Here is a 72,089-nt window from a genome sequence, read left to right as displayed (position 1 = left end):
TCGTGCCGTGCCGTGCCGACCATTCTCACAGGCCAGCCCACGGCACGGCACGACCCTCGTGCCTGGCGGGCTCGTGCCGTGCCGGCCTGTGGGCTGGCAGCGGGCTGGTGGCATACTGGCAGTTTCCAATTTGTTTTTTTTTTTTTTTTTTTTTTAAGTGACAACATTATAAGTTTATAATGTATATAAGTTATAAAATTATAATTATAAGTTTTATAAGGTTATAACTTATAACTTTTATAAGTTTATAACTTATAAGTTATTAAGTTATGAATTTTATAATTATAAGTTGAATATTTATGCTTTATAATTTTGTATATTCAATATATTTACTTTATACTATTACTTTAAAATTTAATGTTTATGATTTATTAAATATAATTTTGTATTAGTAATTGGTATAATTTTATTTTTTTTAATATGAATTTACAAATTGTAACAAAACGGGGAAAAAAAGGCAAATTGGACTTTGGATGTGAATAATGCGTACTTTATATTATTATTACTTGAGTTGAGAAAATTGTACAATGATAACAATGATAAAAATCATACAATGATGGTATTAAACAAAAATTGGAAAATGATAAAATTGATATTTGATAATGATTAAAATCGTACAATATACAATAATTGTCTATTCTTCTTCTCCTTCTTCTTGCTCGTCTTCGTCTTCGTCTTCGCCTTCAAGGTCATCGGCTAGTTGCATAGATTGGGAACTAGCCAAACCCGAACCGAAAGCGGAGGTTCCTTCTTCGTTGTCGTTGTGGTCGTAAGAACGGTCTTGTAAGCGATTTTCCGCATCCAACCAATCTTTGAAACACACGCACATTTCTAGTGTTTCGGGTTTTAGACTTGTTCTTCTATCGTCTAAAACCCTTCCGGATGCGCTGAAAGCTCGTTCGGAGGCGACGGAGGAAACTTGGATAGCAAGAATGTCTCGTGCCATTGCCGCCAAAGTTGGATGCTTCGAGCTTTGTTGTTTCCACCATGCAAGGAGGTCGAGGCTGTTTATCTCATCGTCGTCCATGCCTTTGGTGAAGTCGTAACTCAGGTACATCTGCAACTCCGAGACGTCGCTTTGCGTTCTCCTGATTGATGAATCACCTGAAAACCTTGAAATCAAGTTAGTAGCTTGTGAAAATAAATGTTTGGCCTTCTTACTTACGTTTTTGGATGGTTGGGAAGGCCCTGAGCGAGGAACGGTGCCATATTTGGCTTCATAGACTCTATATAAAGCAAAAAACTGATCCTTCACATTAGTCTTATAGTTTTCTACATCATCGTCAAGAAACATGCATTGAAAGTAAATGTCAACTAACATAAATGTGTTTTCATACTTTTTCCTAGGATCTAATATGGAAGCAAAAATATAAATCAAAGGAATTTCACTATAATATTTACGCCACTTTGTTTCCATTGCTGGAAGATACTGATCATAATCACTTTGATGGCGATGATCAGCGAAAATTTGGGCGAGTACTCATGCATTAGAAAGAAAGTTTTGAGCACAAGGATTGTAAACAGTAGAAAAACAATACGTCATGTTATATAATAACTGTAAAAATTGCATATATCTTTCACAGTTATTCCAATCATCATCATACAAAGCATTTTGTGGAAATTTTTGGTTGTAAAATAATGTTAACGGGTCCTTGTACTCAATTGCCTTTGTTAACATGTCATAGGTGGAATTCCACCTAGTTGGGCAATCGGTTCTAATTTTTATTACCCTTATCTTTTGTTGTTTTAAAAAACTCTTCCATTCTTGGTATCTCATGTTAGAGCTATTAATAGACATAATAGCATCTCTGATTTTGCTGTAGTATGGGCCAATTGCCCGAACTCCATCCTGTACACATAAGTTAAGTACATGGCAAACACATCTAGTATGAAGAGCTTCACCGTCTAATAGTACATCGGTTAAGTTTTGTTTGATAAGATTAGCTGTGTATGTCATAGAGGTTGCATTATCAAAAGTCATAGACATCATTTTATCTCGAAGGTTGTATTCGTCTATTGCTTGCATTAAATGGTGAGCAATGTTAATGCCGGTGTGTGGGTATTCCAGCATTTTGAAATGTATTATTCTTTTTTGTAACAACCATTGATCATCTACCCAATGGCAAGTCACACATAAATAGTGATATTTATAACCACTATCCCAAGAATCGACTGTTAAAGATACTCTACAGTTAAGGTTACTCAATTCGGCTTGTAACCGGACTTTGTACTCTAGGAAATTTTTCATTGCGGCGGAACGAACGGTTTTCCTAGAGATTCTTTTATGTTGGGGTTTTAGTGCTTTGTTAATGTAGGTGTTGAATGTGTCACTTTCCGAGAAAAGAAAAGGTTGTTCGGCGTGTACTATCATTTTTCCTAGTTCATCCCTATCCCTCTCATAGTTGTATGTAAAGCCGTATGGATGGAATTGGGAAATTTTGGGTTGGGTTGGATCATTATCTGGTTTTGCACAAGCTTTCATGTGTCTAGTTAAGTGTCCCGTCCCGTTTTTGAAAATGCCGTGAATACACCATTACATGTTTTACATTTTGCATATTGTTGACCCTCTTTATCTAGGACAAAATAACGCCATACCTCACTCCTTCGGTTTTTCAAAAGTACCATCTCACTTTCGGTTAACCATTCATGATGTGTATCTGCGTTAGTAGTGGCAGTAGAAGGGGTAGAACCGGAGGGAATTCGGGTACTTTCTTGGCTACCTTGGCTAGAACAATAGTTTTTGATCACCGATATAATTAGGTGGGAATTCACCGAATTGTGGGAATTGTTGTGGATTTTGATATTGGTTTGATGGTGGAAATTGGTTTGGTGGTGGTGGTGGAAATTGGTTTGGTGGTGGTGGAAATTGGTTTAGTGGTGGTGCTGGAAATCCCGACATATTATATGGCTCATAGCCCGAGGGGAAGTAAATGGGGTCATTGGTTTGACTCGAAATTTGGGGGCTCGTTGTATTTGGTGGTTCCCTAGAACTACTACTACGGGTAAGTCGGCCTTTCGCCCTAGACCTAGATGATGGGTTGTTCGATGCCATAATTAACAATTAATTTTTTAATAAAAAGTGGTTAACTATAATAATAATAATTAATAACAACAATTTTAACAATAAAAGTATCAATAATAATAATTAATAACAACAATTATAACAATAACAACAAAAATAAATAATAACAACAATTGTAACAATAATAATAATTAATAAAAACAATTATAACAACAATAATAACAATTAACAACAATAATAATTAAACAAGATTATTCTAATAATAACAATAAAACAATAATAAATTTAAGATTAGTTTAGATCTTACAACCGTGCTTCAACGCTCCACTAATTACGATTACGAACTTTTTAATTTTTTCCGATATTAGGAAAATAATTAGAGAATTTAAGAGAATAATTAGAGAATTTAAGAAAATAAGGATTATTAGAGATTTAGAGAATATAAGAGATAAGAAGAAGAGATTGTGATTTTGTGATTTGGGAATGAAATGGAGGTGGGTATTCATAGAATTTTTGGGGAGCAAATTGGCAAAAATATAGCCGTTAAGTAGCCGTTTTTTTGGCTAATTATGCAACTAGCCGTTACTTTTAAACGGTTATATGACCGTTGGCCCGTGGGTCGTGCCGGGCCGTGCCTGCGTGCCAGCACGGCGGGCCCTGGCCATGCTCGTGCCGGGCCGTGCCTGGGAATTCATAACCCTGTCCGTGGCACGACCCGTGGCACGAAGTTCAACTTCCGTGCCGTGCCGTGCCGGGCTGCGTCGAACGGCGGGCCGTGCCGGGCGGCACGCGGGCCAACCCGGCCCGTGCCCAGGTTTAGGGTCTAGGGTCGATGTGCCCTGGTTATATATATATATATATATATATATATATATATATATATATATATATATATATATTTATATATATGTATGTATGTATAGGATCATGTAAGAGCACATCCTTTATGTGAAAACCCCAACTTATGTGAGAATAAATCTAGACCTTTGAATTTTTTAAATCTAAGGGTTGTAATTATTTCCTAAAAATCAAAACCAAAATAGTATTTTAAACCAACCCTCTTATTTCTCTCTTTCACCTCCACATTTATTTCTTTCTCTCTCCTCACATTCTCTTTCTCTCTCCTCTCACCTATTATTCAGTATACATCATCAACTTCACGCCATTAATTTCAAAGAAATCAAGCTCAACTTCTAATCAACCATGGCATCTTTGTACTGTGCTCATATCACCATCGTCTTTGCGCCATTAAAAATAAGGAAATTAAGCTCGAATTCAGGTCGATATATAATTGCGTCTTCGAGCTCCAATCGGCGACGATTATGTTCGCCATCAACAACATCGCCATTAACATCATTGTTATTAACTTTGCAACATCAATAACAAAGAAAAAAAGCTCAAAATTCAGACCAATTATGTCATTTTCGAGCTCCACTCAACGACGATTATGGTCGCGCGTTTCGATGAAATTGAAAAATTTCAGCGATCGAAAATAAGTTTAATAAGTTTTTATTATGTGATTATGGAGCAATTTTATGAGATTCTAAAATAAGTTTGTTTATTTTCATTTATGCATTTTTATTGTATGTGTTTTTGCTCATTTTAATTTCAGTTTGCTCATTTGTGAAGGATATGAGTAGAACAACATGTATTAAATTAACCTTGTGAACTAACTACTTCAAAAATAGGCAGAAAATGAAGTGCATAATATAAACTAGTACACGGTTGGTCTCTTATGATCCAACAATTGTTTACATTTTCAGATATAGTAAGTAAGTTCAAGGTTTCATATTAGTTTGAATGTTTTAGAATTGTTGCTCATTTGATAAATGAACAAAGAATAGTTGCTCATTTGATAAATGAGCAAACAAAACAAAGAAATATTGTTTGCTCGTTTAATAAATGAACAAAGAATTATTGCTCATTTATCAAATGAGCAAATAATTTTTGTTCATTTGATAAATGAACAAATAAATGTTGCTCATTTGATAAATGAGCAAATAATTGTTTGCTCATTTGATAAATGAACAAAAAATTATTGCTCAAAATGAGCCAAAAAAAAATGTAAATTACATTTTTTCCATTACTATGTGAGCCATTTCAACAGTTAGATCATGAGATATCCAATGGTTGAGATTTGTTCTCATATATAATAGGGTACTCACATATAAACCTATTCTCACCGAATCCCTCCCATATATATATATATATATATATATATATATATATATATATATATATATATATATATATATATATATGAGTTGGATCATGTGAAAACCAACCTTAAGCTGAAAACTAAAAACATGACATCTTAACCGTAGATTGTGATCTACCATTGACCCATCATATCTTACAGTCGAGATTTTTTCCGCCATTTTTCATGCAAAGTCCTTCATTTGCACGTATGTAGGTTCCTCCTCTACCTTCTCTCTTCTACTTTCTCTCTCCTAATTTCTCGAGATTTTTCCCCCAATTTTCATGCTACTTTTTCAAATCCAGCTTCAATTACTTTGATTTTCAGCAATTTCTCAGCTCTATGATCTATTATCAGGTGAGTTCTTTATGTTAATTTCGCTATTTTTTGCATGATTTGAGGTACTTAGGTTTCTGAAATTTTGTTTGCCTGAATTTCATGCGATTCGATCTTGTCATTAAATTTGCTATAATTTGTCTGCGATCTCTGTGATCCAAGTATTTTTGTTCCAGAATCTATTATTTAGTTGAAGGTAAGTTGTTCTGCCTCTTTCTCTATTTTTGTTTTTCGATTGGCTAGGTTAAATTGCCTATTTAACTATTTTACTAGTTGTAAATCGATTTGTTGATTGTTGTTAATCAATTTGTTTTTTAGTTGTTTGATTCTTCTATTGTTAGTTCTTAGCGATTGAGATCCTTATTCCTTAGTGTGATTTTGAATTTTGCCGATCAAATTAGTGAAGCATGAAAATCTGATTATAACTTATTGTCAATGATAGTTGATAATTTCAGAGTTACCAGATTTTTTTTCTCACTTTTTTATTTATTTTGAGCGCTCTAGCAATTGATGAATCTTTGCTCCGTTTTTCTTTTGTTGATTGATGAGGAGTGCGTTTTATTTTTTTACTTCTGAAATGTTTGATACTTTTTATTAGATTGATTTCAATTGTATCCAGGTGTAAATATTATTGCATTTTTTAGAATCAATGAGTTGAATTTGAGTTTTAAATTTGCTGAATTTCATTTGGTTATTGTTAGATTTTTGGAAGAAAAAAAAAATATGATTAGAGCTTGATGAATTAATAGGCCAAGTCAAATGCCACTTTGTTTTCTTCATTGCACCTAAACAGCAAAATACCATGTTTTTTTTTTAGGGAAAAGCAGTATACCATGTTTAATCTTGCATAAGTTGGATTTTCTAATTTTAGTAAGAAAATATGGTCATGCAGAACATTACTTGCAAGAAATTGTTTCTCAAGAAGGCAATAGTGATTGGTCGAGCATAGGCTATATACTCGTAGCCCGTAAATAGGGGCTTCGAAATGGTTGAGTTCACTTTGGAGTCACCTTCTCTAAATTGAAAGTCTGGAAAACAGAATAATGATAGTGGCATTTATACTATGGTAAATAAGCATGCTAAGCATGCTTTACTTTGATGGAGCTGATGTGTTTAACTGTGATGTTTTGATCAGAATGGTTATTATTCTCATTTTTTTTATTTGGCTTTCAATTTTTATTATATTAAATATTTCCTCCATGGAATTTAACTAGCTTTTTTATTCTAATTTTTGTTGTATATTAATATATTAGGTTTCAATTAGACGGGTATTGAGAGCTCGCTACTCTGGTATTGTTTGATATGAACACTGTCAGAGATGAAGTTCTTAAAAAGCTATCTGAATTCAGATTAATAAGCTAGGAGTCAAGTTGCAAAAGATGTTTTTGATGGCAAGAAGAAGAAAACAAAGCAAGGTAAAAAGGAAAAGAAAGTATAGGCAGATTAACAAATATGTGGATGTAGTTTTTTGCTCAGAAGTAGGAAATCTAATGTAATGATCTAGTTTGCATCAACTAATGAATAGATAAACGAATTTGTTTAAGTGTTAATGTAGAACAATATGATATAATTCCAGTTCATACGAAGGTTTTGAATTGGTGGTATTGGTAGTTTTTTTGATAGGTAATCCTTAATTGACATTCTAGAAGTTTATGAAATATATATTAGTTATAAATTTGGTGCATATGTTACAAAAAATGGTATCTATGCTATTTAAAAGGGTATCTATGTTATTTAAAAGGTTTCTATATTATAAGGTCACTATATATTTAAAAAGGTATCTATGTTATTTAAAAGGTTTCTATATTATAAAGTCACTATATATTTAAAATGTTATTAGTTCAATGTGTTATATATAATTAAGTTATAATGCAAAATTATCACCATATTCATTATTCTATTTTGTATACATATGTGACAAGTTTTCAAGGACCTATAATAAATATGTATCTCTTAAAAAAAGAAAAAAAAACTTGAAAAAGGATATTATATGACTTTTTATAGTCACTATAGTAAAATGGCATTATATGAGTTAAAAGTTGCCAATTACTATGCGATGCAAAAGGATCACTATGAGATGCAAGAGCGTTACTATGTAATTAAAAAGATTTCTATAATAATCTGTCTCTATGTAAATAAAAAGGTCACTATGTAAGGTAAAAGTGTTGTATTTATATATTAATCTATTCTTAAGCTATTCAATTAGTATATCAATTAAGAGAACGAGCCCCTCCTTCCCTAACTTTTTATTGGCTTAATCTATGTGGGTTAGGGGAGCTGAGGGGGGCTTAAAAGAATTGTGAAAATGTGAGTATTTATTTATAACGGTTCCTATATCATAATAAAGGTCATTATATCACTAAAAAGGTTCCCACGGAATAAGGTTCCAATACGATGAAAAAAATTTACTATGACATTAAAAACACATGCTATAATATAAATTTAAGTTATCATAGCCAATATGTCAATACATCAAAATAACAATATAAAGGTTAATAAAAAGTTTAACAATAAAAAGTCACCCTATCAATAGAATTTTAACAATAAAAGGTCCCTGTTTAATATATGTGTAACAATAATAGTCACTGTATCAATAAAAAGGGCACTATAGCACTATGTTCTTTCTCTCCTCTCATCTCCTCTATTTCAGCACTAGGCCGTCAGTAGTTGATGTTGCTTCTTATAAATATGAAACCGTTTTGCAGCCTTTTTACTCTTCTTTGAAATCCTGAAATCATGTACATGAACATATATAAAATGAAAATCTAGTAGGAAGTAAACATAGTACAAAATTTATTTATTTTTTTCTAAAAAATACCTTATTTAAGTTGGAATTTTTTTTTTGTGGACAATTCCGACTATCATGGTTTGTTCTTTGACCACAAGTTCTACAAAGTCTATCTTTCCTTTGGCTTTCCTCAATAACAATCTCTTTGTCAGATTTTTTCCTTTTCCCACTACCACTACCTTTGTTGGAAGACTTGTTTGGAGGAAGAATATCAACAACAATGTCATTAGATCTAACAAATAATTCGATGTGCTTATTTTTTGCCTTACGTTTATCAATTGGACTTTCAGAATCCAAGTCTTTCATCTCATTTTCAAAATATATTAGCTTAGACAACAATGACACAAGACATTCAACTTTCTCATAGCAAGATTGTGGCTATGAGATTCATGAAAGACATAAACCATCCATTTTCCATCTGAACGTTCCCTAAACCCAATCATTGCATTATATCCAACGCGATTTATGATTCTTTTTCTAGCTTTAGGCTTTTTATCTTTCTTAGCAACTCTTTCTTTAGTTTCACCATCCTTCGTAAACCCTTGTTTATTACAATATAAATATTTCAAGTAGACTTTATCACTATCCTTAATTCTCTTTTCATTACCTAGTCTTACCACAAACCCACCAAATCTAGCATATTGCTTATAAAAATCAACACCTTTAAGTAAGGAATCAAAAGGCATACCAAGTGTAGGCTTTAGTTCAGGGGGGACAACACGGTATGAACTCTTTTGTTCCTCTAGGAGTGTAACACACACTTGGGCCCTTTAGTGACGGCAAGTTTTCAGCAACATTGGTGGTTGTAGATGTATTTGAGCAACTACCTTCTTCTGATTCCTCTTCCATTATCTGCATATAATATCAAATAATATGGTTTAAAATGGGTATCGTAATAAAATAAATATGATCCATTCCATGGTGCAACTATCTGAGCACCAACAAAACAGTCTACAATATATGGTTATGGTATCATAAAAAAGAGTTACTATATGGTATTGAGCAAGGTGTTAGTCATTCAAGCAAATACAAAAGCACCTTATGTGCAACAATTTCTCCTAATGTCTAATATCATATATCAAGGGAAAAAAAACTTCAATACAAAAAATAAATAAATTATATTGGTTGAATCGTTACTAAAACGAAAAAAGAGCATAGAAAAAAAAGAAAAACTTCATCTGAAACTAAAAAACAGAGCAAATAAAGTCATTTAAGCAAAATCTCATACACCTTATGTGCAACAATAGAAACCTTCACAGATGAAATGATTGAAACTTGTAACCAGAAAAATCAAGGAAATAATATCAAAATAGCATATTTATATGAAAAAAAGAACATAATATAAAATTAAATTCATGAAAAACGAATAAAAATCAAGCATGATACAAAGATAGTGATTTCAGCAACATTGATAGTGAAACGAATTGGATGAAAAAAAATACCTCAGAATCCATTCGTCAATGTGATTTAACATTTCCTGATTCTTAATTGAAAATTTTTCGTGGAAATTTTGATAATTAATCAATGAATTTTTCAAAAAAAATAATTGGGGGAAAAAGGTTAGTTGCAAGATAGAAGAAGCTAAGTAAATCCCTTTGAAATTTCTGGGTTGTATTTCAACCGTCAGATTATCTCATTAATCATCAACAGCTGAGAACCTGGTATATGTGAGGACATATTACAACCGTTGGATCAATTACATCCAATGGCTACCATTTATCCCGGTCAAACATAATTTCAAAAAAGAAAAAATCAGCGTTTTCTCTCTCCTCCTTCATCCCCGTTGGTTGCTGAAGAAACCCATGAATTTCCCTCAATTGCAGCTATTCTCTCTCATCTCCCTCTGGATTTCAAGCAAAACCTATGATCTCCCCTTCTTTCTCTCAAAACCCTAAAATTAATCGGCGATCAACGCATCAAAGATCAGCATTTCACAAAAACCGATTTCTTAGACGCCGAAATCCTGTTTTTGCAATCCCTGAGTTTCGAGTTCGGAACCATGAAGAATTCGGTGTTTTTGGTGATTGAAGAATTGATGATGAAGCTTAAAGAGGTGGCTAAGGTTGGTGAGATGGTGAGCATCAAGGTTTATTGCGATGTCATAGATTTGATGTACGAGAACGATGAGATTTCTCGGATATTCGTGGAATCGTCGGTGTACCTTGTGGCGGCTGTGTATGCGATGACGATGCCGAAGCAGCGGTGCGAGTTTTCGATGGTTGGTTGGGTGAATTTTGTGAGTGGTTGTAGAGAAGATGTAATGTGGGTTGTTAAATTCATTCTTCAACATGTTAACGACGAACGAAGAAGGCACGTATCAATTGTACATAATTGATAATCGATTTTTGATTGAGGTTAAGCTAAGGATTACTAATTTGTATGTCTTAATTTAATGACTTTGGTTTAAGCTGTGTTTTTTAATTTTACTCAGCAATATTTGAGTTTCAATTGAGTAATGAATATGTATTAGTTAGTCCTTTAATTTGTTATTTAATATAGTTTAAGCTGCTTGGTTTTGTTAATTGGGTGTGGGAATGCGAGGGAGTTAGAGCTGGTGATGCGGTGAGGTGGCGAGCTGCTAGTTATGATTGGTGGATGGTGGTTGAAATAGTGATGGCACTGTGGGGGCGTGAATTGAAGTGGTGCTGTGTGGGTAATTGAGAGGAGCAGGGGAGGTATATTAGTGTGAATGGTGGAACAGGGGATTAGCAGGGGAGGTGAGTTTCGTTGGTGGTGTTGTTTCTTTGTTTAAATTTCGTTATTGAATTTTGGTTTCGTTTTCTAGTCATTAATTTAGTTTGATCTGAAAGTATTTGATCCTCAAGATAAATCTCTTCTTCAATGGAATCGACTCTTCGTTATATCTTGCATCATTGCAGGGTCTATAGATCCTTTGTTCTTTTATCTACCTATAGTTGAACATCAAAAGAATTTCTTAGGCATGGACTATGGGTTAGCTGTTACAACTACGACTTTGCGTACGATGATTGATGCTTTCTATCTTATTTACATGGCTTTTCAATTCCGTACTGCATACAATGCACCATCTTCTCAAGTCTTTGGACGTGGTGAGCTTATGATTAATACCGAAGAGATTGCTAGAAGTTACGTACTGCGCTATTTCATCATAGATTTGTTAGCTGTTCTGCCCTTACCACAGGTGTAATATGTACTTGTAATATTTTCTTGATGCTGTCAAATAGAGGCAATGTTACACCATTGATTCGTCATTCTTGGTTGTGTAGATTGTGGTCTTAAAATACCTTGTTAAAGCTCAAGGGAAAGGTATACTAGAGACAAAAAAATGGTTGCAAATAATTGTATTTGCACAATACATTTTTAGATTTGCCAGGTTTTATCCTCTGAATTCTGACTTGAAAAAGACTGCTAGTGTATTTGCTGAAAGTGCTTGGCTTGGGGCTGCTTATTACTTGCTGTGGTACTTGCTCTTTAGTCATGTAAGTGCGTTCAATTGTTATTACAATCATTGTAAGTGCGTTCTAGTCTTGTTGTGGTACGTTTTGGTACGTGGAACAGGCATGGGAACACAATTCGCTACCTGATTTTGTTCAATTAGTCTAAAAGTGTACCACTAAGCCATGTACCATGTACCAATTTGTAGTTTGTGGGGGTATTGGTGAATTTGGTAACAATGGCCGTGTTTTTTTGTTTTAGTGTTGAAGGCTATATGCTAATTATTTTAGGCATCATTGTAGATAGCCGGGCGCTATGGTATTTATTTGTTGTGGAACGTATAGACACATGTTGGAAAAATGCATGTCAAAGTCAAGGTGATAAATGTGATAACGATTTTTTGTATTGTGGGAATCATGATATGGCTACTTTTGAGGTGTGGCAAAATATTAGTGTCGATGTTCTTAATAAGATGTGCTCAGTTGAGGAAGAAGATTCAAACTTCAACTTTGGAATTTATACACAAGCACAATCCTCTAAAATCGTCGAATCTCAAACATTTGTCAATAAATTTTGCTACTGCCTCTGGTGGGGTCTTTAAATCTAAGGTTATTTGCGACCACGTAACATTTTTGGTTCTGCTAAATATGTTAGCTATTTAGCCTTACTTTTGAACTCATAAATTTGTTGCACTAACAGTTCAAAAACATCAATTTCTGCAGTACATTGGTTCAAGGGCTATAGACTAGTACCTATTCAGGAGAAATTATATTCTCTATATGTCTTGCTATATCCAGACTTATTTTTTTTTGCACTTCTGATTGGAAACATGCAGGTAATTCTTAATTTGTACATGATTTTTTGTTAGATTACTAGTCAGTTTTACCTGAAAATGACACATTATTAAGCCAAATACGCGTAATTTATGAAAGAGATGTGACTTATAACTCTGTAACCTCATGTTGGGGTAATAGGCATAAATTATCCCATTTTTCTTTATCAGGTTTTTGATTTGGTATAGCATATCTAATGAAATGTATGTTTAGTTTGGAGTTACAGTCATTTGTTAAATTAGCACTAAGTATTTTCTCATTTGACAAATGACCAACTAAGTATTTGCTCATTGGCTAAATGAGCAAAAAAGTGATTGCTCATTTCCCAAATGATCAAAGAAATATTTGCTTATTTTCCAAATGAGTAACTAATTATTTGCTCATTTGACAAATGAGCAAATTAATGTTTGCTTATTTCACAAATGAGCAAAGAAATGCTTGCTGATTTAATGAATGATTACAAAAATGTTTGCTCATTTGACAAATGAGCAACAAACTATTTTTGCTCATTTTACAAATGAGCATTGAATTTTTGCTCATTTTACAAATGATTCTTGCTCATTTTGTCAAATTAATGCTCATTTGTGAGTGTGTTTGAATGTTTTAAATACGTTAGCCTACTAGCTCATGGGTAGAGCATTGTGCAAATGCACAAGAGATGTGGGTTCAAATCCCACGTAGGTTCATTTATGTAATGTGGAAACACAAGTTTGTAGTTTAATTGTAACAAAGTTTATATATTTATAAATCATTTCAAACCATTTTTTTTGTTCATATAATTTAGTACGAATTTGATTTTTTTTTTAATTAATTTTGTTTATAGAGATAACCTATGTATGAATTGAACCTACATCCCCTATGCATTTGCATAGTACTCTACCAATTGAGCTAATAGGTTTATCGTATGTTTTAAATCATTTTCTATGTTATAAATTTTTAATCAGCTCATTTGATAAATCAACAAAGAATTATTTGCTTAATTTGATAAAATGAACAAAGAATTGTTGCTCATTTGATAAATGAGCAAAGAAATACTTGTTGATTTAATGAATGATTAAAGAAATGTATGTTCATTTGACAAATGAGCAACTAACTATTTGCTCATTTGACAAATGAGCAACTAAGTTTTTGCTCATTTTTTAAATTAGCAACTAAGTATTTGCTCATTTGACAAATGAGAAACTAACTATTAGCTCATTTGTTAAATGAGTAAAAAATTGATTGCTCATTTCCCAAATGATCAAAAAATTCATAGCTCATTTCCCAAATGATCAAACAAAATGTTTGCTTATTTTACAAATGAGTAACTAATTATTTGCTTATTTGACAAATGATCAAACTAATGGTTGCTCATTTCATAACTGAGCAAAGAAATGCTTGTTGATTTAATGAATGATTAAAGAAATGTTTGCTCATTTGACAAATGAGCAATTAAGTTTTTGCTCATTTGTTAAATTAGCAACTAATTATTTGCTCATTTGACAAATGAACAACTAACTATTTGCTCATTTGCTAAATGAGCAAAAAATCAATTGCTCATTTTCCAAATGATCAAAGAAATGTTTGCTTATTTTACAAATGAGTAATTAACTATTTACTTATTTGACAAATGAGCAAACTAATGCATCACACCCATCCTCCCTGGCCATAGATAGCCCACACCATTCACACAACACCCAAGGCCACAAAAAATAAGTCTTGTTGCTTCTACCAATAAATAACTCAACATACCAAAACATACATTACTTATCCAATTACATAGGGTTCAATTACGTTTAATTACATTAATAATTCATTAATTTAGCATAATCCATACAACACAACAATCCAAAATTACAACAACTACATAAATAGTGGAATTGATGATACACATTGTTTACCCCTGTCGAGGGCAGTGTGAACTAAATTGTTATCAAAATTCACCATTTAGGAATGATCTGGTTGACAAGGGGCTTGAAAAAAAAATAGGATGGATTAGAATTATAGAATGATTTGATGCTTCAAATTTGATGTTTGGTAACATAAGTAAAATTAGGGTGGTGTACAACAATTATTACATCCTACTCAACCAATAAGAGTATATAAAAATCAATTAATCTACTGTAATTCAGGCAGAGCTGTTTTAGCCCCGCTGTGGGTCTGTGGCCAAATCTCTAGCCATGAATGAATTTGACTCTAGGGCAGGTTTTAGTTGACGGGTCTTATACTATTGTACAAATCGAATTCAGAGTTAATCCATTACACTACCATCAACAATGACAAATAAAACCTTTACAAAATAAAAACTTTAAAATGAAGCAACCAAAACATGGCTCTTTTTTTAGCACCTCGAAAGTTTCTAAACCAATGAGGTGCCTAATTAATCTATATTCATTGTAATTAACTCAAATAGGTGAATTCCAATATATGGCTCTAAGTATATAAGATATAAGATCTAGTCACAAAAGCACAAAAGGAACCGAAAAGAAAAACTAGAGTATAGACTGAATACTGGACAACTGATTCTATGTTCATAAGCATGCTAATGCTAGGTATTGAATCTAGTAAAACTCACAATTTGAGACCACTTAAGGAATATAACATGAGCATTCATACCATCTCTTTCTGGATTCCTCATATCACACAAACATTTTGACAATAACAGCAGATATGATTTAAGTCAAGCGAAGAAAATTACTTCTTATGGAGGCTCGAGACTTCACTTTATAATCCAGAGGAAGATATTCTTGTATAGCAACATCGGTCAGAATTACAAGTTGTAATTATCAAGCCCCAAATCTCGTAGAGCATCTGTTGCAGCAGCCTTGCAATTCTGATGACTTTCTTTAGCCTTTCTGATGATCTTCTCAATGCCATTGTCAAGCAAAAATTTTCTGCAAAAGACGGCAGATTAAAATTTTTAGTCAATCCCTTAGAGTTGTCTCTTTCAAGTATCAATGAATTGGCCAATATTATAACACATGATGAAGTGTATAGTAGTTAAGCTGTTGTTACTACGTCCCTCAGAAAAACAAAGAACGTGGTGATCATCGCTCTACCAATATGGCAGCAACTCCAACAAGTGCTTCTGATATATACAATACAAGTTCAGGGTCTTTCAAATTCTACTAATTTAGCAACTCCAACAAGCGCTTCTGATACAATACAAGTTCAAGGTCTTTCGCATTCTACCAATTTAGCAACTTCAACAAGTGCTTATGATACAATACATGCTCTCCTAGATGCAAATTATGCTATAACCAATGCTCAAAGGTCAGGAAGTACTCCAAGGAAACAACCAAAAAATGTACTCAACGAAAAAAATCGAACTTTTTAAATCGAACGAAGAAATCTGCAAAAAATAATTAAAAAAAAACGCATAGAAATCGCAAAAATCAGGAAAAAATCAATAAAAATAAAATCAATGAAATTGGCATATAAAATCGCACAAAAATTGAAAAAAAAAATCAGATTATGAAATCTCACAGGAAGTCGAAAAAAAATCAAACAAAAATTAAACAGGAAACGCACAAGAAATCGAACAAAAATCAGAATTTTTTTTTTGATGAAATTGAAGCTAAAAATCGATATGATAATCCAAAGTAGAACTAATAATCGAAATTTTTAATCATAAACGCTATTTTATTCGTAGAATTTGAAAATAATATCAATAATTATCTGAAAATAAGATCACTTAACTTGAAAATTTTACGAAAATATGAAAATAAAGAGCATGAAATTTGAAAATTACTAGCCAAAATTAAGAACATCACTTACTTGTTTATTGTTCAATGAAGCTTGTTGATTCTTGTTGTTGCTGAAATCTCACATAAATTGAACGGATTTGTGCTCAATATCCTTGAATCTCATTGAACTTTTTAAAAATTGTGCATGCAAATATACAATTTCAACACTTACAAGAATTTATCAAGGTTCTTTTTTTGTCAAACGTTGGTAATTTGGATAGGATCCATTGATGATGATGTTTGTAGATTGTAGTTGTAGAAATTTTTGGAAAGGGTTTTATAAGAAAATCGAACGGTTTTTCTCTGTAACAATTTTTCGCTATTTTTTTCAGAAGTGGGGAAGTGGGTTTGAATCGTGGTGATTAGAAAGGAAACTGAAGTGGGTTTAAAATGGCATTAAACGCGGAAACATGTATTTATAGATTTTGCCATTAGTATGCGCTTTTTCATCCGTCAGATCTATTTAGTTCAATGGCCCAGATTTGGTCTCATATAAGAAATGGTCTCACCTAAGGGATGGTCTCACCGGATCTTGACCCTATATATATATAGGGAGTGGATCATATGAAAACAAGGTTTAAGCTGAAAACAAAAAACATCAAATCTTGACCGTAGATTATAATCAACCACTGACTCATTAAATCTAACGGTTGGGGTTTTTTTTTTTTCCCACAATTTCAGACTAAAGCATTTAGTTTCTCTCTCCTCCTTCATTTGCACGCGTAACTTTCTCTCTCTCTATTTTTCTCCCTATCAAAGTTATTTCTCCTATTTTTCTTCAGCAAAAACCGATGAACCCTAACTTTTTTTAACTTAATTGCTGCTCAATTTCGTCGCTGAATATCACAAATTGCTACTTGAGTTCAACGCCAATCTTCAAAACATTGCTCAAAGTCGTTGAAATTGCAGGTTTAAGGTATCGATTCTGCCATAATTTGTTGACTTTTAATCAAAATGGAGAAATTGTGTGGTTAGGCTTTCGAAATTGTGAGATAATTTCATTTTCTATAATTGGGAATCAGATGCGATTTCAGTGATTATTGTGTTTGATTATAATATCAATCAGATTATATTTTTTCGAGCTTTCTGTAAATGCGATTTCAGTGCGATTTCTAGCTGCATGTATTAAATAATAATAGTATGTTCTGATCTGCATATAATTAGTCAATATTAGCTGGTTGTTAATGATTCTGAATCTACAATTATTTCTGCAGCTAATGCTAAATTAGATGATATGTTTTACAATTTCAAAATATATCAAGATAGAGCCATTGCTTTTCAATTTCTATCTTTTAGCCACTAATTTACTTCTAGATTTTGGTGCTTAGTGGAGTTCTTAGGTAGAGCCTAGTGTTTAAACTAGTGTGTGGAAAGCTACTTTCAGTATGCTTTGTGTGGTAGAATTTACTAATTTAATCATCAAATTATTATTATTATTATTATTATTATTATTCGATCTCAATAGATTTTTCATGGTGAATGTTAATAATCTTTTCTGTATTTACTTGGTAGGGAGGCCAAAGATGAATTGTTGTTTTGAACTGTATTTTGTTCAATTTTGCTTGGTTTTAGTAAATAAGGTTTTATGTGTATTTTTGCTCGAAACTCTGTTCTTGTTATTGTTCTTCACCTATTTGTAACACAATTTTTTGTGTTTGTGATCCTAGTAAATTATGTTTGAGTAAATTAGAAAAGCAAGGTCTTCTTTTATTTATTTTCTGAATCAGTATTTGTCTAGTGTCTACTGTCTAGTACCAATAAATAGAGGTGTCCACCGTGCGAGTCGTGCGAGCTGGGTTAGGGTTAGGTGGGTCGCGGGTTGGGGTTTCATGACACACGGCACGACACACGTAGGGTAGGGTGGGCCGGGTCGTGGGTTGGGTCGGAGAAGTTGGACACACCAGGGTTAGGTTCGTGGGTTAGACGAGTCGTGGGTGGGTCGAGCTGGGTTTGTGGGTTAGACGGATCGTGGGTGGGTCGAGCTGGGTTTGTGGGTTAGACGGGTCATGGGTGGGTCGAGCTAGGTTCGTGGGTTAGACGGGTCAAGGTGGGTTAGTGAGTTAGAGTGGGTCGAAGGGTGGGTTAGTGGGTTAGGGTCGGGTGGGTTTGTGGGTTAGGTGGGTTAGGGTCGGGTGGGTTAGTGGGTTAGGGTCGGGTGGGTTTGTGGGTTAGGTGGGTTAGGGTCGGGTGGGTTTGTGGGTTAGGGTCGGGTGGGTTCGTGGGTTAGGGTTGGGTGGGTTGTGTGGTGTTTTAATTTTTACAAAATTAACAATTTGATGGCTTGCTCTTAATTAAGATGCCTACGTATCCTTATATTATAAAATAAGGAATCAAAGCCAGCGTAGTTCTTATATTGTACTTCTTTTGAAATTTGGGGGGGGGGGGGCTTGGACCTATCTTTAGAAAACTAAAATTTAATTTTGCAATTAAATTGTAATTTTCGAAAAATAAGTTGCCTACGTATCCCGAAAGAATCAAAGCCCACGTAGTTCTTAGCGTACCTGATTTAGACTTTTTTAGCCACCCATGTTTGTTGCATCATCATCCCCGGAAGCTGCATCATCCGTTGACGACTCCAATATCATCACAGGATCATCTTCATCGTCTTCGTCTTCCTTTAAACCTTGAGTTCTTCTTTCAGCTTGATCCCAATCTTTCTTACAAACACAAATTTGAATGCTTTCCGGAGTTAAGCGAGATCTTTTTTCATCTAACACTCTTCTACCTGCACTAAAAGCAGACTCGGAAGCAACAGATGAAGCGGGAACTGCAAGTATATCTTTTGCAATTCTCGCCAATATAGGAAAACTTTTTTTATGTTCTTGCCACCATTTTATAATTTGAAAGTTGTTGTTGGTCTCATGTTGATATGACAAATAATCATTAATAGCAAGTGTTGAAGAAGATGATGATGAGAATGATGTAGATGCTTTGTGTTTTTTTTTCATAACTTTATCAAGAAAACCAAATCTAGAATCGGAAGTGCTAGTAGTAGTTGGTGTTGCCAAATCAAAACCATAAATAGATGCATAATGATCATAAAGGTCTCCCAAAACAGATTTGCATTTGTTAATATATTCACTAACATCATAATCGATACTTAAACTTGTATAATAAAATTCTAAAAGATTTTCCAAACCTTCAGCTTTGACACCGGGGTCAAGAATAGCAACAATTCCATAAATGATTGGAAATTCACTAAAATAAGTATGCCACTTACGTTTCATGCTATCAAGAACGGGACGAAGTCCATCAATCTTCATATGCTCTTCGATGGTGTGAACAACTTTAACACACTCAATTATGACTAAATGAACGTTAGGCTCATAAATATAAGAGAAAATATGAGTTGCACTATCAAAAGCATTTAAAACATCACGAACAAAAGAAGCATTAGTCCAATGACTTTCGGTTATTAACTCAGTAGGATCAACACGAGTCTCATTGTAAAGTTGGGTCAAAATATCACGATACTTTATAGCATCACTCAACAACTTGAAAGTAGAATTCCAACGGGTAGGGGTATCAATAGACCATTGTCTTTTCTTAAGACCTCTCTCTTTACACATAGCTATGTACTTTCTTCTAACTGACTGAGTAATCCTAATCCATTTTATAACTGTTCTAATTGGGTTTAGCAATGGTTGCAACTCAGCGAGACCCTCTTGAACAGACAAATTCAAAATATGAGCACAACATCTAACATGCAAGAGACTACCACCCAACAACAAATTCAACTCGGAGTCATTTTTCAAATAGTCAATACACTTTGTGTTTGCAGTTGCATTATCAAGAGACAAAGAAAAAACTTTATTATTCAAGTGAAATTCTTTTAAACAATCCAAAATACGAACTTTGATGTTAAAACCGGTATGCCTTTCTTCCATAGCTTGAAAACATAGTATACGTTTTTGAATAAACCAATCATCATCCACCCAATGAGCAGTAATGCAAAGAAAAGGTTCGCCAAAACTAGAAGTCCATGTATCACTTGTAAAACTAACACGACCATCAAAAGTACGAAATAATTCAATCAAACCACTCCTATACTTATAATAAGAAGTTTGTGTATAACGTCTTACGGTATTTCGGGGGACACGAGTAAATGCAGGTTGTAATGCAACTTTATTAAAATGCTCAACGTTTGCATTTTCACCGTAACTAAAAGGGTATTCATTAGCAATAACTAAAGTACTCATTTCATCAATCATTCTATCTTTATTATAAATGAAAGGTGTACCTCCGCCGGGTTGGTTCATGTATCCACCCAATTGTGTTTGGACGCCACCCCCCGAAGGACGGGGGCCATTTTCGAACAAGTCGTGTTTATTTTGCAAATGCCGACTCAAGGTTCCGGTTCCATCTCCCGTTTTCCAATTATATGACTTGACATTTGCACCTAGCGCCTTGCAAACTAGGCATGTACACGTGAACCTCTTTGGTTGACCAGGTTGCCATCCCGGGGGTGTGACCTCAACTCGTTCAAAATGTTTCCACACCCAAGAAAAATGTGCTCGACCTCTACTTTCACCGCCACCACCTTTCATAAATCAAATTATTAAAATTAATTTTTAAATGCTATTCATGAAAATAAGCTTTTAAATTTTAAATATTTTAATTATACTTATTTAAACGCATTTTTCATGGTAATTAACTAATTGTAAATCATAGAAAATTGGAAACTAAACTAACTTTATAATCATTAATAATAGTTTTTTTAAATATTCATAACAATAAAAATTTAATTAGAAATTACCTTGAGATGAAGGTTGAGATGTTGGTTGCGATGGAGGTGGCATAGTTGAACTTGATGATTGGTGGGACTCGTGGGAGAAATGTTGTGGTGGAGACGTTTGAATATTTTGCCTATCTCCTAAACCATAATCTCCATATTCATTGACAAATTGGTTTAAATTTTCCGTATTAATTTCATACGAAAAATTTGCACCACCACTCCTTTGGCTACCACTTCGACCACCACTTTGACTCCTTCCCATTCCTCCTCTTGAGCTCATTTTTTTTTTGTATGATTACTAATTATAATATGGAGAAGAACTTTTTTTTTTTAGAATCTTAAGAATACTAATAATAATATTAAGGAGATTTTTTTTAACAAAAATATAACTCTATATAACACTTGAGAATTTGAGAACAATAAGAATTTTTAAGTAAGAGAGAAAGAAAGCTTGAATTTGTGTGGAAATTTGAGTGAAATGGAATTGGTATTTATAGGAAAAATAGAATGGATGATCATACACTTAAAAAACTAGCCGTTAGATACAAAAAACTAGCCGTTAGATACAAAAAACTAGCCGTTTTTTTTTTAAAATGGATGTTAGGCCGTGCGGGTCGTGCGAATTGTGCGGGCTGTGCGGGCCGTGCGGGTTGTGCGGGCCGTGCGGGTTGTGCCGGCCGTGCGGGTTGGGTGGGTCATGCGTGCGGGTTGGGTGGGTCATGCGTGCGGGCTAGGTGGGTTGGCTCGTGCGGGTTGGGTGGGTCATTCGTGCGGGTGGGCCGTGCGGGCTGGGTTGTGCCAGGTGGGTCGGGTTAGGTGGGTTCACGGGCTAGGTGTGTCGAATTAAATGAGTCAAAACGGGTTGTGCGATTTGGGTCGAATCAAACGGGTTAAACTGAGCTGGGTTGAAATGGGTTGTGTCGAAAATTTTGGACCCACGACACAACCCGGATTAAATCCGAGCTGTGCCGGGCTGTGCCGGATTGAAACCGGGTCGGACCCATGTGACCCACCAGCCGTGCGAGTTAGGGTGGGCTGGGTCCAACCCGGCCCACTGGCCACCTCTACCAATAAATGAGTGTAATTATGTTATAATTCAACTTAATTTCTTCGTTTGGCATTCTTGAGCTTCAATTGTATTTTATGTGTAATTTTTGCTCGACTTTCTTTCGGTTCTGAATGCAATTGTATTTTTGTTTAATTTTGTATTTTCTAATTGGCTGAATTGTTGATTTTTGGAGGTTAAATTGCTGATTTTGGAGTCGGGCTTTGGTGGCGAATTGGTGGAGCAATTGGTGGATGTTGTATGGGCGTCTGATAGAGATGCTGCTACTGATGTTGCGGCTGGACTGCTGTGGTGGTCATTGCGATAGATGGTCATGTGAATTGGCGGAGGTTGGTTGTGGATTTGGAGGTTGTGAGGTGGATGAACTACATGGCTGGCTAGGCGAATTAAGGTAGCTGGTGGTTATTGTGGGAATGCGTAGCTACTATGTGTTGTTGGGTTGAGTGGGTTGTGCTGAAGTAGGAGAGTGGCGTGGATACTTGTAGGTTGCAGCAGGGGAGTTACAAGGTTGTTATTGTTGCTTGTTGATGTTGAGTAGGTTAGCTGATGGTGGGGTGAAGGTTTAGGCTGCTTAGGGGCAGGAGCAAAGGAGGGGGGGGGGGGGGGGGCAGCAGCCTTATGATGCAAAAGAACATTCGACAAAAAATCAAAACTCTGAACTTGATTGGTTATAAGCTTTATTGTTTGCGTGTTAGAAATCTATTAGCTCAATTGGTTGAGCAATATGTACTTGTATTGCACACATGACGTGGGTTCGAACTTGCATAGGTTTACATGTAGTGATATTTATAAAATATAGTCAAAATTAATCAAATAACTTTTTTTTTTATACAGAGTGACCTTTATTTATACATACTTTACATAGTGACCTTTGTGTAAATGTGGTCAAAATTGATAGTTACCTTATTTTTGTAAATAGTGACTTCTATATAAATGTGGTCAATGTTGCCAAAATTGATATAACTACCTTATTTTTATATATAGTGACATTCATTATTTTTATATATAGTGGTCTCTGTATAAATGTGGTTAAAATTGATATAGTTACCTTATTTTTGTATATAGTGACCTTTATGTAAATGTGGTCAAAATTGATATAATTACCCTATTTTTATATATAGTGACCTCTAAGTAAATATTGTAAAAATTGATATAATTACTTTATTATTGTATATAGTGACCTCAATGTATATGTTATCAAAATTGATATAGTTACTTCATTTTTGAATTTAGTGACTTTTAAATCGTCTGAGCTAATAATGAATGGTTGAGATTTGTTGTTTTCAGCATAAACCTTGTTTTCAGCATAGGAGAAATACCTTTGATAGGGAGAAAAATAGAGAGAAAAGAGAGAGAGAGAAAGTTACGCGTGCAAATGAAGGAGGAGAGAGAAACTAAATGCTTTAGTATGAAATTGTGGGAAAAAAAACCCCAACCGTTAGATTTAATGAGTCAGTGGTTGATTATAATCTACGGTCAAGATTTGATGTTTTCAGTTTTCAGCTTAAACCTTGTTTTTACGTGATCCACTCCCTATATATTTGGGCTTATTTTCATACTTACGTATTTATTTTAGAGATACTATATAAACTCCTTAGATTATTAACTTAGCTACTCGTATTATGTAACAATATATCATTCTCAAGATCAATAAAACATACACTACCCTCTCGTTGCTCAGGAACTTAGATTTGAATTGCTAAGCCATTGATCTTTTCACGTTTGTTACAACAAGGGACTAATATAACTCCATTAAATTAAATAAGTTGGGTTGGATATGAAATGAGCCTGATTGAGGCTTGAAATCTCAAAGATCCAGTACATGCCAAAAATCTATGAATAAGAATATGAAAAGAAAGGCAACTAGTTTTGTATCAAGGGTAGAAAAGACTAACGTGCAGTAAAAACATCTCATAAAGTTTATTCATATTGTTTTTCTTATATAATCATCTTTGCTGGAAGTTGAGGAACTTGATGCCAAAGGCAAAAACGAAGGAAAAGAGGAGAACCCAAGCAATATGAGCAACAGCAACAAAGGGTAAGAAATGATACTCATAACCCAACATTTCTTTTAGAAGAAGATTCAAGGGCACATTACCCACTTCGAGTATTTCAACTAAATTGTTCTTGTCACCAATTTGCGATGTCAACAAACCGTACATTGTCCATGAAACGGGTGAAGCCCAATAAAACCACCTCCACCAAATTGGAATTAGCTGCAAGATGGAATGTTTGAAAAGGGTTACAAAGTATAATTTATACCCTCCGTCCTTAAATAAAATATCATGTAACGTACTTTATCTAATTAGAACGAAATAATCTTTGATGTTTTAACATGCCTATTATATAGAGTAATTTCTTTTGTATAATAATTAAGTAAATCGTTAAGAAGGGAAAACATACCGTTCTAGGAAGGAAAAAACCAGCAAATAAATTCCATAAGGTGGCAAATAATGTCAAGAAAATGGCTGAAATTTCTTGTCGCGGAGTCAATGAAACAAGCATCATCCCGAACATTGTATAGTACGTAAAGCTCATAAAGATGAAGTAGAAGTAGAAGAATTTCCCAATCGTCCACTCAAATCCGATCATAGAGTAAAGGAGTAGACAATAGACAAAATTCACAATTGCAACGTAGATTGCCTCTATAGCCAGCTGCATGATAAGCATATGGAAAAGAAAAATAAATGTTACTCCGTACTACTATTAGAATTGTATGGAATATACGTATTTTTGCGGAAAATACTTGTTGATCTTCATGATCAATTTAGTTTGTCAATCATGAGGGTAAAATAGACTTTTCCATCATTAAACCAGGGACAATATGGTAATATCCCTTAGTGTGAATCAGTCTCTTCGCCACTTGTGCATATTACGTGTAAGCTGATGCTGGCAATTAGAGTTACGGCAAATTGATGCCGTTACTTGTTGTGCATGTAGGTGTGCCTTAAATGCACAATTTATTGTTTTTTTTTCCTTTTTTTTTCATTTATTTGTCATGCAAATTCAACTACCCATTTTAAATGTTCACTATTTATTTTTTTAACCCAATTATTGTATTGTATCTTCCGTTTTTCCAATTGCTTTGATTGTCGGGATTATTTGTGTAAATACCCAACTAAGTAATTGTAAAACAGTTTGTGTAAATACCCAATTGCTCCGACAACCCTAACCCGATTTGCATCATCTTCCAGACAAGGCTACTCTCTGCACCTAACACCGCTCCCCTTATCTTGCAAAACACTACCATTGTACCCACCAACTACGGGGGGCGAATCATTGCAGTTCTCCATAGCTAGTTTGTAGGATTTACAATTCTAACACATAGACAACCAGAAACAAAACCAAATCCTATCAATGTCCAACTAATTGAACTAGTATTATCACATTTGATTACATACTCATTCGAATACTTCACACTAACATCTACTACAACCATCCACACACTACAATACTCCGTAGTAATCGAATAAGATAATAATCCATAAATGTGATGAAAAACAAAAACCACAATGCAATGATGCTAAATAAAATTTTATTATATAGTTGGTATTCCACTTACCCAACAATCCAATTGCTCATATGCCGAAAACAATGGCACTCAACAATCGAGGCGATTTTCGCTTGCCGTAAAAGATGAACGTCATAAACAACGGATGAAAGAGTATGGATTTTTGAATTTACTCATAAAAGATGAACAACGTAAACAATGGATGAAAGAGTATGGATTTTTGACTTTACACAACCAAGATGAACATCATATGTGGCTCAAAACAAGCCAAATTTCCCAGACTTGCAACTTGACGGTTTTGCATGAGAGATAACGGCTGTTAGATGACTCAATTGCTGAGTAATTGCCCACAATGACGCAACTTAATATGTGGCAATTTACTGTTACAAATATTTACATCTTTGCCACAAAGATTGCTTTGATAAATTGATCATAAAGATCAATGGGGGCGTGCCCATATTTTTGTACTCAAGTATATCTCTTGTCAATGTTGTCATGCCACAAGGGCAAGGTACGATTTCATTTGAATTTTTTAAGAAAAAATTGATGCAAATCTAAGCATGGAGAACTTCAAAGATTTGCTTATCATGCATCAAGATAGCTTGTCTCTTAACATTGATTCAAGTCAAGCATTGCATGGACACTTTCTTAGATACCAAAACAAAGCTACAATTTGCTTGGTTGCGTTTCTTGGAGTCTAAACTACTTTCTTTAAGTTTCTTTACTTAGATTTTGCTTACAAGTTTTTACCTTTCACTTGAAAGGGTTTTTCTTGGTTCAAGCATTAGGATATTTAAGCTTTTAATTAGTTTCTTTAAATTAGGAATTAGTTAAATTCGTTTCTTTAATTAGTTTAATTAAGCGTGTGTTTAGGCGTGTAATTAAGAGCTTCGTGAGCAAGCTTGATTAAGATAGGATTTGGTTTGTTTTAGGAAACTAAGCAAATCTTATCCTAGGTCTAGTTAGAGTTCTAGTTAGATTAGATAACTAATCAAATCATATCTTAATTGATTAGTTATGTAAACCGTGTGTGCTAGCTTGTGGTTCAAGGCTTGCTTCCTTGTTCTCCAAGTTGGTTTAGAAGTCTAGTTTGCTTAGGATTGAATTAGGGACTTGTCCTAATCTTCCTAAGAGAGTATAGTATATAAATAGGTTTACTATCACACGAAATAATCAGATTATTATTGCATTATTTTGAGTTTTAACACTTGAGTTTTAATTGATGGATTTCAATTGTTGTTTTGCTTGTTTTAGTTAAAACATTCGTTTACGTTGATTAATTAGGTGGATTCTTAGTCAATTAATCTAGTTTCTTATTTAATTCTAAGTGGATTTTCCTGTATAGAATTAAGCTTGATTCATATCCTTGTGTGTTTTAGTTTTAGGACTAAAATTCACATCATCTTGGTATCAGAGCCAGGTTCCGGTAGAAAAAACATTGGTAACGTTTGGCTGGGAATTTTTGCGTGATTCTTTTTGCATTAGTCTCTAAAAACGTCTAGATATCACCATAAAAAATTTCGTAGCTTTTGGTTGAGTAACGGACTCTGTACAGCCTCAAACTTTTGGTGTTGTTACATTGGGTTGCGGTTGGGAGTCTGATTTTTTTTTTTTGCTTCAAGATCCCTTCAATATTTGATCTTTTAATCAAGATTTTTGCATAGACTTACTTGGTTTGTGTAGGAATAATGAGTGACGAAGAGGTTCCACAAGTTCCAAGGGGTTTAACCTTAGAACAAGCTCAAAACCTTAGGAGAGATAGACAAATCACCGAGTTGGCAGCAAGGTTGGAGGAGGTATTAAAGAGACTTGATAATCGTGATGGATCTTCTTCAAAGAGAGGTGATTCTAACCCTAACTGTAGTTCAAGTGAGGAAGAACAACCAAGGAGAGGAGGGCACGAAAGAATTATTCATCAAGTGATGATTCACCTAGACATAGGAGAAGGGATAGACCAAAAGATGATGATCGAAACCTTAGGTTAGACCTTCCCAAATTCAATGGGAGTATGAATGAACCAGAGTAATATTTTGAATGGATTTGAAGGGCCGAAACACTCTTTGATTACAAGGAGTATGATGAGAGAAAGAAGTGTAAAATTGCGGAGTTGAAGCTCACTGGTTATGCTAGTCTTTGGTATGATAATTTGATAAAGAAGAGGCATAAGGAAGGGAGTAACAAAATCACAACTTGGGAGCAACTCAAGAAGCACATGAAAAAGAGTTTCGTTCCTAGTGATTATATTCAAGATATATATCTTAAGATGCAAACTTTTAAACAAAATTCTATGACTGTTGAGAATTATATTGTTGAATTTGAGAAGTTATGCATGCTATGTGGTTTAGAAGAAATTGTTGAACATAAGATTGCTCGTTTTATTTCTGGTTTGAATGATAATATTGCTGAAAAAGTTGAATTACAATAATATTGGTCTTTTGAGGTTGTGTGTAAAGTGGCTATCAAAGTTGAAAAACAATTAAAAGGGAAGAAAAGATCATTCTCTAAACCGTTTACAAAAGGATTCTCAAAACCTTTTGAGAAAGCTAGTGTGGAAAGGGGTGGTTCTAGTTCGAATTACAAAGAATCTAAGCCTAAATTCGAAACTATCAAGAAGTTTGTGGAAGGAAGTAAGTTCTTTAAGTGTGGTAGTGTTGGTCACATTGCAAGTGATTGTCCTTCTAAAAGGGTCATGACTGCACAAGAATGGGAACAAGAGCAAGCTATGTGTGAGGAAAACTTTGAAGAAGAGGAGGAACACATGGAAGAAATTGATCCCGAGACTCAAGGTCAGAGTTTGGTCCTAAGGAGAGCACTATACTCAAAACCTATGTCTATTGAAGGCAATCAAAGGGAGAAAATCTTTCTAACAAGATGCAAAGTGAAAGATAGGTTGTGTGATATCATCATAGACATGGGAAGTTGCACCAATGTAGTGTCTACTACTTTAGTAGATAAATTAGAGTGGCCAATTACTGAGCATCCAAATCCTTACAAGCTTCATTGGCTCAATAATTCAAGTGATGTCAAGGTGGATAAACGAGCTCCAATATCCTTTTCAATTGGTAAATTTCATGACAAAGTTTTGTGTGATGTTTGCCCTATGGATGCATGTCATGTACTATTAGGCCGTCCTTTGAAATGTGATAGATTTGTGAAATTTGATGGAAGGACTAATGTTTATGTTGTGAGGAAAGGAGAAAACGAGAAGCCGGTTGCATTGAAACCTTTGATAAACAATAAACCTTCTATTTTTACCTTTGATTCGAAGAGTTCCTACTTGATTAGTGAGAGGGAAGTGGAGAAAGAAATTGGTAACAATAACATGGTGTATATACTTGTTTCTAATGAGGTCCGAATTGACAAAGAAGAACAAGGGAAGAGGCCAATTAAGTTAGAAGCAGTCTTGGAAGAGTTTCAAGATGTACTTCCTAAGGTGTTACCTCCGGGACTACCTCCTATTCGTGGGATAGAGCATCAAATTGACTTAATTCCGGGAGCACCATTGCCTAACAAAGCAGCTTATAGAAGTAATCCGGAAGAAACCAAAGAAATGCAAAGGCAAATTGAGGAACTTATGACAAGAGGTTATGTTAGGGAGAGCATGAGTCCTTGTGCCGTACCTACACTACTTGTTCCAAACACTACTAGAAAACATGCCATTTCCAACGGAAAAATTCCGTCGGAAACACCCTAAATTCCGTCGGAAAACACTGTTCTGACGGAAATTTCGTCGGAACTGGTTGTCGGAACACCCTTTGTAGGTAAAATGGCCAGTTCCGTCGGAACAGTGTTTTCCGACGGAATTTCCGTCGGAACAGTTTTTCTCGACGGAATTAATTCATCGGAAAAGGTATTCCGGCCACCGGAAAGTCCGTCGAAAAATTCCGACGGAATACAAATCCACTGGAATATTCCGACGGAAATTCCGTTGGAATCTCGTGCAAAAAAATAAAAAAAAAACACGTCGCACCACTACCGGCACGGCGTGTCACCACCTCAGACCACCAACCACCACTACATCAGACCCACCCCTAACCCACGCATAACCACCCACCCTAACCCAGACCCACCCTAACCACCCCACCCTAACCCAGACACACTACCCCATCCCCTAACCTAGACCCACCCCCCTAACCACCCCACCCTAACCCAGACACACCCTAACCACCCCACCCTAACCACCCCACCCTAACCCAGACACACCCTAACCACCCCACCCTTTTACCCAGACCCACCCAAACCACCCCACCCCTTTACCCAGACCCACCCCCACCCTTTACCCAGACCCACCCTAACCTAGGCATCCCAACCCTTACCCTAAACCCACCTAACCCAGAACCACCTTAACCCACGAATAACCACATCCACCAACCACCACCACCGTTTTACCACATCCATCAACCACCACCACCCTAACCCAGACCCACCAAACCCTAACCCTTAACCCAAACCCACCTACCAGACCCACCAAACCCCCTAACCCGAACCCATTAAACCCCCCTAACCCAAAAACCACCCACAACCGCCCACAACCACAACCATCACCAACGAAACGTGTGAATTTTTTTTTTTTTAAAAAAAAAACATACCTTAAAGGGTGAATTTTGCTTCGAATGTCACTCGAATTTGGTTTAATACGGCCAAATTCGATCATGAAACCTCTAGATCTAGAGGTTTTATGGTCAAATTTGGCCGTATTACCATGGGACGCCGGCGAGAAGGAAGAAAGGAGATGGAGAAGTGAAATGACGAGAATGGCGGTGGTGGTGTTGCGTAGCGGCGGTTGGTGGGTCTTGTTTAGCAGCGGCGGTGTGAGAAAGGAGAAGGTAAAGAGAGGAGAAGTGAGAATGGCGGAGGAGAGAGAAGGAGGGAGGAGTTCAGAGAGAAAGATAAGAGGAAAGAAGAGAGGAGAGGAGAGAGAAAGAGAAGAGAGGCGTAGAGAGAGAAGGGAGAGGAGAGAGAAAAGAGAAATGAAGGGGAGGGGTGTTCTTATTTTCTTAAGGGTTTGGGGTTTTTTAATTTTTTTTTAATAATATTCCGACAGAATTTTCTGTCGGAATCTTCTGATGGACTATAAAACCTTCGGAAATCGTAATTTCCGACGGAATTATCCGTCGGAACCTTCCGACGGATTTTATTTCCGTTGGAAATTTAAAGTTCCGACGGAATATTCCGTCGGAAAGCCTATATTTTCCTACGAAAATATATTCCGTCGGAACTTTCCTACGGAGTAAAAATTCCGTCGGAATTTCTGATTTTTCCGACAGAAATACACGTCCGTCGGAAACTCTCCGTCGGAAATCGACCTATTTCTAGTAGTGAAAGAAGGATGGAAGTTGGCGCATGTGTACTGATAGTAGGAGTGTGAATAACATCACAATCAAGTATCGTTTTCCTATTCCAAGATTGGATGACTTACTTGATGAGTTACATGGCTCGAAATTGTTCTCAAAAATTGATCTTATGAGTGGATACCAGCAAATTCGAATGGGAGAAGGAGATGAGTGGAAAACAGTATTCAAGACAAAGGTTGGATTGTATGAATGGTTGGTGATGCCATTTGGTCTTACCAATGCTCCAAGCACTTTCATGAGATTGATGAACAAGATACTCAAACTTTTCCTTGGTAAATTTGTGGTTGTTTACTTAGATGATATTTTAATTTACTCTAAAAATTTGAATGATCATCTAAACCATCTTAGAAGTGTGTTTGAAGTATTGAGGGAAAATAAACTCTATGCTAAGCTTGAAAAAATGCTATTTCTTAGTGCCTAGTGTTACTTTTCTTGGTTATGTCGTGTCTAAGGATGGAGTTTCAGTGGATAAGTCAGAGGTGGAAGCTATTAGAACTTGGCATATTCCAACTAATGTTAGTGAAGTAAGATCTTTTCATGATTTAGCTTCATTTTATAGAAGATTTGTGAAGAATTTCTCTAGTGTTGTGGCACCTATGACCGAATGTTTGAAGAAAGAAAGGGTAAATTCAAGTGGACTAAAGAGGCTCAAAGTGCATTTGAGTTGATTAAAAAGAAGCTTTGTGAAGCTCCTATACTTGCTTTACCTGATTTTACAATGCCTTTTGAGGTTGAAACCGATGCAAGTGGTGTTGGGATTGGAGCGGCGGTTTTGTTACAAAAGAAGCGTCCTATAGCTTATTTTAGTGAGAAATTGAATGGAGCTCGTTTGAATTATTCTACTTTTGATAAAGAATTCTATGCTATTGTGAGAGCTTTAGATCATTGGAGTCATTATTTAAGGCCTAATCACTTATGATAAAGAAAAATAAATGTTACTCCGTACTACTATTAGAATTGTATGGAATATACATTTTTTTGTACTCAAGTATATCTCTTGTCAATGTTGTCATGCCACAAGGGCAAGGTACGATTTCATTTGAATTTTTTAAGAAAAAATTGATGCAAATCTAAGCATGGAGAACTTCAAAGATTTGCTTATCATGCATCAAGATAGCTTGTCTCTTAACATTGATTCAAGTCAAGCATTGCATGGACACTTTCTTAGATACCAAAACAAAGCTACAGTTTGCTTGGTTGCGTTTCTTGGAGTCTAAACTACTTTCTTTAAGTTTCTTTACTTAGATTTTGCTTACAAGTTTTTACCTTTCACTTGAAAGGGTTTTTCTTGGTTCAAGCATTAGGATATTTAAGCTTTTAATTAGTTTCTTTAAATTAGGAATTAGTTAAATTCGTTTCTTTAATTAGTTTAATTAAGCGTGTGTTTAGGCGTGTAATTAAGAGCTTCGTGAGCAAGCTTGATTAAGATAGGATTTGGTTTGTTTTAGGAAACTAAGCAAATCTTATCCTAGGTCTAGTTAGAGTTCTAGTTAGATTAGATAACTAATCAAATCATATCTTAATTGATTAGTTATGTAAACCGTGTGTGCTAGCTTGTGGTTCAAGGCTTGCTTCCTTGTTCTCCAAGTTGGTTTAGAAGTCTAGTTTGCTTAGGATTGAATTAGGGACTTGTCCTAATCTTCCTAAGAGAGTATAGTATATAAATAGGTTTATTAATTATTATCACACGAAATAATCAGATTATTATTGCATTATTTTGAGTTTTAACACTTGAGTTTTAATTGATGGATTTCAATTGCTGTTTTGCTTGTTTTAGTTAAAACATTCGTTTAGGTTGATTAATTAGGTGGATTCTTAGTTAATTAATCTGGTTTCTTGTTTAATTTTAGGTGGATTTTCATGTATAGAATTAAGCTTGATTCATATCCTTGTGTGTTTTAGTTTTAGGACTAAAATTCACATAAAAAATATGATCAACTTTAAACTCATTTAATTTAGAATGTGACCAATACTCGGGCACTCATTGCATTATACACTATTGAGATATAAGAAGTATGTACCTGAGCCAATGTGAAAGGTAAAGCTGAGTACATTCTAGCTGCTTTCTCACGGTAAAATATTGCTCTCTCACTTGCAACCACAGCTTGAACATTCAAAGCGCTAGTCCCTCCGAGGAAAAGTATTGTAGAGAACATTATCTCAAACAAGTTCATCAAATCTTGTTGTTTGGCTCTGTTGACAAATTTTTAAACTAGTTGATAAATTGATCTAGAAAATATTAAATATCTAACAAATACAAAGATTATATAGTGAAATATTGATTCACTAATTCATAAGAGATAGAGACAGTTTCACAATTGCAATTGTATGGGCACTATATTTCATTTGGCTTATGAAAACGTATGAAACATAAACTAACAAGTCTATGAAAAGTTTGATTATAATGAAAATTACTCCATCCATTGATAGACGATATTTGATGCATGTTACATGCATGATGCATATGATTGATAAATTAAGGCCTTATTAGTAGGTTAAGTTATAGCTGATTATTGGATTAAGGCAGGGTAAACCTATGTGCGATAATCAAACGTTTTAAGCACACCTCACAAATTCTCCCCTTGGCCCAAGGGCCCAACCCACATATATACTAGATGATTTTATAGTGATATAAAGTGGTTTTATTTTAAAATTTATACTCACAATAAGATGATTTTATGCCAACAATAAGTCTCCTCTAACAAATTTTCACATCACTTTTTTATTACATTAGTTATAGTGAAGTATGTGAATAGTGTACAAAATCAAACCGCGACACAGGGAGTACATGATGATGAAAACGTAGAAACAAAAAACATACGATAGGACTAACCACAATAACACTAGATCGATAATTAACAACTTCCTTAATATTTTATTCAAAATGCAATTAACATTTTTTCATGTATAATTTTTGTTTAAGTGATTGAGCATAGTTGTTAAAAAAAAAAAAAAGGTGATTAAGCATAGCAATGATCAAATTAATATTATCCTAATTATAAAGCATTATAACCTGTACTTACAATTTACTTCCCTTGTTCCAGAATATAACGCCAAGTAGAGCACCAATAAGTGTTGTGGTGAAGAATCGAACAGCATTGTAAGGTGGATTCTTCCAATACGATTTGTATTGTTTCCAAAAACATGCTTTAAGTTGAACACTGAATGGCTGCGAGTATTTGGTTGGGAATTGAAGATCCTCATTATTTGGCGAAGGATTATTTAGCTCTCTAATTATTTCTTGATTTCTCCTACCAAAAATGCATTCCAAGAACATATATACGAGTAATTAATTACTTAAGTTACACAAAAAAAAAAAAAAATGATAAATACAGCAAAAGGACAATATATAAAATGCTAAAAGTGAAACTAATAAATGAAATAAAATGTTGATTGCACAGACCATCACGTGATTATGCTATGTATTTCTAAGTTAATACGGAATACTAATTAATCACATACCGATAAAGTTGAGAGTTGACATAAATTTCGGCGAAATCCAAACCCATTTGAGACTCTACTTGAGTACTTGTAATGTCAAGCATCCATGTAGCAGGATTGTAACTATCCTTAATTTTTGGAACTCCGGGAATGGCCTTCAATATATGAGACCATATAAGTGTTTTGATTCACTAAAAGTGACTAAAAATTTTGTTACTTATGAACAAAAGTAAACAATAATGAACTAGTCAAGATGTTGCAAATTATTTTTTTTTTCCATCAAAAATCTATCACCTACCTCAAAATATTCAATAAGCTTTGAGGAGTGGTCACCAAGGGGCCCGGCATATATGAGACGCCCTCCTCTCTTTATCAATAGAAGCTGTAAAGTGCAAAACAGTAATGAACTGCATAATTATTTGGAACTTAATATTTACTAGTTACTTATTTTTTTTTTTTGGGTGTTAGAGAACCACAAGGGCGGAAGATGAGAATCGATCCTAGGATCTCCTAGAATCGGAAAGAAAACTCAAGTACTTGAGCTATCTTTCACTCTCATGTTTACTAGTTAGACCCTGTTTTATTCGTTTTAAAAAAAATTGTACAAGTCTTGATTTGTATGAAGATGAGATATTCACTAAAATAAGTCCCATTCAATATTATTCTTAGTAAACTGCAAATATTAATTTAAATGGAAAAATTAAAAAGAATAATCCCACCTTTAACCCTCATATTCTCAAAACAGTCCTTTAACCTGTTACTTAAGTTGGTGACCAGTTATAGGGGGTCTTATGCTACGTGTCAATATTTGATTGGTTTTTTTAATAATTAATATTAAAACCAAAAAAAATTTAAAAAAAAAAAAAAAAAAAAATCAGCCCTCTCCCTTTCTTCTCTATTCCCCACCTGAACTAGCCTCACCGGCTTACCCCATTCTCGTTCACCGGCGCCAATCATACGCATTCCCACTGTATAAAGTTGGAAGCAGAAATAATTACTACCGCTGTAGTAATTGAATTAACGTAAGAAAGCTTGGTCATTCAAACTGAACTTCAAATTCAACGACGAGACGACGGCGGAACATTAGGATCCTTAATTTTCAACAAATTCGGATCAATTTTCCGAGTCAAATTGTTGCACCTGTGATTTCTGAGTGATTTAATTCGGAATTTTCAATTGAACTGATGAATTCATAGAAAAAAGTGTTTGTAAATTGCGACGATTGGAGGAATAAATGAAGTGAACTGATGGGGAAGAAGGAGAGAGATAGTGGGGGTGGAAAGATTTAGAGGTAGTTGTAATGGAGGTAGTTGTGTGTCTTTTCTAAGACCTGTGAAGTACTGCCATGGCGGACTGGTTTTTGCAGCAAGACGTCATGATAATGGTAATGAAAGCTTTGTGATAGTGATTAACTCAGGGGAGCTACGAGAGTTACTCAGTTACTTCACTTGTGTGGGTGGTGTCCATTGAAGGTGGTGGTTATGTTGTTTTTTAAAACAAAAAATTTGAAAAAAAAAAAAGAAACTGTTAAACAGGTTATAGGTAAATAAGACTGTTTTGAAAAGATGGAGCATATAGGTGGAATTGTTTATATAATATTTAAAGGTGGGATTATTTTGAGAAGAAGTAACAGGAGGGATTATTCTTTTCCATTTTTTGATTAAAGCTGTAAAAAAATAATTCAATTAATTAAAAATCAAATAAAGCTTTTCCCAAAAAAATTAAAAAAAAAAAAATCAAGTAAAGCTAAGAGAACATGACATAATGTTGTACTTGAGAAAAACTTGTTAAAGTTTACATACCTCGTCAAAAGCCTCAAATATAACTATGCTCGGCTGATGAATTGTACATACAACAGTTCTACCATTGTTTACAACATTTCTCATAGTACGCATGACAATAGCAGCAGCTCTTGCATCAAGTCCGGATGTTGGCTCATCCATAAACATAATCGATGGATTTGCAACTAGCTCTACTGCAATAGTTAATCTCTTTCTTTGTTCAGCTGAAAGCCCACTTATCCTCGTAAGGCCAACAATAGCATCCTTTAATGGTTCAAGCTCAACTAATCTCATTACTTCTTCGATAAACATCTATCGATTCACAATAAAAATAATATTAATGTAATTACATCAAAAATGAAATTAAATCTAATAGTCTTGGGCAAAATTAAATACAGCATGAAACAAACCATTCGTGTATTTACGTCGATATTTGAAGAAAGACGGAGCCAAGCAGAGAATACAAGAGATTCATAAACAGTTATACATGGTGAATGGATGTCGTTTTGTTCACAATAACCACATATCCTTGCAAATGTCTCTTGATTCTTAGGATAACCTGATACAGTGATGCTATCTTCAATATACCCACTAGTCTTTTTTCCGGCCAACACATCTAATAGTGTTGTTTTTCCGGCACCAGTTATGCCCAATAGCGCGGTTAATACTCCAGGGCGAAAAGCACCACTCACATCTTGTAATAGTTGCAGTCGATACCTTTCATCATAACCTTGACCTTTCATTTCCTGGAGTGAAGAATTTTAAATTTTAATGACCTTTTTTCACATGAAATCATTTCATCACATTTTTTTTCATTACTGCTTTTACCATATATACCAAAGAATTAAAGCAGCTATTAAGGCTATCACAATTCACAATTGTACAACTTTTCCTCTTGAAAGCTAAAAAATTCTCGTAACCATGATGACTAGAAAGTTAAAACAATAGAAATCAATTTAAATCAGTAACAAGTTTCTGAAAAAAATATATAAGCGGAAAATCCAAGTTAATCTTGTTTATTGCTAAACTTTGTCAATCTAAGGGCAGTTTCGGTATTTCATCCTATTAAGTTGAGGATACCATTGTAAAATCCGTCTCATGAGTTGGACAACAACCCTTGACTGAGCATCCACATAAGAGCACGGATTGCCGGTTGGAGTTCACGCCATTTAACAACCGTTTGTTAACGACAGACTAGGGTTTGAAAAACTCCACCATAATCTTTCTGTCTCCTTTGTCTAACTCAAGTTTGAAAACACCCCTCCAAAACTCTGAATTCATTTTTGCAACATATTTCACTAATTTTGAACACACAATTCAGAATGGGAGAATATGATTTGGGAAAATAATGAAGACAACGAAGGGGAAATTAACGAAGGGGAAATTTTGCTTGAAGTGCTAAAGTATCAGACTTGGTTGGGAAGAAATAAGAGTCAAAGACCTAACTTTGAATGGTCTATAAACTACCACCTACCAACAATAAATGCATAGCTAATATTCATCTTCAGCCGTAAAGTAACAGCCCCACTAAATAACGACTAAGGTGATTATAAGCAGCGCCGTTTAATAACATTTTGCCTACGTGTAGCATTATACTTTAAGCTGTCAAAAGCTGACCTGATCCGAAATACCGATTCGAACCCGATTATTAACCGATCCGTCTAAATTGGAAAAATGATGACCCGAACCCAATATGACCCGACCTGAAACCAACCCTAGACCCGAGTTAACCCGAGTATTTGAGACCCGAACCCGAACATGAACCGAGTTGGAGATGACCCGACCCGAATATAAACCGTATAATTTTGACTTGAACCGAATCCGACTTGAATCGAAATTGACCCAAACCCGTTTTAACCTGTCAAAACCCGAATTTAACCCGACTGGAATTCAACCTGACTTATTCCTAACCTGACCCGAATTTAACCCGACATATTACTAACCCGACCCGAATTTAACCCGACCTATTACTAACCCGACCCGAACTTCAACCCGATCTGTCACTAACCCGACCCGAAATCAACCCGACTTGTTATTGACCCGACTCAAATTCAACCCGATTTGTTATTGACCTGACCTGAAATCAACTCGACTTGTTATTTTATACATCTTTATTATTGTATATTAGATACTGAAATAAAGATATACGTTATATATATTCTAAGCTACTCGTTATGTCGAAACTTCGTAAGGCTAAAACTACTCTATGTTAATATTGATCAAAGTATTTTGTCTTGGATGTAGGGAGACCAAGTTGATCCAACAAAAGAAAGAAGCATCATCCCCAAATTTAGGTGTTAAAATTCAAACCTGAAAATTGGACCGATTACTCACTCCTTGACGCCTTGTTGAAGGTACAATATTGGAGTGAGAATTTGAGATTGAGAGTGGGATTGTGTGAGTCTGGGAGAGGCCGAGCAGTGGTGAATTATAGCCATGGGTGGATCTCTGAATTTTAGAATATTAGGAAAGCTAGACTCTAATGGCGGCAATGGCGAGATTTGCGACTGAGAATTTTAGTACTAGACTCTAATGAAGGTAGAATATGGGAGTGAGAATTTGAGATTGAGAGTGAATCACTGATGATTGAATTGAACGTGATAATGACTCCAATAATGCTCCCCTTATCACTCTTCTTTTTTTTTATTTTTTATTTTATTTTATTTTGTTAGCTAATTAAGTCATAAAGTATTAAAGTATTACATTTTTCTCCAAATAACTAGCAATTTAGGATTACGTCATATCTTTTTTTTTTCCCTAATTCTATGAGTTATTTTCCTATCTAAGCTTATTCAAATATTTTCAATAAAATTCTTTATTATCAAATGTATTACAATTTATATGTCTCAAAAAAACCTATAAAAATTTATGAATACCACTACTTTTTGGATGCATTTGCATTCTTTATTTAAATTTAGTAATTACGATTTATGAATACTACTACTTTTTAGGTGCAAGTTCATTCTATATTTCAATTAAACAATTATGGTTTACGAATACTACTACTTTGTAGGTGCATGTGCATTAATGTAGTCAATTACGGTTTACAAATACTATTTGACCTTAGGCTTGTTTGTTTTATCTTATATTTTATAAAAAAAAAAAAAATTAATTTCAAATAAAAAAAAGCTAAAAAAAATAATAATTTCGGATAATGATTGAATTGAACATGATAATGATGAATGCGAGCATGAGTATATGACAATGACCCGATGATAATTTGACCCAAATAATTTACCTGTACCTGATCATGAATTGACTTGTTTGGACTCGAGAAAGTAGTGACCCGAACAAGAGTTGTTAAAAGGCTTTTATTGGTCTTTTATTTGCCTAATTTTATTATTTTGCCTATTTAATCTTATTTAAATGTTTTGAATAATGCCATTTAAATGTTTAAAAAAAATGCCATTAAAAAAAAGTGAACTCAGATATGAACTTATAAAAAATAAACAAGTTTAGATAATTTCAAATAAAATAAGTTTAGAAAAAAAATTGTTGTATTTTAACTTATCTAAACTAAACCTATTTTATCCGAATTTATATGAACTTATTGTATTTTATCTAAACATGTCATCTCGAATTATGAACTTATCTGAAATTGTTATCCCTAAATGAGTGGAATCGATGCGAATAGATTAGAATAGGGTTTGAACTTATCATCTAAAAATCTAAACTAAACCTATCTTATCTAAACTTATTAGAACTTATTACGTCGAATTTAAACTTATCTGAAATTATTTCTCTTACAATAAATGAAGTAATTGATAATGAGTAAACGTGAATGTCATTACATGAACTGTTAACAAACCGACTCAAAAAATGTACCCGAACTGAAATCAACCTGATACCCAGATTAACCCAATATTTGAGACCCGAATCCGAACATGACTTGACTTGGAAATGATCCGACCTAATTATAACCTGCAATTTTTTGACTTGAACCAAACCCGACTTGAACCCGAACATGACCCAACTTGATTGTAACACACAAATAATCGACTTGAACCGAACTCGACTTGAACCCGGGAATGACCTGATGACTCGAGTTGGAAATGACCCGACCTGATTACAACCCGCAAATTATTGACTTGAACTGAACCCGACTCAAACCCGAGAATGACCTGACCTGATTATAACCCGCAAATTATTGACTTGAACCGAACCCGACTCGAACCTGAAAATGACCCTAACCCGTGAAAACCCGAATTAAACTCGACCTATTATTCACCCGACCCGAATGTAACCTGACCTGTTATTAACCCGACCTAAACCCGACCCAAACCCGAAAAGATGTATGACCTGACGTTACCCGACTCAAGCATGACCCAACCCAAACCCGACCCGTATAAGTTATGACATTAACCCAAAATGACCCAATCCGAGTTGACCTGAACCATACTTACCCGACCCAAACCCGACCTGTTTACCCGAATTGACAGCTCTAGTTATATTCCCAACTCTCCTACTGACTTGGCATGCTCGAACTCCAAATTTTGACATGGCATCAAAGATTAACAAAGTTCAGCAATTAAGAAGATTAACTGGCACTACTAGAAATAGGCCGATTTCCAACGGACACGTATTTTCGTCGGAAAAATCAGAAATTCCGACGGATTTTTCCATTGGAACAATAAATTTCCGACGGAATTTCCCTCTGAATCTAATTTTAAAAAAAAAACCAAACCATACCAAACCCTAAATCAGCTAAACCCTCCCTCGCTTCATTCATTCCGCCTCTTCTTTCCCCTTTCTTCTTCTCTTTCTCTTTCATCTCCTCTCCTCTTCTCTTCCTCTTCTTCTCTGTCTTTCCTCTTCTCTCTCCTCTCCTTTCCTTTCGTTCTCCTTCTCTCTCCTCTTCTCTTTGTTTCTCGTTCTTTTTCATCTTTTCTTTTTTTCTCTCTTCTCCTTCTCTTTTTTCTCTACTCTTTCATCTTCTAACCACTACCAGTGAAACTATTATCAGCAACAACCACCAACAACTGTTCTCCACCAACATGCGGGCAGAGCTTCACCGGAATTTTTGAGAAATTGAGATCCAGAACCGAGCAACCGGAATTTGAAGAACATTTTTTTGAATTTTTTAGTTTTCTTTTTTCTTTTTTTTTTTTTTTTCTGATTTTGATTTTAGATTTGTAGGTCTAGTTTCTGTTTTTTCGCTTTTTTTTCGAATTTTGATTTTTCTGCTTTTGTATTATTCAATTTGTATAGTAGATCTGTTTTTGTTCAATTTGTATAATAGATCTTTTTTTTTATTTGTATATTTAATTTTTTTGTACTTTGTATATTAGATTTGTTCAATTTTCCTCTCATCCTCTCATCATCTCATCTTTTTTTTATGAATTTTTTTCGTTTTTTTATTCTGGGTGGGGGTGGTCTGGGTGGTGTGGTGGTGGCCCAGAATCTGGTTTAGGTGGGTTTTGGGCGTCTAATGGGGTCAAGGGTTTGGGTTAGGGTTTGGATGTTTTAGGTGGGTGGGTGGATCTGGGTATGGGTTTGGACGTTTGGTGGGGTTTGGGTTAGGGTGTTTTAGGTGGGTGGATCTGGGTATGGGTTTGGTGGGGTTTTGGTTAAGGTTCGGTGAGGGTTTGTGTTAGGTGGGACTGGTTATATGGTTCAGTGGTGGTGAATGGCGCCGGGTGATCTGGGCTTAGGGTTAGGGTTAGTTAGGGGGTGGTGGAGTGGTGGTGGTCTGATGTGGGGGGTAGTGGCGGTGGTGGTCTAATGTTGGGGTTAGGGTTAGTTAGGGGTTGGTGGTGGTGATACGCCGTGCTGGTGGTGGAGCGCGTGTTTTTTTTTTAATTTCATTAAATCAGCTTCCGACGAAACTCCCGTCAAAATTTTCCGGCGGATTTGTGTCCGTCGAAAATTTCCGACGGACTTTTCCGGTGCCGGAATTCCTCTTCCGATGGAATTTCCTTCGGAAAGGTGTTTCTGACGGAATTTCTGCCGGATAATGTCTTTTTTTCCTACAAAAGGTTCTCCGACAACCGGTTTCGACGGAAATTCCGTCGAAAACGGGTTTTCCGACGGAATTCAGGGTGATTCCGACAGAATTTTTCCGTCGAAAATGGCCTGTTTTCTAATAGTGTGGGCAGCCTCATATACAAGTTTATTAAAATTGGTTAACCATCGGTGAATGTGATATCGATGGTTTTTGACATATTTACCGATGGATTTTGACCATTAGTATTTGGCTCGATTCTTGTAATGACTACACAATGAATAATTATTAGCCACAAAAGTAAATGTTTAGAAGATTAGAGATTTACTGTTGGCGCATCCACGTAATAATTGATGTGGTGGAATGATAACGAAAGTGGCTGGAATGGCAAATACATTCCTTTGGTCGTGGTCTCCACTGTAGGATTCGTACATGTAGATGAATGACTTGATACGACGGAATTTGTGCTTTGAAGTTCCTCATCATTTTTCTTTTGGCCTTTATCTACATCTTCAACTAAGGCTTTTGAATCACTAAAAGCTGGAAAATCAAATAGCACAAATAATATTGTCAAATAATTTGTGATTTTAAAGCCAAATGAAAAAAACAGAAGACATTAATCACGTAAGATTTAAGAATGTTAATGATAGGATGTATAAAATGTTGTTGATAAGAGTAAATCCAAGCAATGCTCCAATACTTATCCAAAACCAATATTGATGATTCGAAAGGCCTCTTGATGCAAGAATGACATTACCAATAGTTGTTTCAATAATCCTAGGATCTGTATTAGGCTATAACAATACAAACATAATTAGCAACTGAAACATTATTCGACATAAATTGCTAGAAGAGGGAAGTATAGGTGGGAGAGTAGATCACGAACTTACATTACTCCATCTGTTGTCAAGAAATTCGTTAATGACTAAAGCTTGTTGTCCATACATCATAGGTGAAAGGTAGTAAGCCCATATCATCCATCGACCAACATCCCCTATATGTGTGGAAATATCCATAATTTATGAGAAATAAATTGATCAAAACCTTATTAACATCAAAATAAGGACTTAAAAATAGAATATTTTATTTTATTTTATTAGCTATCAATCAGTAAGTTCAAAACATACCTTTTGCAATGATAAAACCACTAAGGACGAAAGCAAGTATCAATACAATCATGCCAATTGTGTTAGCAATTACTAGTGTTCTCCCCAAAGCACTAAGAAATCTAAAGATTGATAACGCCATTTGATGGATACAAAAGAAAGCAAGCCATTGGCAGAAAAACCTGATAACAAATCATAATTTTCATACAAGTATCAATGAGATTGTTCACAAAACAAAGAGGAAAATAACGCGCATAATTTCAAATAAGTTTTCTGACGCATAATTTGATGAACACAACTCATATAACAAGGACTTACCTAGTGGGAGCCGGAGCATAACCAATGGTATAATATGTAAGAATAGTCCATAATCCGGATTCGATGAAGGAAGCAGGGATACTAAGAATCCAAACAGGTAGCCCATAAGGCCATGCAGGGTAAAACAATAAATCTCTTTGTTTATAAAACGCCGGAAGTCCCAAAATTGTAAAAGTACATTCTGCCATTCCATTCAACACTACATTTGTGAGACTGAAAAATATAACTCCTAAATATTTCTCACCATCAGCCACAGTTTCGTGGTGCATTTTGGTCCTAAAGAATGCACTCATCGTAGCCAAAGCCATAATCATAACCTGGACATTTTTAAAGATGTAGAGGATTACATTTCGCTTCATTAGCAACCATTCCCTTGAAAAACATGCCTTAATTAGCTCTTTGTTTGAGATACCATACTTTTCTTTTACCAAGGCTAAAGGGTGATTATTAGATCTTTGGTATAGTATCTTAAGACTTGATGATAACTCTTTCCCAACATGGAAAGATTGGAAAGCTTCAACTAGTTCGGAAACTGGAATGTATCTATATGGTTGATCCTTAGACCAGTATTGTTGTTGGTCTTTTTTAGATGTAACTTCTTGAAGAAAATCTGCCACTCCTTTCCTTTCTGGGCATTTGAAGCCAACATATTCAAAGAAATCAAGGACATGGTGACGCGGTCCTTGATAGACTATTTGACCATCTGAGAGGAGAATAATATCATCAAAAAGTTCAAATAATTCAGGACTAGGTTGCAACAAAGAGATGACTACTGTCATGTCCATAATGTTAACCATTTCACTTATATACTTGCATATCCGAAAAGCTGTTGAGCTATCTAATCCAGTTGATATTTCATCCATTAACAACACTTTTGCAGGTCCTGCTAACATTTCACCTACATTAATAACCAAAAATTATACATAAGGTCATATTGTTGAAGTAAGTTACATATTTGAAGATTTCTATTTCTCTTTACATTGAATTTATTACCAATTGTAAGACGCTTCTTTTCACCACCCGAAATACCTCTTCTCATATTATCACCCACAATGGTATCAGCACAATTATCCAAGCTAAGTACCTGTCAAATCTAATTATTTCAATGTTAAACCTGTTTATAAAAAGCTAATATATATGTTAATGATCAACTAAAAAGATCATCACCGACCTTGAGCAAATATTCAGTCACAAGGGATGCTTCATGGCCTTTGGTAGCCACGCCTTTCATCAATGCTTCAATCTTAGGATCGAGCTTGAAGAGTAGTTTTTCCATAAGCTTATATATAGTTCCTACTCCTAAGCATTGTCCGGAAAAGTCTAACGTCTCTCTTACTGTCATCAATCCGTGGTGAAGATCCCTTTGACTAACATATGCACAAGTCTTCTTAGGAACAAATTCATTTAGTTCATGGCCACAATACGTTATTTTTCCAGTTACCTATTCCACATCAATTATAGAAAAGGAAAGAAGAGAAATAATAAAACCATTAGGAAACATACGTCCAAACATCTAGTACATATTTTTTTAAAAAAAAAAGGGACATGATACCGTGATTTATATGTACTTCCTCCATTTCTTTTTAGTTGCATGATGTAACTTGCATCACTTCAAAAGTTATGGACTTCTAAGCAATTTTTTGAGATGAGAGATATAGAGAGAAAGAAAACTAGACCCGTGTGATAGGAGAGTGATAGAGAGACTTTATTAATTAAAAAGGAAAATGATGCACTAACTTAATTTGAAACTTCATTTTTTAGAAAGTGATTTATTTAAAACAACGGAGAAAGTACTATATTTTGTATATATTATTGTTGGTTCTTATAAGTATTATTATCACTATTCAACCCAATTAGCATCAATGGAATAAGATTAAATCACCTTTAAATAACTTTGATCAAGCATTCCTGCAAGAGCTAAAAGAAATGTTGTTTTTCCTGAACTTGGAGGCCCCAAGAGTAATGTCATCCTAACAATGTGCACATCAAATAAACAATTGCATCAATATATAGACGTCTAAGATAAATTCTAATCCATTAATGTTACTTGTTTAATTTTTTTTTTTTAGAGAGCCACAAGGACAAGTGATGAGAATCGATCCCAACATCTCTTGAAATCGAGAGGGGAGCTCTAACAACTTGAGCTATCCCTCACTCTCATGTTACTTGTTTAATTTAACTTTTCCTTAATTTTTATTATTACAATTTGACTTTTACAATATGGATATAAAATTTTTATCTATATGCTATTATTAGTATAATAAACCAAATATTACATAAAATCTTATTAGGATAGTCACAATGTATATTTTCCTAATAAAAAATTGTTATGAGTATAATTTAAACTAATATAAGATTAAATATATTTTTTCGATTAAGATGTGTGTTTACAAAAATGTAAGTCAAACTATTAGAAAATTGCACTTCAACGAAATTAAGCACGCACGTACTATACACTTTTTAGAATAACACAATAGGAAGGAGAAGAGACGACGAATGAGAAGTGTGACTACATGATACTCTTTGATTTGAAAGAGTCAAAGTACGAAGTATATGATAGATTTATACCGAGAGGGTCTAATAATGCCGTTGACATCGTCGAGGATCTTGAGTTTTTGCTTTTGAGAAGGGGGCAATCGTATTACCTTCTTCAGAATTGCCTGCCATCAACAAAAATTCAAAATTGGCTAAAATTATAAAAATTGCACAAATTTTTATTAACATGAATATCTTTACTTCCATTAGAAACCTATCAATTTAAATAAAATTCCTGTCCAAAAAAAAATAAAAAAATACACTTCAAGATATATTTTTTTTTAAATAGCAAAAATATTTCATTAATTAAAAGTCATACGACATCTACAATAGAGATCCGACGTTAACAAGTACATAAGATATTGAATCAAATAAAATTTTCCCTCACAAAAACTACGATCGTCGAGTAGATCTTGCATTGCGGAACATCTCCCGCTTATATCGCTAGAAAATGTAGCCTTGTTGGAGAGACAATCTAACGATCCTTTGTAGCCGTGAGGGTGTTTTCCTTCTGATTCATATGTCTGTATTCGAAAACTTGATAACTTTTTCATCAACGAAATAATTTCACAATAATCCATTAGATCTAATATCATTGATTTAAAAATAAGAAAATTCTCTCCCGAAAAGAGGAGATAAACCTTGTCTTTAATTTGAAGGAGGTCGAAAAACCCTTGTCTTTAGAAAGAGATCGGAAACCCTTTCTTTCGAGGGAGAAAAATTCCTCCCAAAAGGAGGAAGCATTATTATAAACCTAAAAAAACTTTACAGAAACAAGGATTGAGGCTTTCCACCGGTTAAATCCGATGAAAGTCCCTTCAAAATTCAACAATGGAGGCTAGGGTTTTGGAGAGAGGAAGGAGGAGAGAGGAGAGGATTTTTTAGGTCAAATCATATACTTTGCTGTGATTGACTTGTTTACTTCAAGATATATATTATATCACATTTAATTTGTTTTTTAAATAAGACAATTTTGCAATGACTACAATATTTTTGTAGCCATTGCAATTATTATATCTTGGTCGTACATTTGTTAGTATAAATTTCATGTCATTTCTTAAGTTGATTTAAAACTTTTTTTTTTAATTACATAGTAAATATGTGGGTTTCTCTTTTTCAAAACCAACAATTGCAATACCCCCTTCTTCTCTATAGACTCGAATCCTCATAATACTCTAAAATTAAAACTTTACTAGAGTGTACCCGTGCAAAATACACGAGATATATATTTTACAGAAAGATATTTAAAAAAGTCTAATAACACAATTATATTTCAAATTTGGGAGGTTGATTTTGATATAGTAACTCTTATATGTGGCTTGCCATATTGTGTAATAAACTATTATGGAAGTTATTTTTGTCAGTGTTATAGGGGTTACCCGTTCAACGTTACAGAGGTTACCTCGTTAGTGTTATAAGGGTTACACTTTCAGAGTTATAGGGGGTTACCCAATTAGTGTTATGAGGACTACTTTGTTCTTTTGCAAGCAGTCACATTGGTGGCTTGTCGCACAAAAAAACATGTTGTATATTTTTTTTTGGTTGATGATTATTGAATTAATAATAAGGTAGTTGTTCAATGATTTTTAAAAATATTTGTTAGTGTTATGGGGTAGCTTTGTTCTTTTGCAAGTAGCCACACATTGTAGCTAGTCGCATAGAAAACATGATGTATATATATATTTTTTTGTTTTGATGATTATTGAATTAATAATAGGGTATTTATTAAATGATTTTATAAAATATAAAAAAAAAAATTGGAAGAATTTTTTAAAAGAAAAATAGTGGAAATTATGGTGGCGATATTATATTTTTAAAAAAAAATGAAGTGTACATAAATTAATGATGAGTTTTCAAGCGTTGTGCTGAAAAAGTTTGAAAAAAATATGCAACAATAATATGAATTCCTTGTAATATTGTGGATCCTAAAAAGAAATTTATTGGATAATATAATAAAATAGGTAGTTTTTTGGGCTAGTATGTGTGTTATTAGGAAAAATAATGATGGAAGTTATTTGGAGGATTATTTTTTATAGAGGTGGAAGTTATTTGGAGGTCGCGCATCATCTCCTCTACACCTTTCTTCCTTTTTGTGATTGAATGCTACAATGAATTTATCAGATGCTATTTGATTATAATTGATTTAATCGAACTCCTAACGACCTAACGTTATATGCAAAGTATTATGTGTATGGAAATTAAATTCCAATTTCTCATCAAAACCACCTGTAAATATTGGTATTACTATTCGTCAATGGAGAAGCATTTATTATGTACATCAATGGAGAGCAATTTTTGTTAACATTAATTTTTCTTAAAGAAAGTCATTAGAATGGGAGGTCTATTGTGTCATTTTTCAAAAAATAGGCACCATAACATGATGATGTGTCATGTTATGATTGATCAATTTTTGATTCATTTTTAAAAGCCTTAATGTACTATACATGTATGTATAATTGTAAATACATGTATTTTTTAAATAATACGTGATTATAGTATTTTAAAATCTATTTTTATCTTTTTAAAATTATTTTCAAAAATTAAATTATAATTAAAATTTAGAAAATAAAAAATTCATCATTGTTCTTCATTCATGACCTTAATTAACCACCCAAAAATCTTGTATAATCTATTCGGAACTCAGACCAAAAAGTTCCATCCAAAGATCGAATTTGTTGGGTTTCGAATCTGCTTCCATGATTTGTATACAAATTTCGTTTTAGAGTTTGATTGATGATTTTGATTTATGTAAAAATCAAGTTGTTAAATAGTTTTGAGGATGAAAATAGCCTTAGGAGCGTGTATTATGATGATCTAAAACACAAATCTTTCAATTGTTCAACAATCAATGGATAACGAGGGTGAGCTCTGCAATTTAGAGTTCATTTTTTTTCCGCAAACTTGTTTGATCCAGAATCGAGATCTGCGATTTTTGTAATCCGTTTATTTGTGGTTAGCTAATTACCTTTATATAGTTCGGTCATTACCAAACATAGTTTAAGTCATTACCTGATCCAGTAAAAATTTGAGAAAACTTAATTACATTTATCAGATCAAACAGGGGTTGCGAACATAAAAAAAATGCGACCACTTCCTCTTCTACAAACTTGATACTCCTTGTTCTTTGAAAAAATTGCCCAATTTGAGACCACATAAATCATATTTTTGAACCATTCAAAGCGGAATTCTTCCTTTGCAAATACTTATAAATGAGATTGTTATTGAGATTTTTTTATGAACAAAAACCTAAAATAAAAAACTAGGCCTATTCACGGATCAGATATTCGAATACTTGGAGGATATTGATATTGGATATCCAAAATTTTCGAATCGGATGCTTCGGATATCCATTATCCAATACTAAGTAAAGTTGTTTATGATTACTTTCTAAATTTCACTAATTTTACCGCTTTTTTATCGTTAACTTGTACAACATATTTTAACAAAATAGTAGTCCTTTTGCAATAAATATTATCATCAAATATATTAAGAATATTATAATAAGTTAATAATACAAGGCCAGTTTTATATGAACAGTTTTAAAATTTTATATATGTTTCACTATTTTGGGCTTTATATTTCGGATATCGGATATCCGAAATTTTTAAAATCAATATCCAAATCCTCATTCCATATCCACTTTTTTAGATCGGATATCCAAAAGTTTGGATCGGTTGCGAATCTGATTATCGGATAGTTTTGTATAGACCTATCAAAAATTGCAAAAAATCAAATGCAAAAACACAATTTGTTTACGAATTTTTATCCCGATTTTAGTCCGGATTTGCGAATTTATCAACAACTAATATTGATATTGGAAATGGGGGGCTAATCTATGTCATGCTTGATGAACATTGATGAACAATGATGAACAATATGAACGCGACAATGATGAACAATTTTAATTTTGTGATATTTAATTATAATTATTATTTTAAAAATTAATTAATATTATAAAAATAGATTTTCATTATTTATAATTATGTATTTCTTATTAAAAATACATGTATTAAAAAGAATACATAAAAAAAAATACAATTTTAATACATTATGGACATTAAAAATAATTCAAAATGAAAATAAAATACTAAATATAGGCCAATCAGATTTCGCAACATCAGTAAATTGTGGTGCCTTTTCTAAAGAATGACATTGTAGAAATTTCACATTAGAATCTTATCAAAGTTCGGATTCACTTGGATAACTCCTTTACCAAAGTGATTTAAGACTCGACTAAGGGGGGTGCAGTGGCAGAGGAAGCCTAAGGCATGCCAGGGCTAGTGTAATTGATCTCGCTACTCAATACATATCGTCAGTTATATGGTTGCTTCATCCAAGAGAGGATAAGAAGGGTCGAAATCATGAATGAGAGCAGGCTATCGTTTCCACCTTACCCTCATCGCACTACAAAAAAATGTACATATAGAAACGGAATTCTAGCGACAAAATTAGGGACAGAATTAAAAAATCCGTCTTTAAATTAATTTAGAAACGGAATTAAAAAATCCGTCTCTAAATTAATTTAGAAACGAAATTAAAAAATCCCTTTCTAAATTAGAGATGAAATTAAAAAATCCCTCTCTAGATTAGAAACATAATTGAAATTCCGTCTCTAAATTTTAAACGGCTTTTTTTTTCAGTTGCTAAATTTAGAGACGGATTTTTTTTTCTTTGCTAAATTAGATACGGATTTTTTTTCCGTTGCTAATATGAGCGACGGATTTTTTTTAATTCCGTTTCTAAATTTAGAGACGGACTTTCTTTATTATTATTTTTTTCCGTTGCTGATATGAGCGACAATATTTTTTTCCGTTGCTAAATTTAGAGACAAATTTTTTTTTTTCCGTTGCTAATACCAACGACAGATAAAAATAATTCGTTTCTAAAACCAGCGACGAAAATAAAAATCCATTGCTAAGTTCAACAACGGAAAACAAATACAACGTCGCTAGTCTCATTTAGCGACAATAGTTTTTCCAACGGAGTAATTCCGTTTTAAAATCTGTCGCTACCTATATTTAGCGATAGAAAAGTACAATCTAGCAACGGATTTGGTCTGTTGCTAAATGTCTATTTTTTGTAGTGTCGACTGCGGGACCTAATGCTTGTAGTTGGCTGACTTGGTTGATGGCTTGATGTCATGTGTGTGCCAAGTTAGGAAGGTTAGACCGACTAGTTGAAAGGCTTTTCGTTGAGAATAGTTATAAGTTCCTTGGGTTAAAAAAAATCATGGTCAAATAAATGAATGGATAAGATAACCATCTTTAAAATAAAAGGTGTAGATCAAAAGTAATATAGTGGTCACAATTTTATGTAGCTATTAAATAGTATTCCTTTAAAAATAATGATCTTAGAGTTTGTAATCTAGGTTGTTTCATAAGTGTTTGTTCTCAACATATTGCTTAATTTTATTTTTGATTTATCTCCTTTATTATATCATCGTTCTCTTATCCTACAAAATTTACAGCTTTCTATACATACCACTCACTTTATTCATAATTTTTTTACATTGTTCTCTACCAAACCCTATTAATTTATAGTCACATTTAATCAACCAAACATCACATTCTTGTTTTATATGTTGAAGTTATAATAAATAGAGAGAGGAGAAATAATATTATAAACTTGTATTCAATCTATTGAAAAACGTACTACATAACAACATATATAGTGCAAAACTAAGCTAAAAGTAAGGAAAATAATCATTAGATCATGCTAACATTAACCCACTAAACCCACTACTCTTAAGAAGGGCATATTTCTATATATTAGGAGTTAACTAACCACTAATAATATGAGGCAAATATTCCAACATTATGAAGAAAATTTTGACTGAAATAATCTTACAAAATCGAGTTTTATGAGAAATTTTCTTATATAAAAATGTTATATTGATTAACTACCTTTTAATTAATTTAGTTCATGTAATGTTACATGACATGCACGTGGAGTAGTCAATTATGAGATTTCGTATCAGCGACGACAATATGGTCAAAGATAGTATTTTAAAACATAAAGTGTTGTAAGTGGAGTTGATTATAACATTTTTATACATAATGGTTGCACACAAAAACCTAGCTTAGTTATAGATGATATTTTATGACATACGTTTTATAATTCACCTTTTATTAATTAACTAAACCTTAATGTTTTTCACCTTTAATCAAACGAACTATAATACCTCATTTTTCTAAATCTTCATAAAATAGGTATGTAAAAGATAAATAAATTTTTATTTGGAGAGAAAGAAAGTATTAATGGTCAAAATTGTGGATTGAAATTCTATTTATTTTTTTTTTATAACTATTAAAAATATATATATATATATTGAAACCATGAAAGTTGAAGCTATAATCGGCTGTAAAATGGAGAAAAAAGTTATAAATTATTTACCTCCACAAAGTTTGTAGTTGCAGAAAGTAAAGTGGGCAGAGCTCTACCTCCAATAAATACATCACCTTCTACTGATAAATGTTCAAATTTAAGTTCAACTTTCGGTATTTCGACTGCAACCCTATATACATGATGTATTTCCATTATTCATTAAAATTATTATCATCGAGCAATCAAACAGTTTACAAATAAAAGAGAAAAACATGGAAATACAAAAATGCTCCCCCTCCGTCCACTCATCCCAATCTAATCATTGTAGGATGGTTTGCATAAAGTTTTAGGTGATAATAATTAAAATGGATGTTGTTTGCTTATTTAATATATTAAATCGAAAAGTAATAAGGGTGAAATAGTTTAATTGAGTGAAAGGGGACGTGAGATCTTAACTTTTGATCCTTGGAAGATAGAATGAAGTAATAAAGTATTAGCAGGTCTATATCATAAAGAGGAGTGTGACAATTAATTTATGACAGACGAAAATAATTAGGGGATAATTAATTGGGACAAAAGGGTAACTAACCCACTATATAAAGACATTGATAAATACCTTGTGTTCGGTAGGTGTGACGGCTTAACCCATTTACAACAATTAATGACATCCAATTTGATCTTTTATTCTAGTTTCAATTCTTTGTCCAATTCATTTTTCTCTCTATCTTCTTCCCTCAAACAATCAATTAATTTTGTGCAATGCAACTCAATTGTTGAGGATGGCACAAAAGGCATAGGCACATGAGCGAAAAAGGATTGCAGATCCTCACTCAAAAAGACTCTTGATCCTTGTAGTGAACTTAGACATACCGAGTCACTCTACTCCAAGTTAGCTAACTTAGACAAATTGAGAGTGGAGGAGATTGTCAAGAGATCCTAAGTAGGCCTTTAAAATGCTCATTGTTATAATTGGACTCTCAATCTCAAGCTTAGTAGGTATAATTCTTACCATTAAATCAAATTTAGCTGGTTAAAATACTACAGATAACATAGTATCACTTTAGTAATCCACTAGATTAGTGCCCGTGCGATGCACAGTAGTAATAATCATTTTTTCCATTATTAATTTATAATATAATATAAAAATGAAGCAACTCGTATAGAATAAACAAATGCAATGCGTATAAGAAAGATGAAATGATAAGGCAAAAATTATTAAAACTGCAATTGAGAAAAAAAAATTAGTTTTGATTAGTAGTTGCAAATATTTAAAAATAGTATACATTATATTACATTAATGATGCATGTTATTCCCAATAAAACTATATTTTGTATGACTTTTTATTAATGAATTAATTTGATTAAAAAAATAAACTATACAATGTACTTCCAAAAAATAAGCTAAATAGAATAATTACAAAAAAAAAAAAAAAAAAAAAATCTTAAAGCTGATATCATTTATTGTATTGGCGGAATTTTTTTTTAATGATAGCGACATATGTCCAAAATTATCGATGTGAGCATAACCTGTTTTAGTAATAATTAATAGACTTTTTGAAGGAAAAAAAGTTATAAGTTGATAAAATTATTACAGAAATATTTAACAGAAAAATAACTTAATTATTATTATTTCATAAGATTTCAAATCAAAGCCATGAATAGAAATGTTTTATTTTATATTTTTTTTGACAGGGTAGTATAGATGTTAATATTGTATTTTTGGCTCCGTTATTTTATACTCTCCACCATATATCAACCTTCTAAATTATAGTTTATTCTCCCTTAATTAAAAGATCTCAAAATCTTGTTTAACTATTTAAGTAAATTGAACACGAAATAAAAAGGAATACAATTATTATAAAGATAGTATATAAAATTAAATAATATATTACTATAATTGTATTATACATATATTCTAAAAATAAAGATTTTTGTTAAAAAAAAGAAGGGGGAGTTTTGGAGGGAAAAAATAGCACCAGGAAGTGACACGTGTTATTCTTGGTGTCTGTTTTAGTATTATGTTATTGATATAAATTGCATTGTACAACTAGTTAGGCCCCGTTCACTTCACCTTAGTTTTTGCCGAAATGAAATTATTTTTACTGTACTGAAATTATTTTTGCTAAACTTAAATTATTTTTACTGAACCGAAATTATTTTTATTGAACTGAAATTATTTTTACTGATTTTTTGTTATATTTCTTCTTTAAAGTTACTGATTTTTACTGAACTGAAATTATTTTTACTGAAGTGAACTTATTTTTGTTGAGCAGAACTTATTTTTACTGAAATAAAATTATTTTTACCGAATATTATTTTTTAAGGTGAATTGAATGAGGCCTTAGACGTACTTTGTACTTTATATAGCAAAATACTTTTCAATTTAAAAATTAATTACTTCCATTTATAATATACACAATATTATCACACACGTTTAATTTAATTTATATCTTTAGTTTCATAGTAATCAAAACTATGTAAATATTATATGGATCTTGCTAACGAACGCTCTGGGACGTTAGATAAGCATTTAAAATACTTCCTAAATTGATATTAATTTGGGAATGCGTGATGCCAAAATCGCGCGTGAATCGGTAATTAATGTTCATTTTAATTTAATATTTCTACTTTTAGTTATGTTATATAAGAAAATACTCAATAATACAAAATACTATGTCGTATATTATTTCTTATGAACAATTACTACTAGAAAACAGTCGATTTCCGACAGGGACGTACTTCCGTCGGAAAAACCGAAATTTCCAACGGAATTAAATTTTCCGACGAATTCAAATATTTCATCGGAATTAAAAATCCATCGGAAAATAAGTTATTTTCGACGGATTTTAATTCCGTCGGAAAGTTTACACGGATTTTTTCCATCAGAAATTTCCAATGGATTTTTCGTCGGAACTATTATAAAAAAAAATAGCATAACCCTATTTCCTCCTCTCTCTTCTCCTCTCCTCCCTGTTTCTCTTCTACTCTTTCATTTCTCTCTCCTCTTCTTAGTTTCACTCTCTCCTTTCCTGTTCTCTTCTCCGCTCTTTCACTCTCCTCTTCGATTTCTTCTCCCCTTTCACTCTCCTCTTCGATTTCTTCTCCCCTTTCACTCTCCTCTCTGTTTCTTAAGCATAGCCACCAGCTTGATTTCATGCCCAACAATGACCCATTGTTGATCTCCTAACCACTAGCCCGTAGAGTATTTCATCAACGAACGAACACCAGTACCATTAACGAATGCCAAATTTGAGGTTTTCATTTCAAACACCATCAACTAAAGGTTTTTCATGTCAAATTCGACCATGAAAACTCTAGATCTAGAGTTTTCATAGTCGAATTTGATCTTTAAAGCCCAAATTTGACGTTTTTCTGGTGGAATTGAAGGTATTTCTTCGTTTTCTTTCTATTAGTTTGGTTTGATTTTTATTTTTATTTTTTTTGTATAATTGTGGGTTAATTTCGTTTTTGTGTGGTTAATGTTTGATTTCGTTGATTAATTTGAGTTTATTTTTGTTGATTTCGTTATTTTTTTGTTTAATTTTTATAGGTTGATTTCATTGTAATTTGCTTGGTTTCTTTTGTGGATTTTTTGTGTGATTTTTGTGGTTTTTTTTTTTTGAATTACTGAGATTTTTTTTTTGTAGTTTTTGTTGGTTGGTGGTTTACGGGGTGGAGGTGGGTGATTGGGCGGCAGTCAGTGGTTAGTTTGGGGATAGGGGGGCCAGGGGGTGGGCTCGTGGTGGGGGGGGGGGGTGGGTGGGATGCGTTTTTTTTTTTTTTTTTTTTTTTTTTAAAGCATTTTCCGACGGAATTTTCCGGCGGAACCATATCCGTTGGAAATTTCCGACGGATTTTTCCGATGCCGAAATTCCTCTTCCGAAAAACCAAATCCGACGGAATTTCCGTCAGAAAAGTCTTTCTGACGAAATTTCCGTCGGAAAAGGTCGTTTTTCCTACAAAAGGGTTTCCTACAACTGGTTCCAACAGAAACATGTTTTCTGACGGAATTCAGGGTGATTTCGAAGGAAAATTCCGTCGAAAATGACCTATTTTCTAGTAGTGAATAGTAAACGAGAATTTTCTTAAGAAAATAACAAAATTTATAAAAGTAAGGGATAGTATAAAGTAATCATTAAAATAAAACAAAAAATGAAAGGAAACTCACCGATTAATGTGGTGCCTAAGATTGGTAATGAACATCTCATGATCATTTGTATCAAGTATATTATGAAGCACTTCCTTCCACCCTTGTACCCCATCTTCTCCCTTTCCTTTGGTAGATAAGTCACTCATTTTTTTTTAACTAACTAGAATGCTAAGAGTGATACTAGTATAAACATTTTGGCAGGCTTACATATATATATGTTGATTTTGTTTTTTTAATTTTTTTTGTAATTTTTGTACGTGTGTGTGTGTGGGGAAATGAATTAGGTAGCACATTACTTGATTGCTTTGAAAAATGGCTACAACGGTACAAAAAATTTATGACACGATTATGAATTTATGACCCAATCTAATACGATGGAAGTAATTGATGGGATAATATAAATTAGTAAACGTTAATGGGCCTATGGGCAATTTCTGCATTATACACATGGCTTGATTGTCTATGTGGGGAAAAGCTAGATAACACTTGAGCACAATGGGGAATTTGTAGTACTGTGAAAACGGTTTCACAGTTCGGTTTCGGTTCGATTTAAAATTGGGTCGGTTTGAAATTGATTTAAGTGTTTTACGGGTCGATTTCAGTTCGGTTTAAATAATTATCGGTTCGATTCGGTTTCGGTTTATTCTTGAACGGTTTAAATTCGATTCAGGTTGTAAATGGTCCGGGTAGTAAACGGTTCGGTGCAGACGGGTTGCGGTTTGTTAACGGTTCGGTGTAAACGGTTTTTATCCCGGTTTAATTTTGGTTCGGATTGTAAACGGTTCGGGTAGTAAACGGTTCGGTGCAGACGTGTTGCGGTTTGTTAATGGTTCCGTGTAAAAGGTTTTTATCCCGGTTCAAACGGTTTTGGGTTAGAAACGGTTCGGTTCTTTTTTGGTTCAGTTTTATTTTAGTTCGGTTTATAACTGGTTCGGTTCGTTTACGAATTCGGTTCTTCTACGATTTAACATTATTCGGATCGGTTTTATTTCAGGTTTACTAAATTACGGTTCGGGTTTGTTTTTTATTTCAAAAAATCGGTTTTTTTATCGAGTCGTTTGGATTCGGACAAGTTTTATATCAAGCCGAGACTTCATCATTTCATATTGAGACATCATATTATATGCAAATTCTCAGTAATTTTATAAATACATATCATGTTATGTTTCAAGTTTAGCCATACTGATCTTACTAGTTTATTATGAAGTATATTATAAAAGTTTAGTGCATTAATGTATTATTGTTTTACTATCAGATTATTATCTGCTTCTTATTTGATCATTTAATTAATAGTGTCATAATCATGATTTGATGAGTTGTTGTGACATCAAAATTTGCAATTTGGTATTTGATACTTAATTAGTCAACAAGACTGATAATTAAGACTCGTTTATCATTATATATTTGCATAAAGTTATATATGAAGATGTTACAAAGTAGTTTGATTTGTATAATGAAAGAAAACATTAATGAATAAGAAGGTAATATTGATTCTTTCAATCGATTATACATATACATATACATATACATAAAATCTAACCATCTCATATTCTCATAGTTAAATATTTATTAGTATAAAGGGATGAGAATCATAAGATTATTATATTTTTGTATATTTTTTACTGGTTTACCCCTAAGGCTTAAGTCACTAATTAGTAATTACTAATACTTAATTAGATTAACAAGTTATTAAAAAAGAATAACTTTTAACTTGAGTCTAATAGATCAAATATTGAAATGCTATTAGTATATTACCGGGTAGAATAGTCTAGTACACTGTTAATCTGTTATGCAACTATGCTAAATTGACAATTGCTCATATAGTTATATTAGTCAATCACTCATGTAGTCATATGACTCATATCTAATTAAGTAATTTGTATTTATGTACTAATCTACTAGTCAATTCTATCATTTATAAGTTTACACGATTACAAGTGTATTGCTTACAACCTTACAGACACAACTAAACTGATATAAATATAATCATATAACAAATCCGTAGTACTTCTAACTCTCTAAGATATGACGTCATTATATTATTAAACGGTCTTCGATTTTTTTATTAATCGCAACGCTAGACATTTACACGCTAACAAATTCACATTTTATAATTTAAATAACTTAATAAGTTAATGTGTGTGTTAAAAAAATATATAAAAGCTGATATTATGAAGGTATATATTGTTATATCGGGATTTGAGAAATGTAATTAATTTTTTTTGAAGCTATGTGATTAATTAATTGTATAAAAGTTTGTTTAATGTTATTCAAATAAAATTAAAAATTTTGATTTTTACAAAGTGGAACATTGATTTCCTTTTTTTTTTGGTTGACAATTTCGTCAAAATATGAATGCTGGGAAATTTCCCTCCAAAAACCAAAATCCGGACCCTTATTTTCTCCGCTTCTCTTTCATTCACCGCCTCTTCCATTCTCTTTCTCTCTCCTTTTCCCCCTGTCTCTTTCCCCTCACCGATCTCTCCTTTTCCCCTTTCTCTTTCTCTCTTCTCTCAACAACCACAATTGCAACAACTAGCCACGCGTCACCTCTTTCCACCACAACTCCATCACCTCCAGCCACGCGTCACCTTCAACAACCAGCCGCCGCTCAACAACAACATCAACAACCAGCCGCCGCGTCACCTCTAGCCAACAACAACATCAACAACCATCAGTTTGCAGATCTAGTGTTATTTTTCACAAATTTATGATTATAATTATTTTTTTTATGAAAATGTAATGTAAGTTTATAAATTTTGTAATGTAAGTTTGTAGACCTGGTTTTTCGGATTTTTGGACTATGTAATGTATAAATTGTTTTTTTTCGATTTTTGGGTTTTTTTTTTTCGATTTTTGGTTCGATTTTGGATTTTTGTTTTGGATTTTGATTTTTGTTTTTTTGGATTTTTGGGTGCTTTGGTTAATTTTCAATTTGGTTTTATTTTTTTCGTTGGGGTTAGGGGGTTGGTTAGGTGGGGTGGCGGCGGCTCGATAGGGGAGGTTTAGTCAAGGTGGGTGGGCGGGTGGGGGAGGTTTGGTCAGGGTGGGTGGGGTGCGGGAAGTTTGGTTTGGTCAAGGTGGGTTGGTGGGGTGGGGGATCTGGTCTAGGTGGTGTGGGGTGGGGTGTCTGGTGTGGGTGTGGTGGAGGTGGTTAGGCGTGGTGGTTAGTGTGTGGGGGGGGGGGGGGTCTGGGTGGGTTATGGTTTGGGTTAGAGGGTTGGTTTGGTGGGGAAGTGGTAGCTCGATAGGGTGGGTTAGGGTGGTTGGGGCTGGTGGTGCTGGTTTTTTTTTAACGTTAAATGGTTCGGTTTCTAATCGGTTTGGTTTATAATCAGTTCGGTTTATAAACGGTTCGGTGAAAACGGGTTGCAGTTTGTTAACGATTCGGTGTAAATGGTTTTTATGCCAGTTTAAACGGTTTCGAGTTAGAAACGGTTTGGTTCATTTTCGGTTCGGTTTTCTTTCGGTTCGGTTTAGATTTGGTTCGGTTCTTAAACGGTTTAACGTTTACTCGGATCGGTTCTGTTTCAGGTGTACTAACATGCGATTCGGGTCGGTTTACGGTTTCATAAAATCGGTTTTTAATCAGTTCGGTTCTCATTCGGATCGGTTTGAACCAGTTCGGTTCGGTTTTTGACAGTGCTAGGAATTAGGGATTATATATTGAAAACAAACTAATTACGGAGTATTTCTTACATTCTTTAAAAATTACTACATAACAGTAATTGGTAGCATAAATATTAACTTATTAAGGGATACTCCGTCTGTCTCTTTATTTTTGCCCTATTTGACTTTTTACGGTTTTCAAGACACGTGTTAAATCGTTTATATCTCTATTTTTACACAAGAGAAAATTGTAAAAAGTTGATATTAATTAAATATACAATGAGACGAACCAAACAAGATTCTACATGATTATATTACCTATTGTAAAATAATGAGAATTTATGGTCAAAGTTTTCAAAGTTTGACTTAAATTTTGGCAATTCAGCAAAAAAATAGGGACAGAGGGAGTAGGAGAGTGATAATAAGATGAAGCATATGTCTATATAGTAATATATAAAGAGAAGAAGAGTTTTGGGTGATAAATTTCACTTTTTCAAACCACGCTATCTCAACCTTTTTATCATATTTTGTTTTTAGCATAATACATAGTACTACTTACTTTTGAATTATTAGTAGGTAAATTTAGCAATTTTTCAACTTTTTAGGATATTGATTCTCGTCTATGGATGATTTTACAAATTGTTTTTTTTTTTTTTTTTTTTTTTTTTTTTTTTTTTTTTTTTTTTTTTTTTTTACACAAACACTACCTATGTTTGGGTTTAGAACTTATACAGTCATACTTCCAAATTTACGCAAACGAACACGGTCTCTTAGTCAGCCAAACCCGAATATCTTTCTTCCCAAATAAGTTTTAATCGACTATATCCCATTAATTTTTTTCTACATTCACCTTTAATGAATTTTTACCTCACCATTGTTATACTGTTATTCGGATGACGTAGTTTTGATTAAGCTCCGTTACCATGCTAGAATGTGTAATACGGTAACTAACCAGTCGATTCATATCGTACCATATTAAAAATGTTTTAGGCGTTAGTTGACCTTTGAAGAGTTTTGATGATGATGAGAAAAAAAAAAACTTAAACTAATGAGATTTCTCTGAGTGTTGGACTAGTGCAGGTGAAGTAGACTCAGGGAGTGGAACAGTAATTTGAGCTATGAAGATTACAAAGAGAAATAAGAGAAAGTAAGAAAGAATAGAAGAAGAGTTCCATAAGGAACTAGACCGGTGATCCATAACTGGAACACAGAGAGAAGCTTCCTAACAGTATTAGGACATCAAGCTAACTAATAAGCCTAGTCTGCATTGAAGACAACAACTTCCAGAGCTAACTTCCTAACCGTAGCATTTTAATAGTTTTTTTTTTTTTTTTTTCAGCTAATTCACGGGACAATCTTCTATTGCTTTGGTTTTCATCTTAACCGTAGCACATGTGGAGTGGTAAAAAACGATTTTTCCACTAGTGTCTAAACTTGATCTTTATTCGGTTTTGGCAAAGAATTTTATCAAATGAGGCTTTTCTACTCAGGTTTATATTTTGGTATATTTAATGTTTATCTTTTTAATAAAAACCCTACTTGGTGTATGAACGCTTCTTATAAATAAAGGAGTTCATATTCTGAGTAAAGCGTGAGTTTTATGCGTGAAAAACCTCAAGAACACTTAAGAGTAAGTTTGCCAAAATTAAGAGGTTTATCATATTAGTTTTGGGTTTCATGCATGTGTAGATTTTCAATCACATATTAGAGTTTAACTGTTTGTGTTGTTTTGGGATTTGGGTGTGAGTTTATATTGAAGACACAATGAGTGAGCTTCTAGTGTGAAGCTAAGCCGAGTGATTAGTAATCTTGGAGTGCTGAGTGGAACTTAAGTCAGGGACTTAGGTTGGGTAGGATAGGGTCCTATCGAGTAGCAAATTTAGTTTGGAACTTGTGAGAAAACTCTGATTATATTAGGTAGTAACTATCAGCTAGTGTTTGGCCTATTATAGTGAATTGGTTTTGTGTTACAAATCCTTTGGGATCGAGGTTTTAATTTACTTCCAGATAGACCCTGGAAGGTTTCCTCGTAAATATTGCTGTGTGTTTTCGAATTCCTATTAGTTTTGTTTGATTTCCCGCAAAAAGTAGGCACTTACGAACTTACTACAATTCACCCCCCTCTTGTAGTATTAGAGTGGGTTCTCAAGAATAACAAGTAATGTTGTTGAGTAAGTTCCTGTGGAGAGATGAATTATCGAGAGAAGCTTGAAGAAGGGGTACTCCACCCAATGTCCACCTATGTTCAATGGAAAGTTATATAACTACTGGAAGGACAGGATGGAAATATTCATCAAGGCTGAAAATTACCAGGTTTGGAGAGTCATTGAATCTGGTGACTTCAATTCGAGGTCGAGGTAACCAAAATGAATAAGAAGAACGAAGTACTTCCTAAACCTTTATTTGAATTTTGTAAGGAAGAGCTTTGAAAAGTATGAATTAAATGCTTTGGCTATTAAATTACTACGTTGTGGACTTGGACCTCTTGAATGCAATAGGATCATGGGATGCAAGTCTGCAAAGAAGATATGGGATTTACTCGAAGTAACTCATGAAGGTACAAATGAAGTTCAACGTTCAAAAATTGATTTACTAATGTCTAAATATGATAGATTTGAAATGCTACCAAAGAAAGCTATTGAAGAAATATTTATAGTTTACTAGATATATTGATAAAATCAATGAGTTATTCTTAAAAAAAAAATAAATAATCAATGAGTTAGGTTCTTGATCTTGGCAGACATATTCCTATAGATAGACTGACTAGGAAAGTGTTGAGAAATCTTCCTCAAGATGAACGTTGGAGATCCAAGGTGACTACACTTGAAGTAACCCAGGACTTCACCAAGTTCAACATGGAACAACTAGCTTGATCTTTGATGACTCATGAGGTTCATTTAGAAACTAATACTGAAAGTTCCAAAAGCAAAACCTAAGCATTAAAAGCTCAGGATTCGGATAATTCAGAAGTTGATGATGATAAGATGGCTATGTTAGTGAGGAGATTCAAGAAGATGCTTGGAAACAGGAAGTTTGACAAGAGTAAAAAGATGTCAAGTTCCAAAGAGACAAGCTGCCTCAAATGTGGGTCGAAAGAGCACTTTATCATAGACGACTGTCCTCTTAAGGAAAATGATAGGTCGAGATTCAAAGGAAAAGACCAAGTGAAAGAGAACAAGACTTACAAACCATCTTTCTCAAAGACAGATGTAAGAAAAGCAATGATTGCAGCCTGGGGAGACTAAGAGACTGAAAATGAGGAAGAGCAGCCTTTAAAAGAAATGACCAACTTGTGTTTGATGGCCAAAACTGATGAAAAGGCCAGACTGAAGGAACTAGAGGCTGAGGTATGGTTTGATTGTAAACAACTTAAACATTTCACTAAAGAAAATTTGATAGATACTGTCAAGAGATTCAAGGTGAATTAATGGATTTACATGTTGCAAAAGCACAAAGTGATAAAGCTCCTAAAATTCATAAGGAACATAGTGAATGGGTAGACAACATGAAAACTGATATTCAAAATAGATTCTTTGATTTATTTAATGACAGTTTGAATCTAAAAGAAACCGTTGAAAGATTAAAACATTGCATGATAATGTTTTATTGAATGTGGAACATTCTTTATGAAATTGAACGGTGCCTCTCCCTTAACTCTGAAGTTCCTCTAATTGATCAATATCCAAATTTTAAAAATTAAAATCTTATTTGGAAGATTTGAAATTAGAAAAGGCAAGACTTGAGGGGGAACTAATTGGATAACTAATGCTGAAATTAAAAGAACAGAAGGACGAGGATACAACAAGAAGTTCCAAAAGAAAAAGAAGTATGTTGACCTACCAAGTCACAAAGTTTGTTTTTTCTATGGTAAAACTCGATACAAGCAAACTAATTGTCCTAAGAAGATAATAGTACTCTTAAGAATGAGAATCATGTTAAACATGTATGAGTTAAGAAATCTGATTCTCACTACAAAAAAAATGAGAATAGGCAACACACAAAATTGCAACAATATGACAAATGTTGTCTTTAATTTGTAGTAAAAGGCAACAATTTTTGTTTGTTGCTTTGATCTCAAACAATGTATAATAAATTACAATGTAACGGTTTGAAAAGTGTTGCTATAGGGTATGTAAGACAACAATATGTAGTCTTTTTTTAACATAAGGCAACATTTATTTCAAATTGTTGCTCTAAAAAGATAACAACTATAAAATTGTTGCCTATGAAACTATTTTTAAAAGGTTGTTTCAAGGTGTTAATAAATGTTTATTGTAATTAAAATTTTCACTAGTCAACTTAGCAAACACCCAGGAGCACCATATATATATATATATATATATATATATATATATATATATATATATATATATATGTATATATATATATATATAATTTAACTCTTTTACCAACCTACTTTCACAACTTTTTATATTGTTTTTTATTCTCTCCCATCAACAATAAGATATATACGCATTTGCTATATTTTATACTAGTAGTATTTAAAATCTTACTATGTTCCCTACCCTATAATATAATATTTATAAAACTTCGAGTAATGTTCACTATAATGATTAGTTCAAAGAGGGAAACTAATTAAATTAATTTTGTGAAGTCAAAAAAGAGTATTCAATAAGCTTTACAATTCATATTAAGCATAATGCATACAATTACGAGTATATATATTGTACTTCCTCCATTCTTTTGACCTATATCATTTATCATGGTTGCCGATGCATAACTAGAATCATCAATAACTTTAATTATCAATAAGTAAAGTATAAAAATTAAATATTATGATATTTGTAATATTTATTAATACAATCGATTCGAATAAGATCCCACATAAATGTATTTTTCCTTAATTACCTGTAACTCACAAAAAAATAGTCAAAGGAGGGGATATATATAATAAAAGTCATACTAGGTCTAAGTATAAAAAATGAAAGAATATAATGATGGTCAACTATGAGCCCAAGCGCTCAACCAACATATAAAACTAATCAACTAAATTAATATACTACTTTTTAAAAAACATATACTTGCTCCGGTTTTGTAATACTTGCAATACACATTTTTTTAATGATATTTAAGAAAAGTAGGCCTCACATAATTTAACACACGTAAAATGAAGGTGACCAAAATCATAAGAAAAAAAAACGAGATAGGACTATGAACTTAGACAGTTACTTTAAAAAAAAAACCAGAAAACAAAGACTTCCTCCTGAATTCATCTCCAAACCGGCAAACCCGCCAACAAGGTGAAATTTTCTGCGTCCAACACTTTCCCACCACTACGAATCAGTTATTCACTTTTTATTTCTTGATCTGCTTTTTCTCTACTCGCGTGGGTTCGTTACATAGCTTTATTTTTATCTCATGTTAGATCGAGTTAATTAAGCACATATTATTTTGGAATTAATTAGTTGATTTGCTCTATAATCAAACTAATTCCTTTGTTTTCAAGATTGGCTAGTTGGGTTTGATGTCGGAGAAGTCGTCGTTGTTCTCCAAATTCCATTTGTAATTCACCATTGCCCCATTTATCTCTCAAGTGAATCTTTTTTATTTTTTATAATTGGTTAATTTTGATGCTGGATATTTTTTTAATGACTAATACATACTATTTTGTTTTGGATTTGATTATAAATTTTCATCTTTAAATCTCATTGATGATGAATGTATTATATGCATGTTATTCATTGTATTTGTGGGTTTTCATCAGATGATGTAAGTTAGGCATACAAAGCAATTTTTAGTGGAGTTTGAATGAAAAAAGTAATTTTGGATATAAAAACCCAAATTAACGAATATATATAGAATATTTATTTGTACTCCTTGTGCGAAAAAAGGTAAAAGCTAGGTGTGTGTTAAATGAGAGTTAAGAGTGTGTTGAATTGTATGGAATTTGTCGTAATTGGGATGACATCAAATTTCTAGAATCATGCTATTTTTGGTACTCAGATTATTGTAATAACTGGTAATAACTTTTGTGTTTGATAAAATTGGAAATCTTTAGAATCCAAGGACACAAATAGGATGAAGAATACCAAATTGATGAACAACAACTAGTTAGTTGAGTTGACTTTTCTAATTAGCTAGTTATAAAAATCAAGAATCTCCATTCAGAAACCAAAAAATGCATGATTATAATCCTATATGCCACCTTCTACATTTCAAAGTTAACATTAGGCTAATTTCTATTAGGAGTTTACATAAGTATAATACGTCTATATACTATATTGCTTGATATTTATCAAGTAATTACAACTCAGCTAAATCCTATTTTGTGGCATGTCTTGGAACTATGAAGCATGAATTTATATGATGGGTTAAGATAGCATCTATAGGCATAAATAAATATGAGTAGTCATGCTAGTATTATTTATTTACACTTATGCAGGATGATAGAAGTTCTCTTCTTTTCTCTTAAATAAAACTGACTTATCATGTTTTTGTGATCAAAACAAAAGAAAGTCAGATTACTGATTTGCTTACCAAAAAATAAAAAAAGTTTCTAAATTACGAATTCTCGAAACTATAAGTCAGTCACTCACTCAATTTGATTGATTATCAACTCACATATTGTATTTGTTTTCCATCATATCTTTTTACATGGCTTATACTTGTGTGTTGTCTTGAAATCAATATATTGAGCTATTCACCATATATAAACTTGATTCACATGTTCTGAATTGTCTGACATTTATAGTCGACTGAACTTTTATAATAAGGCATTATGATCAAAATTTGAAACTAAATTATAATTGAAATGAATTAGTTGCATGTTGTGCATTTGGTTTTTTGCTGACTTTGATTATGAGTTTATGCTAAAAGGGTAACTAATTTGAAATAGGTTGGAGTTGAGGATAAAGAAAGAAGGATAAAGGCTGTGATTGTGTGGGGTTTGTTGTCACTGTTAGCTTCTAAAGACTCTTAGTCTCTAATAAAAATGAAGTAAAGCAACTCAGTTCATAGAGGTGAGACATGAGTTATGTGATTAGAGATTCTTAACTTATTTTTTTGGGGAGTAGCTACTTAACAAAGATGAGCAAAGTTTTGATATTATTTGTATGTATAGCCCCATATTCCCTTTAAGTTCACTGAGCTGCTGATATTTAAAATAAATATCTAAAAGTGCAAGTACATAATTAATTAGGATACTTTTTTAATTTGGTCATCAAATTCAAATGTGGCGTACAAAAATTTTCAATATTGATACAAATTTTAGTTTGATTAAGAAATTCAAATCATCATTAAATTTGCTTTAAAAAATTGCAAAAAAAAAAAAAAAAAAAACAAAAAAAAAGCCTTTATGGGCCTTATTTGCTCCGGTTATGAACTGGAGTCTTTTACTCCTATTATTGGCTACCTCTACCCCCATTTTAACAGCAACACTTGGGCTTTTTTTTTTTCTAATAGTGTTAGTTTTTGAAAAATTATGTTCTAACTTTGTTAATTGATTGGTAATATAGGGCGTACATGTACATGGAAGAAGATATATATTCAAGACAAAGACGAAGAGTTGATCAATTAGCACTTTAGATTGTTTATATTCATTTGACCCATTTGCCTCTTTAAACGTTGCATTCTATCCCTTGTGTATTATATCAGATATAAAAAGTTAAACAATTACTAGTATTAGAAATGTACTAGATCGTGAATCATAAGTTATTTATTAGAATTTTTAAGAGTAGATATATTGTGTATTGAAATTCTATTGGATTTTGATTTTTGGATTTTGATGAGTACATGCACATGAATTTTTTTTATAAAATCAATTTTCTTCTATATTGATCTCCTGTTTCCTATTAGATTGATTATTGTCTATTGTTGAGTTCATATGTTGATTCATCTTTATTCATTCAATTTATAATTTCACATATAATTGCCTATAAGGTGTTGCTTTTAATATTATTGGCATCACTTTTGTATTATTACTAACAAATACAACAAGTGAAAAGGTTGTTGTATATTATGACATATGGCTACAATTTTAAATTGTCTCCTAAGGTGGCAACACTTTTAATTTGTTTCCTTTGTAAAATTGTTGCCTTAGGTATCATTATACCTTGGCTTTTAAAAATGTTGCCTTTGAACTAAGAAATGTTGCCTTATGAATAGACAACGGGGGCATAAACTACGCCTCATATGTGTTGCCTTAGCTACAAGGCAACACTTTTTTAATATTAGGCAATAGTTTTTCATTGTTACCTTTGCTTTGTTTTGTTGTAGTGTACATCTGTAACACAAGAACCCAAGGAAGCCTAGGTTCCTAATACTAACGCTTGATTTTCATGCAGGTTCTAGTGAGGGGGAATACACTTGGTACCTCGATAGTGGTTATTCTAAGCACATGACCGGAGATAAGCCTAGATTTTTCTTAGGGAAACTGTGACCTTTGGTGATAATAAGAAAGAAGAAATAGTGGCTGTTAGCAAAGTTGGAAGGTCAAGTTCTCATGCGATACATAATGTATTTTTAGTCGAGGGTCTGGAGCACAACTTGTTAAGTATTTCACAATTTTGCGACAAAGGTAACTCTATAAGCCTTACTTCTAATTCGTGTCGAATCATTAGCAATGACACTGGGAACATAATATTAAAAGGAACTCGCAAAGGGAACATTTATACAGTGGATCTCAATGCAGTTCCTAATAGCAGTGTAACATGTCTCAGTGTTATTGAAGATGATTCATTGCTGTGGCACAAAAGATTTGGACATGCAAGTTTTTTTTGCCTGATAAACTTTGGACTAAGGAACTTGTGTAAGGACTTCCATTCATCAAGTTCCTAAAAAATAAAGTGTACTACCTAAGAACTTCTAGGAAAAAGCTGTGAATACAGCATGTTATATCTTGATCAGGGTTACAGTTTGAGCAATCACTAACAAAACACCATATGAGCTTATTAAAGGAAGAAAACCAAGTATTTCTTATTTTAGATCTTTTGGTTGCAAATGCTTTGTACATAATAATGGCAAGAGGAACTTAGGAAAATTTGATGAAAGAAGTGACGAGGCAGTATTCTTAGGATATGCCTCAAACAGTAAAGCATATAGAGATTATAAAGAACAATGTTTGTGGAAGAATCTGTACATGTGATTTTTTATAAAACTGACCACACAATTGATGTACATGATGGTGATGATGATTTTGAAAATGCATTAGTTTGTAAGTATAATCTAGATGAAGAATCAACATCAACTCAGATGCATCATCAAAGAATAACAGAAGAAATTAATCAAGAGACAATTGAGACCGTAGTCCATCAACAAGAGCAAATAGTGAATAATGAACAAGAAGTTCTAGAGAACAATACAACAAAAGAAAGGCTATTCCTTATCAGAGACTTCAAGCCTAAAGTTCACACCTAGTGAACATGATAATTAGTGATATAGCTAAAAGAACTCAGACTCTATCTAACCTAAGGAATTTCTGTGCATTCTTTGCCTTCTTGTCCTCTATGGAACCTTAGACTATGTTAAAGAACTGACATATGCTGATTGGATCAATGCCATGCAACCCAAGCTGAATGAGTTTGAAAGAAACAAATTTTAGCATCTGGAACCTAGACCAAGCCATCAAAAGGTGAAAAGGTTATTGGTCTCAAGTGGGTATATAGAAACAAATTGGATGAGCATGGAATAAAGCAAGGTTGGTAGTGCAAGGTTTTAATCAACAAGAAGGAGTAGAATATGAAGAAACATTTGCTCCTGTTGCAAGGTTAGAGGCTATTCGTCTCCTTCTAGCTTTTTCTACTTTCACTAGTAGAAAAACATAAATGGGCAGCGATTCAAAACCCAAACAGCAAACCCTCAAGGGGTTGCCTATTGACCCCTTTAAATGGGAATGGGTAGCGTTTCAATGCCTAAGACGTTGCCCATTACAGATATAAAGGGGTATTTTATTTTGTAATGGGCAGCAGTTTGACCTCTAAAGCGCTGCCCATAATGCCAAAAAAAAAGTAAAAATCCTTTTATTCTGCAATGGGCAACAGTTTGGCCTTTAAGATTTATTTACCTTATTTATTGGAGTTTTTGTTTAAGTAATATCTTTTTGGAAAATATCCTTTAGGAAAAGATTTTTTGATTATTTATTTATCTTTTGGAAAATCTATTTTGAAAAAAAAAAAATCCTTGAACGTGTATTTTGCTTAGTTTACCTCAACTAGACTTCCTAAAATTAAGGAAGTTGTGGCTAAGTGGAACTATAGTAACAGTGAGAGTATTTGCCTTAACTCTTCTATGAATAGGTGTTTTTCTGTTGGGAAAAATGCACTTGAGCATTACTGTAGGGAATTTTAACTCCCCCTACTTTGGGTCATGTTTTTAGGCATGCCGGAGATACTAGAAAAGAAGCTAGAGAAAAAGAGTTACCAACAAATTTTAGGAACTTGTAAACCGTTCACGATTGTGAATGTTACACCCATTCACAATCACAGAGATTGCTAACTCCATACTGGTGCGGAACCATGACTGGATATTCAAGGATGATGGTACGAATTCAACCTTCAAAGAGGTCAATATGCCCTAAAATAGGCCTCTACTTGATTCTTATTGACAATCATGCGTGCTTTTCGATCAACATACATACATCAATTTAATCCTAAACTTGTTTAATCAACGTTGGTTGATTATTAATGCACGGTCAAATCTAATATTGGTGGTCACTTGAATTAAAATCATATTAAACCTAAATCCAATTATTAATTATCTTATTAGGCGTGACTTCAATTACAAGTTCCCTTTAAACTTGCAAGTAGGGGCGTGATCAAGCAATAAATCATTGATAATCAAGCAACCTATGATTAACATAATAATATTCATCATCATAAAAACATTGTTAAAACATCAGGTATGATATTTAACATATTAATAACAATCCTAGAATGTCACTAGTAACAAATTCAACACATCATCCTAAACATGATGCTAATAATTAAAATCAAAGTGTTATCCTAAACATGATTTCTATTCCAAAAGAAAAGTAATTAAATAATTAAATTACTTACTTTGATGCTTCAACCTTCTTTCTATTAAAATCAATTCACACGTTAGTAAACTTCAAGAAAGTAAAATCAATAAAGTGAATAATTAATTAAATTAAGAATAAAAATATAGATTTGGGACCAAACCCTCAGAAGTATCAACCTTTCACGTCGAGGTCGAAGACAACGTCGAATATGGTTTGGATTATTCGAATCACGCAAAGGAAGTATGGTAGATGATTGGGATGAATCAAAGATGTGTTTAGGCTAAGACTAAGAACATGGGAATTTAGGATTTTGTGTGTAGATGATGATTGTAGTTAATTGTTGGTGTGTGACTTATTGTTGATGATTGTGACTAATTTGAAAACGGGGAAAAAAAAATCTATTTACAAGGAAAAAAGAGAGTCAAATCGATCAGAAAAAGGTCAGAAGTTCTTAACGAAATAGAACTTTTGTGTCGCAGCGCGAAAAGTTTTTCGCGGCGCGTTGGCCCTTGTCGCGGCGCGACAGGGCTGACGTGGTGCGACGATCCTGTCGTTATGCGATGGTTTCTAAAGATAGAAACGTTCATTCGGAGTTTGGTTTCTAATTGGTTTTCTATGAAAAAGATATCCAAAGGTCTTTGAATTTGAATAGGATAAGGATTATCACATGGAAATCTTTATTCAATCTCGAATTTCTTTGATATTTATCTTTTCGGAAAGGATAGATTAGAACCTTCTAGAGGATGCTAAAAGTTCCTTACTGATTTAGGAATAGGAATATGATCATATAGGGCCTAAATAAAATATTTGGACTCCATATAATCATTGGGTCGTACTAAAGGTGGACCTAGGCTCGGTTTGGGCCCTCAGTTTAGTATTTTTGCCATAACTTATTCGTTTTAAGTCGGATTTGGTCTTATAATGTATC

The 72,089-nt window shown here is 33.5% G+C and overlaps 1 protein-coding gene across 1 annotated transcript; it reads right to left on the bottom strand.

Moving 5' to 3' along the window:
- Positions 1-23,862: 23,862 nt before the first annotated feature.
- On the bottom strand, positions 23,863-57,221 carry LOC110729359 (ABC transporter G family member 39-like). Its single transcript, XM_021909090.1, has 19 exons — positions 56,596-57,221; positions 52,497-52,617; positions 46,137-46,228; positions 45,451-45,538; positions 44,740-45,009; positions 44,562-44,652; positions 43,569-44,466; positions 43,272-43,432; positions 43,031-43,138; positions 42,773-42,928; positions 42,473-42,684; positions 36,614-36,949; positions 36,225-36,515; positions 34,721-34,804; positions 34,444-34,577; positions 34,005-34,232; positions 33,003-33,174; positions 24,520-24,771; positions 23,863-24,332 (listed from the first exon to the last, which is right to left on the bottom strand). Exons 1-19 carry the CDS (start codon positions 56,721-56,723, stop codon positions 24,063-24,065), a joined length of 4,092 nt encoding a protein of 1,363 aa, XP_021764782.1. The 5' UTR covers positions 56,724-57,221; the 3' UTR covers positions 23,863-24,062.
- Between the last annotated feature and the right edge of the window lie 14,868 nt (positions 57,222-72,089).

Source organism: Chenopodium quinoa, unplaced genomic scaffold, assembly GCF_001683475.1.
Source record: "Chenopodium quinoa cultivar QQ74 unplaced genomic scaffold, ASM168347v1, whole genome shotgun sequence".
Lineage (NCBI taxonomy): Eukaryota > Viridiplantae > Streptophyta > Magnoliopsida > Caryophyllales > Amaranthaceae > Chenopodium > Chenopodium quinoa.
This window is presented reverse-complemented; position numbering and strand designations above follow the sequence as displayed.

Bases quoted from the DNA above. Each gene is read 5' to 3' on its own strand.
- LOC110729359 (XM_021909090.1), bottom strand. From the start codon at position 56,723: ATGAGTGACTTATCTACCAAAGGAAAGGGAGAAGATGGGGTACAAGGG. The intron at 34,233-34,443 runs GTATGTGATTAA...CATTTTTGGTAG, and splicing joins GTCAACTCTCAACTTTATCG to GAGAAATCAAGAAATAATTA. The intron at 24,333-24,519 runs GTATGTTTTCCC...TCCATCTTGCAG, and splicing joins GTTTTTTCCTTCCTAGAACG to CTAATTCCAATTTGGTGGAG.